This window comes from Lepisosteus oculatus, chromosome 6 (assembly GCF_040954835.1).
Source record: "Lepisosteus oculatus isolate fLepOcu1 chromosome 6, fLepOcu1.hap2, whole genome shotgun sequence".
Taxonomy (NCBI): Eukaryota; Metazoa; Chordata; class Actinopteri; order Semionotiformes; family Lepisosteidae; genus Lepisosteus; species Lepisosteus oculatus.
The window spans coordinates 37,105,420-37,177,508 of NC_090701.1; the positions used below are offsets into that span (position 1 = coordinate 37,105,420).

At 36.5% G+C, this 72,089-nt stretch overlaps 1 protein-coding gene across 2 annotated transcripts; it reads left to right on the forward strand.

Annotated features, from left to right (window-relative positions):
- Positions 1-7,097: 7,097 nt before the first annotated feature.
- vstm2a (V-set and transmembrane domain containing 2A) lies at positions 7,098-52,647 on the forward strand. 2 transcript variants are annotated; one of them, XM_006642869.3, is made up of 5 exons: positions 7,098-7,454; positions 8,735-8,898; positions 42,215-42,265; positions 43,139-43,478; positions 51,506-51,718. In XM_006642869.3, exons 1-5 carry the CDS (start codon positions 7,376-7,378, stop codon positions 51,580-51,582), a joined length of 711 nt encoding a protein of 236 aa, XP_006642932.2. In that variant the 5' UTR covers positions 7,098-7,375; the 3' UTR covers positions 51,583-51,718. The 2 variants fall into 2 exon arrangements, with proteins under 2 accessions (XP_006642932.2, XP_015194413.1); XM_015338927.2 differs by having other exon boundaries at positions 7,099-7,454; positions 51,627-52,647.
- Positions 52,648-72,089: the final 19,442 nt, after the last annotated feature.

A 72,089-nucleotide genomic window follows, 5' to 3' on the forward strand; every position in this document is an offset into this window, starting at 1 on the left:
GCTGGAGCTGAAAAATCCTGCAGGCAGCAAGGGCTGGCTTGATGCACTGGGCAATCCTAGAGCAGATGCTGGTGCACCAGGCAACTCTGGAGCTGAAAACTACTAACACAGAGCAAGGGCAGAAAAAACAAAAGGAGGCTTGAGTACGGAGAGCACCCAAATAGCAAATGTCCTGCCAGAAGAAAAAAAAATAAGGGAGGATTGGGTATGGAGAAACTCAATAGTAAGCATCCAGAAAAAATACAAGGAGGCCTGAGTACAGGTAAACCAAATAATGACTGAGCTGAAAAAAAGAGAAAAAGAAAAGGAAGGCTCAGGTATGTAGAAACCAAATTGCAGGTGCCCTGTGTAGGGGTTTTGTGAATTTACTGGAACACTTTATTAAATGTAACAGTAGATCACAAGGTGATTCTTTAATGGCTATTAGAGGATCAATTGTCAGAACAATCATAAACGCACACATCGATTCATATACATGGAATACATTTATTAATACATAAAACTGTGCCTATAAAAAAAACATCAGTCTGCCTGGATACAGATGGTGGATCTTAGTATGAAGGTTACCAATATATTGTAGAATATCACAAGAAATACAAAAAGAAAGAGATGCAAACAAGGAATGTGCTTCAGTATACCATTCGACTATACTATATTGTTGATCAGTCTCATTGATACAAATTCTACACGAGATACTCAAAAGTAAATACATTACTCATATGAATTAAATTGATATCAACTTGTGTTGAGATACAGTTTAATTCTCGAGGTAGCTATGTAGAATATAGGGCTACTTATCCAGATACGGATTTGTGTTTCCCAGGGCATGGACAGAAAGACCAGCTGTCAGGATCTGTCGCAGTGGTGTCCAATCAGCATCCTTGGGCCCGGTTCTGCCTCGGTGCCAAACCAATCTGTAACGGACACGGACTGGAATCCGTGTCAGATCTTGTAGAAGACCCGATGCGATGCGGTAAGAGCTGGAGAAAACAGGAGGCGTGGTAAAAAGGAACACACAGGGGTTTAATAGTGCACAAAAATTATAGTGACAGTCCGTGAGACAGTGTACGGGGAAGACAAAACGGCATCCAAATCCAAACGGGTCCAAGGGCAGGTCAAAGCACGGTCCGAAAGTCCATAAACTGGAAATCCATCCTGGAACGCGACAAAGTTAAAATCCCCGGGAGGGGGGAGCACACAGACAAACGAAACATGGAGGTCCAAGGGTGACGGGGCGAGATCCTCCAGACCCCGGGCTCAGGAAACGGGAGGTGTCGGGGATGAGGCCTATGCCCTCAGGAGACGGACGTAGGGTTTCCTGGTGCTAGGCGGGCCTCGTGACATCTTTCCCTAATGATGAGCCCCGAGGACTGGAGGAGCTGGCCTTTAAATAATAACGCTAAAAGTTTACACCTGGAGAGCTAAATCACACGAACAATAATGAGAGCAGTGGAGCGCCCTCTAGGGAGGGATGTCGGGCGTGACACAATCCTGGTTCAGCGCCGAGTGGTGGAAGAAGGAAGGAGAAATTTCCACTGCTGCAGTGTGCTAGACAGCATTCTCTCCAAGGACCTACTGATAGCGTGGCTGATTAGTAGTTCTCTGTGGACAGGGGGTGACTGCGGTCCAAGCAATCACTCTTTGGGGGGGAAGGAACTCGGTTCGCTTCCGGCATAGCTCTACTGCTGAATAGAATCTATTCAGATTGTTGCCAAAGAGTCCAACCGTACATCACTCAGGTGACCAGACGGGCATTCACGGTGGTGCCAGCAATTCACGAGAGCAGCTGCAGGCAAAGATTTGTCTTTACATAAGGGCTTCCTCCAGCCTAACACTTGGAACAAGTGCAAGTCCCAGCACTCAGACAACACTGGCAGTCACATGACTGTCCAAGCTGAGCACGAGAACACACAGAGGTGCAAGGTCTGAGGCCTGTGCATCGCCTTTTAATGGGGAACAATACAGCTGTTGATTGGTCGAGAGTTTGGGTGGCATTCGGGACCCACGTGCCCTTAAGGTTCCTGATTGGTTGGTCAGTTCTAGGGATGAGTAACAATGAACTCTGAACCTAGGACTGCAATCCAGATGTTCCTTAAAATCCCAGAGACAGATAGGTGCCAGGAGTGGCCCTTGATCATGATAGTTGGGCCACCTCCCCATTTTGGGATGGTTCCTTATCGGTAAGAAAACACTTTAAATCAGGAACCTAATGGAATGGCTTCTGTGTGTCCTGCACCACAGAGATGAGAGAGAAGAGGCATAGCAACACATAATTATTTTTTAATAATTATAATTAATAAACATTGCCACTACACCTGAACAAAAGGGAAAAAATGAAAGAGAGGCATGGGAACAGAGAAACCGAATAGTGAATTGTGAGAATGTGATGGTTTCCTAGGGCAATCGTAAGCCGAAGGACGCCGTCATGACAATTACATTGTGTTATTATATATTAGTTTGTCTTGTTTAAGCTTAAGACCTATTCATAATACAATTAGCTGCTGCATTATGGAGAATAATGAAATCACGTGTCATGACACACTCAGTATTCCCTGATTGTAAGACTTGAAAGGATCATTAATCTTTATAATTTGATTGCATTGCAAGCTGGTGTTAGGTCCTGCTTTTTTATATCTCCTTATTGTATAATTTTATCATCACACCCACATTTCTACATATACTGTATATGCATGTATAAAAACATATCTACCCATGCATCCATTTTCTAACCACTTAATCCAAGTCAGGGTCACGGGGGAGCTGGAGCTTATCCCAGCAAGCAACGGGTGCAAAGCAAGTATACTTTGGATTAGGTTCCAGTCCATTTCAGGATACACACCGACAGAGGTATGCACATACTCAAGAGTCTATTTTTCCAGAAGCAAATTAACCTTACAATTTGTTTTTTGACAGGGAAAGCAACCAGAGTACCTGTAGGAAACACACACAAACACAAGGAGAACATAGAAAGTCAACACAGATAGCACCCCAGGTTATGGTAACAGTTTTTGAACTGGCTGTACAGGTTTGTGTATAAATGTGTTTAATTAAAAAAAAAGTAATCCTTTCGTGGCTAACTTTAACTCTGGGATAATTAATCAGCCTACAACATTCCCCATTCTCACAATAAATGTAATAGGAGTATGGAACAAGCTGCTTAGTCATACTGTTAAAGCTAATACCCTAGTTTCTTTCAAGAAATCAGTGAATGAGATTCTTGGATTGGTTAGCTACTATTTACTAAATGAGCTACATGGGCCAAGCAATTTCTCTTTTGTAACCTTTCTTATGTTTTATTTTAGATATGTGTGGAAAATATGCAAATATTTAACATAAATGTTACACTTCTATTGTTTTACATATACAATAGCTTCTTACACATATTGCTTAGGAGCATTGGTGTGTGCCAGTTTAGGTGGCAGCTACTGAATTTTGTCCATGATTTTAATTAAGTAGCAGCAATGCTTATTAATAAGACAGAATTAAGTGTTGCTGTGCTTTTCTAAATGAGGCCCCCATCTCTCTTCCTCATTTCTGTGGTGCAGCCACAGAGAAGTTATTCATGTCAGCCAGAGGAAAGCCCGTAAGAAAGAATTATGATCCCGAGGTCTAGTCTGCAGCAAGCTTCGTTTAACGCTAGCAAAAGCTAATGTGGACGCTACGCTTGATCACCGAAGTATACTTTTGGACTCTTGTTGACAATTTGAATAAGTTTAATTCAGCAGTAGTGCAATGCCAGAAGCAAACCACATTTCTTCCACCCTAAAGAGTGACTTGCTCAGACCCATGGTCACCCTACAGTATGTGCATAGACTTTTACTAGTCAGCCAGACTACTAGTAGGTCCCTAGGAAAATAACGACTGTTCTGCGAGTCACAGACAGACTCTCTCTCCTTCCTTCTTTCTGCCATTCAGAACTGCACCTGGACTGGTTGGCCAGGATCCAGAGGAGGCCGATTGGATGTCGCTGCAACAGAGGCTGCCAGGTGGTCTTTTGTGTCAGTGCCCCAGGAAAAACAGATCCATATTTGGATAAGTAAACCCAATATTCTACATTGCCAATCGAGAATTCAATTGTATCTCAACAAGGGTTGAAATCAATTTAATTTGTATGAGTAATGCATTTACTTTGGAGTATCTAATGTAGAATTTGTATTCATGAGACTGATTCATGATTTGGTATAGCAAATGGTACTGTATACTGAATACATATTCTTTGTTTTGTATCTCTTTGTGCTTTCTATTTTTGTAATATAGAGTATTCTATATCTTAGTAACCCTCACAATAAGATCTGCCATCTGTATTCAGGCAGACTGTTATGTTTCAAATGCACAATTTATGTATTAATAAATGTATCTTGTATATTGAATCTGTGTGTGCGTCGCTGATTGTTTCTGATGATTGATTGTCTAATACCCATAAAAGAATGACCTTGTGGTTTACTACTACAATTAATAAATTGTCCCAGTATATTCACACAACTCCTACATATCTATCTCTATACATGCTTCAAAAGCAATTACATTCATAGATACTGTTTGAGAAGTTGTTTTATTTTGTTTTGAAATGAATTGCCTCTAAATTTAAAATTGTATTTCCAATATTTGGATGCTGGTAACATTTTGATTGTATAAAGCGAGAGGCAAAGAGTCTGAATACATAGAATGTTAATGGTTAAGAGTATACTGTAGGAAGAAACTGCATTTGGCACAAAAGCTTTTAAATGAAGGAAACATTAGCAACAGAAATAAATGTTTAAAAAATCAAGAATGCAGCTCTCCAAAGATAAAAAGTGGTAGTCCTTTTAAAAATAATTTTAAAATAATAAAAACAGAAGCTGATAGAGAAATGTATCTAAGCAGACGTGGCTGGGGGAATTACTGATAAAATTATTTAATTAATGCAAAAATACACTTTATTATAACTATCATTATCCAGGAACATTATGAGGTGTCACGATTGTAAGATTGTAATCCCTCCTCCTTAAGGGTGCCCTGGCTCGTTCACATTTTTAGTTGATTTTGTGCACCTGCTCCCTGTTCCAGTCTCCCTATTAAAGCCAGACGCTCACTCTCTTCCAGCTCTGGATTGGAACACGGACACCCGTAGGCCTGCCTACCACCCAGTCGCCGTATGTCCGCGGCTCGAGGGCATAGGCCTCCTATCGGCTTCCCGAACCAGCCGAGTCCGGGACTTGGAGTGCCTGGTCCCATTCCCCCTTTTTCTCCCCGAATCTTTGCCGGATCCCGCTCTGGTTTTTAACATTGTCTTGTCTGTCTTCGACCCCTCACCGGATCTCGCTTCTGCTTTTAACTTTGTCTTGTCTGTCTTGGATTGGATCACCCAGCTCTGAATATTTGCCTCTACTGGATTTCCCTTTGGACTCCCTTTGGACTATTTGCCTGGACCCCACCCCCTGAGCACCTTTGTCACGCCCCCCCGTTTGTCTACCAGCCCAGTTCCTTGTCTCCTCCCCATGTCTGTTCACTCCCTTCCAGATTGTGCTGTCTGCATAGGGTCCTGAAAAAATGCTTCGTAACAATGAGCCACCAATTTATAATAGCAAAAATGTGATTAACCTATCCCAAGGACCATTACATTAGATTATTTGAACCACTGTGTAAAACTCCAAGTAGTAAGTCTGTCAGGTTTCCATTGCAGCTGAGATTTTAGTTCAAATAGAACTTATTATGAGCTGGATGTCACCAGCTAAGAACATTTCAAAGTTCATTAGCTGTTGATGTTTAATAACATTGTAGTGTTCACAGTCTCCCCGTGTGTTGGACTGCACCACTGTGCCTTCATCCTTGACCCTGCATCTCTTTTGCTACATGTCCTGCTATGGTAAACTGTGGTCACCCTTCTCTCCATATCGCTTTCTCTCCCCTAAAGACTAGCACACCCACTGTACAGAAAAATAGGTTGGAGATGGGTCCAACCTCCTCTCTGCTGCCTCCAGGTGCCAAAATGGGCTGTAGGGTTGTCTGTTGCACAAAAACTTGGATTATTGTGTTCAAGTATCAGAGTTGGGTACCACCTCTCCACAATGCCCAGTATTAATATCATGTAATGTTCACAAACTGAACCCTAGATATACACTAAAATGACATAAGGTCTTAGTGCCCTCATAAAAAGCAGAGTGCCCTGGTCAGTCTTCCCAGGTGCTAAATCAGTCCACTCCAACTTTGTTACTCCAGTAGTCAATTTAGGATAGTGAGATTTATTAAATTATATTGGCTTCTACCCAAATATAATTAAACCGATGCTGCAGCTATAGTAGGTAACTATTTTAAAATAGTAATGTATTTGGATTTTTTAAATGTCTGCAGCTGTTGATTAGTGTGTGGTAAGGAACCACACAACCAGGTACTGTACCTCTGTCTACTACTCCATTATGGCTCACTAATGATTCCCTTCAATCTTTCTGTTTATGCAAATTTTCTCACATCTTCCCTGAACTAGTAGGCAGCCTTAAATTTAATTGAATACTAATGCTGCATCGCAGTTGTTTACAAGACCATAGAAATAACGAAATAACAATTTAATTTAAACTGCGTTTACTGAAATGAAATATGTTCTGCGAATCTTTTTAAAAAGATGCTCTGAATCATTCAGGCAAAACCTGAATGGCCGAGTGCCTTGTTGTTTCGGACGTTTCTGACACCGTTTCTTTTTCCAATAAGGGACTCTGCCTCGTATTAATATTATGCATAAAACGACACACTGAAATCATACCAAATGAAAAAGCTCATAAACAAAACTATTTGTTACAACTACAAAGATTGCAAAGACACAAATGTTCACTAAAGTCTAGTTAGAAATACGTTAACTTTACTTATTGCTTTGCAATAAGCTGTTGCTACAGTATATTGACGCACTGTACACACTAACAGCTAATTCTTAACATTTAGATTTACAAAAATCGTTGAAACATCTCTTTTTCTTTCATAATAATGGAGTGAAATCGGAAAACGTTTACTTTTATCAAAAGGAACACGCACTAACTACAGCTCACGGAATTTCTGCTGTGGACTCTTATCATGAATTTCCCTACTGTAGCCCTTACTGAGTGGAAGCGAGCATGCAATAGGGAGCTGCATACTGACGTTTCATCAGCAGTCACGTACTGAGAGAAAGGAACAGAGCCTATTATTGTATACTTCACAACACCTTGGGCAGGCACCGCAGTTACAAGTCCATCTTATTGAATCCTTTACAACATCTACTGTAGAACTTTCAAAGTCTAGTCCTGCTGCAGCATGTTTAATGTTTGGCATTTTGTCACAAGAAAGATCCGCACTGCACGTATGTAATTTGCAGAACTGCTTTCAAAGACCGATTTTAATACCCTGATGTGACATTTCCCCCTTTGGAATGATGTGGACCTTTCATGACTGTGTTGGATTTGTCTTATTTTCTAGTTTATGTATTCATCTTGGGTTCTCCCTGCAAGGTAGGCAGTTTTTTTTTCTTACAAAGTACTATGTGTACGTACTGTATGGTCTTTAATGTAAATCTAAGTATTGTGTACTGTAAGTACTTTAAGTATTGTGCAAGAATATATAAAGAGCTGCTTAGACATTTGTACCAAATTAATAATACATTTAAAAATAGTGTATAAAAACATGATTTTTTTTTAATTGTGACATTTCCTTACAAACCTATACATCCCTCATAGGTTATTATAATACGAAATCCATGCACTCGACAGATGAAGAGCAAAAAAAAAAACAGTTTAATTCTAGCGAACTGTAATTAAATATACAGTAATCGTTTCATGTTGGTGACGATAACTGACAGTAGTTGAGAAATGCTATACTTTTAAATGATTAAAAAAATCAACTGTTGAACTCAAAGGTGTAAGGCATTATTGACAAAAAGTGATTGAATTCCTAATTTCTCATTTCTAATCAAATGATACAAGCTTCCCTTTCCTTTGTTTATCGTTCCAAAAGAATAACTTTGAAGAAAACACCAGGCGCGACTAGCATTCAAAGTAGCAGATCCGCAGAAACTGGGCTGCTTTGTGCTTTAAAGGACTGCAGTTATTTTTCAGCACCCTGGACAAGCTCTCTCTAGTTGCTGTGCTCGGTTTATTTAAAAATGTAGTTCCCTTTTACTCATTGCAGTAAAACACTTTCGTGTATGTGGTTTCTACTAAAGGCAGCGAAAGTATAATGTGGTGAAAGCTGAATTAAAATACCTGCCACTCTACATAATTATTTTTAAAAGTAAAACAAAAACCTTAACAGGTGGCATAAAAAAACATCGACTCCTCCCCCCGAAAGTACTATGAACGCATAGTTCCTTATTAAGAATACGTTTGGCAACAGTCTCATTTTATTTCCAAATGCGTAGCCAAAGTAATGAAATATGCAGTCTCAAAATATTAGGACATAACGCGGTTTGGGGGGAGTAGACTGTATTACATAGGCATTGCCTTTTACTGTCGACTTGTGACTTGTGGCGCATATTCGCAACTTTCTCCACAAAACTATTGTTTAGCATTTTAATTTCACATTTCTAAGGTTTACACGAAGCAAATGGAAGGAGTCAGAACGTTTTTAATGAATGAAGTGGTCGGATGTCACCATGGTTTGCATACCCGCTCTTCCTCCAGGATTCTCAGTGCATTGCATAACTCCGTCCTTCCATATTTGTTTTTAATTAAACATTTAGTAATAGTTTATCTCAAGATTCTAAAGGAATAATCTTTCATTTCTTTATCTGCAGGAAAATTTACTGAACAGCCTTCAAATATTACAGCAAAGGAAGGTCAAAATGTAGAGATGGCATGTGCCTTTCAGAGTGGATTGTCCTCAGTCTACTTGGAGATTCAGTGGTGGTTTATAAAAACTCCTGAGGAACAAAACAGCGAAGAAGTAACTGGGACGCAGGTACTGTAGTATAGTTACCCCTTTGATTGTATGTCTGTATGTAATATATAAAGTTTACATTGCTGTAAACAAAATTTTAACAAGATGTTACTTCAAATGAAAACAATCTAAGAAATTAGTGCTTTAATACAGCAGTAACCAGCCAGTAGTATTGCTGAACATTGTTAGGAGAATGCATGCTCTAGTATTTAAGTTTTATTATTTATAATATAATAATATAATATATAATATAATAAAAGTTCAGAGACTAAAATATCTTCAATGTCCTATACAATATATGACAAAGAAAATATGTACAACCTTAAAATGACAGAACCCTATTTTCAACAGAAGTTTGCAAAATTCAAAATGGGTTCTCTTGATCTTCCTTTAGCTGAGATCAGCACATTAATTGCATATTTGCTTTTGATGACAGGGCATAATTTGACAGTATGAAGATGTATATACGTAGTTATATATGATTAAATTTTTAGAGAAGGGCGAAGGAGTGACTGGTAAGAACAAAGATCTACAGTACAACAACTGTTTCTGGGAGTTCAGTGTTTTTTTTTTTGCAGTTTACAAGATACAATCTCACAATTAGTTGCTTTATGAAATTTCTAATCAGTGATCCAGACACTTCAGCTAGAAGGGAAGGTAAATAAAAACCTCTTTCTGGAAATAGTTCAAAAAGCACAAAATATACAGAAATGAAAAAATACAATTAGGAGCAAAATAAGCAGGATTCACCATTATCTTATGAACATTGTCATCCTGCTGTTGAATCTTAAGAAGAACCAGAGTTTTTAGATATTCAATAAAATACTTAACATATAACATATGTTTGATGTTATATTATGTATGATAATATTTGATTTATCAGACTGATACAATAATGAAGTGACTTGGTCACCCCTACTTCTGACCTAATCTAATACATTTTACAGTAACTATTGTAACTCGTATAAAAACGAATCCAGATGATATTCATTAATGTGTAATTAATTTATTGATTAGTCTTTAGCATTGGATATTATTTTCTTGTAAAACTACTGCAGCTGTTCTTAGTGTCATAGATACATTTTATTTCAAAGCAATAATTTCTAATCCTTTGCGACATGTTATACATTCTAATTTCATTTTGAGGTAAACGTGACCTTAATAAATAAACACTGAAACCAAATGCCTTTTGCAGTATTGTCTTTCACCAACAGAGAGAGCCGCAGAGCTGCTTTGACTTATTTCTTTTGACATTTTTGTTCAGATATCAAAGTGTTATTGTCTAAAAATATGTCAAGATAAAGATTAATGTTTCAATAAAACATCTAAGGCATTCCCAATATACTGTGCATGTGCACTTCAGGAAATTGTCGTTTTCCAACAAATGCACAAGAAGTCAGATAAAGGTTGTATTTTGCTTAATGGTATTTTGTAGTGAAAATGGTTAATTACAGGGATAAGGGGGAAGTCAATATTAAAGGTAGGTGGGGAAATGTTTCCATTGTTTGACTTAGGTTAAGTGGCAAAACAATATATTAGGGGAACACAAATCCAGATGAGTCAGAATGTATCTTGGTTTATTTGTCCTTATTTGTCTAATTAAACTCATTCTTTATTTAATTGGAAAAGCTGAATGCTTTACTTGTTCTTAAGAAGCATGAGATTTAAAAAGTCCTCTTAAACCTGCTGGACAGTATTCCTTGAGGACCAGAGTTAGGCATGCATGTAAGATACTGATGGTGCACATTTTCAGAATTACATGCTTTATTGTGGCCACTCAGTGTATGCATAATGCCATGGCTTTGGTACTGTATATTCATGTTTTTATCAATGCAAGCATCTTTATAGATAGTTTTGCTTGTTATACAATACTGTATGTGGAGAAAATAAATCTCCTTTTACAGTATTAAAGTGACCTATTATAACCACCCACAATATTATTTTGAGGGATGATATATATATTTATATTTTTAATATGACAGTGTTTGTTGGCATAGTCTAAATATGTAATGTGTGATGCAATGAGTGACTGATGCAGACTTCTGTCTTTACTGGAAAGTGATCAAAAATCCATTATTTATTTATTATGGTGAAATTAAATAAAGTATTGGAACTCATAATTCAGTTTAAAACAGAATACAAGATAAATAATATCTAGAACAAATAGGATTGTGAGTGTGAAAAAATGCCAAGCTACAAAGACCCCTATCAATACTGGTTGAGATTTTAGGAAGAGGTACTCATTTATGAAAAACAGTTAGGGAAACCTAATTTGTAAGAAAGGATTTTTAACAATAAATGAAAGCATGATTTGACCCAATTGTTTCTTGTTCAGAGGCATACAGTAAGAGTCTGATACATCCAGTTTTATTAAATAAGAACTATTTGTAAATTGTAAATTGGCTATTTGTTTACATTCACAACCTTTTTGCAATCAATACAGACTCATATTAATAGTGAGAGGCACTAGTAATACAAAAATGCTATTTGTTCTAATACTGTACATATTTGTCATGTTTAATGTCTGTCATTAAAGTTTCTACAAAAGTAGAAATGAGGTCAAACTGATGGGTGCAAATCTTTAAAAGGGGACATAAAATATCTAATCTCATGTTTCATAAGAATGTATCTTTTGTTGATTTTTTTTGTCTTTCTGTTGTTTAACTAATTTCTTCAAATAATATCCTGTGTATATTAATACAATTTTGTAGTGTTTCTGAAATTTGAAACAGTAGTGTACTGTGCTCTCCAGTCATATTCATACCCCAAATTAAAAAGGAACAAAAAAAGCATAGAATGGCTGTTGAGTGAATAATGCTGTGCTAAAGACATTTCTAAAAATGTTATACTATTATTCTAAATGCATTGAATAGAGCCAAGTGTTATTTATCATAAATAAATAATTAGTTGAACACCAGAAACAATTAGGGTCAGTGTATTTAAACATCTAAATATAAAATTCCATCCATCAAAAAATTCCTATTTTCCTGGGATATAAAGTGTTAACACACAGAAGACATTCAGTAGTACTCCTGCATGTGTCATCATGATTAAGGACCAAAACCTCTCAAAAAAATGAAGATACAGTGATCACATGGCTGCTGATTTCCACAAGTTCAGGAAGGCTATAAAAGAATCCACATAAAGCTAAACATAAAGATGTATTCTTCAGACATTTAAGGCTAGTGGTATAGTGGCAGTACTGCCATGAAGAGAACACAAGTTCATCTTGCCTCTATGGTGTTAGAGATAAGTGATTTGACACGCAACCAAACCATAACATAAAAGAAACTGTAAATCCAAAGACGATTGCTGTGAGATCTCACAAACTTTAGAAAATAAAGTAAAAAACTACTATTTAACTTCATCTATATGAATTTGGCATTCATGGAAATGCTGCAGGGAAGACATTTCTTCTGAGGGTGTATCACAAAAACACCCAGTTGAATTTGGAACTTGAGCTTTATCTAAATGACAGTGGGAGTATTTTATCCTAACCCATATTTTATAATCAGATGAAATGCAAATTGATCTTTGGAAATGCCCATTAGCATTATGGTTGGTGAAAAACAAAGATTAAATTAATGATGATTTAACATGAGCTCATTGTGAAAGGTGCTGGGAGGTCTATTATGTTTGGGTTGTTTTTTTTGCATCTGTGGTGGTGGAGCTCTCTCCATCTAATGCACATACAAAACCATTTTGACTAAATACCTGGTTCCCTCTGCTAAATAGCTCAAATGTAGTCCTAAATGGGCAATCTAGCATGATAATGAGCCAGAGCACGCATGCAAATTAACAAAGATATAGTTAATTTATCAAAATTCTCAATCTTGAAATCTTAATCCAATTAAATATACAGTATGTGGTTCAAATTAACAGTTCACATATGGAAACTAAAGGGTATGATTGATCTGTTGCAATTATGCCTGGGAGAATAAAAATGTCTTCTAAAATGTGGCAGAATATCATAGCACACAGCAGTAGGTGTCTTGACAGTGTAATCCATGCCAGGGAAGGATAAAAAAAATACTATGTATACAGGTATGAATAGATGTGATCCTTGTGTTTTCTGGACTTATAGGATATTTATACAGTATGACATTAGGACTTTACTCTGTGCAATGCTATAAAGATTCTAATTTGACTTTTTTTGAAGGACACATTATCTTGTAAATCATTCTGTTTTATGATACTATGTATTCCTCTTATATTCGGAATATGAATACATTTTGAGGGCATTATATAGTATATTCAAATAACTAGACACTTCTGATTCCTATAACTATTTGCAAATTTGTGCTGAAAGTCTTGACAATTTGAAAAAATTCAAAACCTTAGAAAGTTTTTCTAGTCTGCTGATTTTTAATCACATTAATTAAAAAGGAATTTTGTGTTGTGATATGTAGCTGCTAATCACTCCTTCTCATATAAGGAAGGTATGTCTGCACTCCATACAATTTAATTTCCTCAATAACATTTCAACCAAATTGGCTTGGATTAAATAAAAACTTGACAATTGGAAATGACAGATTCCATACTTGATTGAACAGTTTTCTTTTCCTTGAAGGTTTGTCATTTCTAGATTATGGAAACTTAGCCTATAGAAAGTGTTATGTGATCCACACAAATATCCACATGAAACAATAAAGTTGGCTATTATGTAACATTGGAATAATATTCCAGAGGATCTGGTTTAAATTTAAGATTAAGATGTCCTTAACAAAACTTATTTTGCAGTTTTACTTTACGTCTTTTGAATAATTTAAACCTACATAAATTTCATGAAACTATTGACTGTGCTCTGATCGATGTTGGACCCCTTCACTATTAAATATAGAATGTAATTAAACTTTTAACTTAGTTGGACAGTAACAGTTGGTGGCATCTAAAATTCATTAGTTTATCTAGCTACACTTTTCAAAGAAAAGGGCTTTATATATTTTTAATCAATATTGTACTGATATGTGTGGTAAGATTTAATGCAGAAGTGTTTCATACAGTTATTGAAATACCTATAAAAAGTCCAGTTTTTACAAACAACGCTTGCTCATGGTGCATGGCTCAGCTGTTTCTTCTCGGTTTCTCTCATTTGTTTGATACCAGATCTAATAATGGTTGAACCATTTTTCTAGCTTGTCAGGGTTTGTACATTATAAACGGTTTGTCGCAGTATGATATGAGCTTTGTGAAAACAAAATATAGAAAACAAAAAAATGAACAAAACTGAAAAATATTGCAGATTTTCAGAAAACAAAACAATTCTATACAGCAACATGCTGTATATTTATGAAAAATCCATTTAATTTCAGACATGAAATTAAAAAGCAATATCATTTTTACTGAGACATATGGGAAATCCTTTCGGCTTTGGGTCTGTTGGTTGTTGTAATCCCTGTAATACCAAAGCAAGCTAATTGCTTATATATAATGTAATTGCACTTGTATTGTATTCAGTGGCATCATTAAATAACATAATCTGTTTAATGATCAGTTAATGATTATATATTGACCTTGGTTTTTTGATGCATTTGTGTTAATCTTGTGAAATGTCATTTTTTAATCAACTGTAATACTCAGTTTACTACATTACCTTTTTGTAATTTTTCATCAGTATGTGAAAAAAAAATGGATTGCAGCCTGTAACTGGTATTAAAAGTAAATCATGGTTGAGTTGTACAATTAATCATTCTTCATGTAATTAATAATGACAAATTATGGTAACATTTCCCCCTTTATTTCATTTGTTCAGGATGGCAGAATTCTGTATACTATATGACCTTAGGCTGTCATTTTTTGGGAAATGAAGTTTTATATGATTATTATTTGTATCTCTCCATTGGTTTCCACCACAGTTGAACAATCATTTAATGCACACTGGGAAATCTTCCCTTACAGACATTAAAAATCAACACAATTTTAAGAATTATGCCGTTGTGATGAACATGTACTGTACATCCACGAGCTCAAGTGTACACTCTAGGCTTTTATCGTTTTGCAAAAATAACATATTAAATTTAAACAGCTAACACAATACAAGTGAAAAATGTGAACAACAGGTGTATTTAATCTCACAGAAAACTTTGGCAAAGTACTGTTAATTCAGAATGTTCCGCTGTGTGTACAAATCAGCAGTTTTGTAGTGCAAGCAGATGAAATACATTTTCATGTAGTGTAGTGTAGTCATATAGTTAACCTACTACCTGAGTGATCTACTTGCTCTTATCCAAACTGTGGTAACTGCTACTATTTTTCATGCTTCTCAAATGATTATTGGATTCACGCAGGCTTAAGATAATCATACATAATCTGTTACGTACTGTACGCCACTCCAGTAGACAGGAAAGGCAGACCTTTGTTGGGAGAGGAACCCAAAAGAGAGGAACTGTGGGCGGGAGATGTAGAGTAAAGGAGTCAGCAGGAAGGACGCGACAATGCTGTGTGCCTTCTGGATTAGCGGAGCAGTGCTGTGCGCACTGGGGCTGGACTGAGTGCTACAGTATGCATGCTGATTGGAGAGACTGAGGCTGTGATGAGCAAGCAGACAGACTGGCTGCTGCTGAGGGGCCCTCATCTAGTCACGGTTATGCATGCATGGGTTGAAACTGGAGAAATCGTACTATACACTTTCTAAAGTATAAGCATGGCAACAGTCAAGATCCAAACCAAGGAACAGCAAGGAAGTCACAGACACCGGGGGAGAACTGGAAGCAGGTCCGAACAGGGCAGGTTAGGAATCCACACATGGTAAGAATCGTGGAACACGGGAACAGGAGCACAGGAATAGGTGAACTGAGGTAGCAACATGGAACCAGGAACTGGGGAATACAAGAACTCATGGAATCATGGGAACTGGAGAACAAGGCTCAGGAACGGGTTTTCAAACGGGTCTTATGCTAAACTGCTGAGTGCAATCTGACCTGGCCTTAAGTAGCCTGTATCATCTGAGGCTGGGGTACTGATAATGGTGCACAATTTATTTGGCTCTCTGATTATGCGTCCATGGAAAGTTGAGGTGTAGTCAGTTAACATGGTTACATCATCCCGCCTAGCGGCGCTGGAGCCAGGGAGGATATGGCATAATCGTATTGTCTTAGCAATAAAAAATGGTTATTTTAACTGTGTTGTGAAACCAGCACCACTTTCTGCAAGAGACTGTATGTTTGTAATGACAATATAGTGTCGATAATATTTATCGGCAGTAATAATATCAGTTGGTGTTTGAAATAATTTGTTGTTATTAATATCTGTTTATCTGTACCATTTGTCGGGACAGACAACTTACTGCACTATAGCTTTGGTAAGGAGATGGACTATGGCCGAAATCAAGAAGACTCTCTCACACTGATTCGGGCACAGAAGGATTAAAAAGAAAATAGGTGATTTACAATAAATAGATTTACACCTGTGGAAAGCGTTCCAATTTTAATGTGATACAGAAGATAATATTCATAATAAATAATCTTGTACGGTATGTAAACTGAAAATTTATAGAGGAGACACATTGAAGATATATTAATAACCTTTAAAATCTGAAGCTGTTAACTCTACTTCAGACCTGCACACTTCCACACCTGCATGTCAAGATCATGGTTCATCATGTGTGAATGAGCCAAATCAATAATAAAACTTGTTTACAAAGAAAGTGGAATACAGTAATCAGCTTGGGACTCGAACCCAGGCTTCTGACGTCACTGCCAGCTGTCAGCCAGCTGACCAAAGGGAAATCTCTCCTCATCCCTGCGGCTGAGGTCCCTGCTAGCTATTCAGAGGGAAAGGCGGTGACGACTTTAGATACTTGATTCCATATTATATTCCCAATTAATCAAATTCTTAAAGTATGCTTTTGTTAACTCCAATAATGAGCATATTCGCAAAAAGGTTAAAACATCACTTTTCACAAAATATATAAACTTAATATGGTCAGAAGAAGCACGTACTTTAAAAAAGTTTCCAAAATAACCACATGTAAGACTTTGATGCTTAAAATGTTTAAGAAGGAAGTGGAATACTGGTGTGTATTTTTTCTTTAAAATACCAATGCCAGCCATATACAGTTTACATAATATGTTTATATTCCTAAATTAATACTGTTTATGATCATCAGACGCAATATGCTCCTCTTCTTTTTTTGCTCAACTACTTAAATTTCCCTTTCGTTGTAAAATTCCAGATAAATATTCAATACTAAGAAGATTAAAACATCCACAGTAAAGAGATTAAATAATTAAATCTTTGCACAAACAACCAATGCACCACGAATGCCCCTGTTAGTCATTTTGGCCAGCCAATCACATACCACGGTATAACGCAGTGACTTGTGGGCAGTTGCGAGCGGTACGGGTTTGCACCGCACATTTTGAATGGTTGCATCTGTACATGATAAACACAGAACAGGATTCTCTATGCAGTGATTTTACAGTTACTCCCAAAAACTTCAGACATAGAAATGAATCCAAGTTCAGTGTGGAAGAGGAATTCAGTTGTGCTTGCTTCACTCCTCAGAAGAATGAGACTGTCAACTGTGATACACTGCATTGCAGTGATACATGAGAATGTGAATCACGTTTCACAGACATCAGGTTTTTGGATGAAGTGCTTAGCTACTATATGTAACTGAGGATGATTGTAATAAAGCACCCTAATTCAACATTACTCTAAAAAAAAAGTCAGCATTGACCCATCCAAGTACAACTCATCCATGTGATATGCTAGATCTCACATGAAATGTCATAGCTTTGCTTATAGTAACTAAATACAATCAGTATACTTCTCATTCAATTCAGATGTGATTATTAATGCAATTTCTATTCTTATTTGCAATGTGAATCTATCCACAGGAATTTTACGATGGTCATATATAGAAATGTTTCGGATAACAGGTTGTTCTTGACAAAAATAAATAGAGGTTTGAAACGGATTTAATTATTAACCTAAATAGTTTTCAGTTCTGACACCAGTTTGAGTAAAAACTATTTGCTGTATAATAATTTCACATTTCCACTGGTCAAGAAATACTGTGCAGGTTTACATATATTCTGAGGCAACAAAGGAACAACTAAAGGTAATTTAACAGTGGAAAAGCTAGTTTATTCTCCTTTCTTCTACATTTCAGCATGTACTTAATCTTTACGTGTCCTTAACAACAAATGCATGATGAAGCAGCACCCCACCCAGACGTATTAAAAGACTAAATACTGTACATTACAGATGATTATAGACGTGAAACACAAAACACAAAAAAACAATATTTGCAAACCCTTTTTACAATTGTAGTGAGATTTTACAACTGCTCATCAAGCCTTCCATATTGTATCCCTAACACTGATCACCCTACTAGAACACTTGAAACTAAATCTTTATAAGAAAAAATGCATTTTTTAGCAAACAATTCCTTACAGGTAAGACAGCCCATTAAACAGATGCTAAAAAGGAGAAAAAATTTTGTTGCAAACAAAAACAAATTCAAAATAAAAAAGAGTGATGAATATGAAACATACAGTTCCTTTTGCTACTGTAAATGTAGTCCCTCTGATGTTCCTTCAGTGCCCAGTACCTGGTTTTCGTTTGTCAAAGAGGAGTTGTGAAGTTGTAAAGTTGTCCATTCTGTTGTCACTTGTCACTTCTTCTCTTTTGATATATTCTATCCCGTTTTACCTCTTTACAAGTACTGTATAACACATGACCTGCAGCTCATCTTCTGGAAACTTTAGTCTTAAATGTTCAAAATGTTGTGGAGCCATCTGGTCTCCACTCACATGGAGTCAGATTAAGGGATTAGATATTCCTGAGTTTGTGGACTGTTTATTTTATTAAATGTCTTAGTTATCTAAACAAACTTTAACAGGCATACAGTACCTCAGCTGCCAGAGTTACTCTCCAAAATAAGGGAAAATAAAAAAAGAACTAACCTGCACATTTACTGTATACTAGACCCATCACACAACTGTATACATTATATAGAATATATAGTATTTCAGATGGTAATCTCTAAATTTTAGACTTTTCTTTAATACAATTCAGCTCTGTCAGTCTGTGACATTCCACCTAAATCTAATAGATAACACTGCCAATGAGAAAAGAGAGAAGGGATTTAAAAATTGCTTTGGGGGGTTTTAGTTACAAGCTGTCATTTTCCTATATCCATTAATGTCATTCATTTTAGTTTCTTCCTCTTTTGGGTTAAGGTACAGTGACTACAGATGCAAATACTGTATATGTAAACTGATCAGGAAATTACTATCAATCAACTTTCGCCTTTGAGATGCATCTATGCATTTAATTTAAGTTGAAAAAATAGAGCACAATGTGAAATTTATTAAACACTTCACTAAATTCAACCTAAACTTTACTGAATTGCACATTTTTATTATTGAAGCATATGGAGAAGGGTAAATTCCAACACATTTTAAAACAATGTCTCTAAGATTTGAAGTTTGACAGATTTCTGTGCACCATGTGAAACAGCTAATTAAGAATAAAACATCTATGAAGAAAAGATTTTAAGTCTACATCTATGCTCCAGCCTGGATGTAGGGAGAATGAGAGCTCCAGAGGGTACAGTAGGTCTCATTAGCACCAGACTGGACTATCTTTAGGCCTGTGGGACTCAGCAAGCTACAGTATGTATACTTAAGAAAGAATAGCTTTGCCATACTGAGGGGTGTCACAGGTGTTGGACAATCTGTTATGATGTATCAGTTATGTATAATTTGATGATATGATGTATCAGGGCTGTATGGTAATTTTATTTGCTAAACTCAATAGGAATGAAGCACACTTTAGGGTTGCCCATCTGAACCAGAGCTGACTAGAGCCATTAGTTCCTGTAGGAGTAGAGCATTTCTTGGTAAAGTAGCAATATACCTTCTCCCTACTGCTGTGAGAGATGGGAGTCTACAGTAGATTAAATAGGTTCATAAATTGAGTCCTGGGTACCTCTTTATGCTTTAATGTCAGCAGACAAATGGGCTGTCTCAGGGTGCGAGATAAGTTAAGGAGAAAAAACAACAAACTGGCTGCTGCTGGTTCAGTGATGCAATTGTTGACTATAGAGAGTTGACCCTGACCAAACAGGATTAGCCAGGAAAGTTTGTGATTGGAAAAAGCTACTGGTTGTGAAGATTAAGTATTGAGTAATACAATTAATACTGTTGAATAGTCCAACAATATTTGTGATTCATAAAGATGGGGAATGAATAGTTAATGATAAATCTAGTGTCTTTTGTGAGAAGAGCCAAATAAAGAACAGCATGGAAAGAAGTCAATATAAGAACAGTTTGAGTAAAAAATATTGTCCTTTTTTTGCATTCTTAGAGATTTATAAGGGTATAATAATTCACAACAACACATGCTACATCTTTTTGGAGAAAATTGGATCCATGCTATGTGGCATATTTTCTTCACATTAGACACATGATGCTTGACTAGTGTGCATCTCAGATTAGTCAAAATATATATTTTTAATTTACTGTTGACATTAATATAAAACATACTGTAAATTTGTAACTATAAAATTTTGAACTGTAAGTATAAAGTATTGTCATGTTATAAAATAAATTAGAATAATGCATACTCCTTTAAGAAATCTATTCTTGAAACTAAAATGGGATGTAGATGTACAACATACAAATTAATTCTTATGTATAATCCTTAAGAAACAGAAACACTCCTGGAAATTATATTTAGATTACAGTCCCTTTTCATTATGGAGTTTAAAGGATGGAAGGACTATTGGTAAAATCACTATCTCTATAATACCAAATTTGTTGTCAGTTTTATATAAATATAATTCTGTTATTTTCAGATTTGCTTGCTTAGAAAATAGGATTATTTTTAAAGGATTATCAGGAATTCTTACATCAGTTTACACATACTCCTACAAATACAATACAGAATTAATTCATGCATCTACATATCCTATACTACTAAATCTCCATTTCAACTTGGTAACTTCCCAAGGAATTCTTATGCTTGTTTAGGCTAAACTGTCAAAGGTAATAATATTAAGAGTCAATAGGAATGCACAGGCCTAATTACATTTATTGTTCATTATCTCACTAAAGAAGATGTGATCATTTGTGATCAGTGTGATGTTTCAGAGACCAGATTATCTAAGTATACAGTATTTGCCCATTTTTATAAATTATTTTTTAAGAGAGTGTATGTATTTTTATGTATTTTTTTCTCTCAAAAATGAAAAAAATTGAGTTATGAAGTAACCATGTGTTTTGTAAAGGACTCAATGTCAATTATTTAAGAAATACAAAGACTAACATTTATAATTAAAAGGGCCATGTCAGACATTGGAGACCAAGGAGACACAAACTCTGTGATTAAATGTACTAAATCCAGTCTGTGCGTATCATATTGCATGCCTTCCATTGGATAATTGTAAGTTCTAGCAAAGTTAGTTTTCCATCCCATGTTTCTGAAAATCCAAAGTAGATAAAAATATCTACTTCAAATAAGCAAATAAAAAATCTTATTTTGGCTTATTTCAGTAGCTAAATTTAGTTGCATTAAAAAATGTTTTAGCAGTCTGAATACATTAACTGTAATAATTAGTTCCTTGGATTAATGGTGGTTCTGCATCACAGAAAGTAAACTGCATACTGCATTCTTACTGAAGGTGCTTTCAATTTAAAATATGTCCAGATTCCAGATTTAATAGTATGTAATGTTTTTTTTTCTTGCATTGCTGTTGGTCCAAAACTTTCAATGCTCCAGAACTACAACTCTTATTATAATAAGGAATTTCTGAAATAGCATTATACAGTAAGAGGCAATAGATTATAGTGTTATTAAATACATATAGTATATTGGGACTATTTGTTTTTTATAGATGGGTGAAAATGTAGATGCCACCCAGACATCAGAAATGTGTCAAAAACATTTTGAAATGATGCAGGTCATAAAAAACCCTTAGATAAAGCTGTGATCTTGAATTCTAAATGGAATGTATTTAGCAAGTACTATCTAGAAGTCCTAGAGAGAAGTTTAACAGGAAGTTAGAATTTAGTGGAATTTTTTATATCTGAAATTAAAGCTCAACTAAAAATATGTTTACAAGTCAAATATAATCTGTACTCAAAAAGCCCAAGTTACTCAATACAAAGCAAACTGTCATCTTCATATCAGTAAAATGAATAAAACAGTGCATGTTAATTTTGAGATATGCTATGTGAATGTAAATGGGTATACAGTGGGTATTATTTAATTCTTAGTCAACCCTGTTTCTGGACAGGTACAGTTTAAGGTTTAACAAACACATTTTAAAGCAACATATTAAAGAAAATAATGAAATAATTGTCTAAGTAGGTCATTTGGAGATCAAGTATAACAAATACTAGAAAACGCTTTGGCTGTCTAGATTTAGTAAGACTGTAATTTGTACGTTATCATGATTTTCTATACGTTATCGTGATTTCTTTTAACACTGTTATTGGTATTTTAAATACTGTATTTTCATTCCAAAGCTTATTGTATTTCGGGAATTTCGCATTCAAGGCCTTGAATTATATACTGTATGTTACACAATATGATAATGTACTGTATATCTGCGGGAAAATAATTACGACAATAAGCTGTTCAGCTTCTTCAGCTATTATTTACAGCTTCATTGAATAATTATGATATTATGTAGAGAACATTTGAAGTTAAGTTAAAATGTCATTAAATGTCAAAAAGAGGAAGATAAATTGTAGTGTAGTAATTCATTCAATTACGTTATCTTGCTTTCAGTTTATATAGTATTTCTGTTTAGAATATTTTTATACAGCACTAGTATGGTTTGACCATCAATGACCTCCATTGAGGGTGGAATATATGTTGATAATCCAGTTATTTGTTTAGATCTGGGCTGTGTCATGTGCTGGCTGTGACTGTAATGCCTAAAGAGCAAGTTTACAGCTAGCAGGGACTCTTGCTAGGTGCGTGTGAGCATGTAGTTTTATTACTGTACTTAGACTTGAATCAATGCCTTAGGGCTACTGTTTGCCCAGTTTCTAATGGAATGTTTCTGATTAAAATTCAGACTTCTGCATTTTATTTTTCCTAAATTAAATTCATTTTATTTAGTTTATTCAAGAAACAATAAATTAAAATGATTTAATCTATTCAATTTGCTTTAAGCAGAGAGCAGGAAATACAAGACATTTATGTTCTCCAAATTAATCATGTTCATTTAAGATACAAATGAAATGTGAAAGACTCAAACTTTATAACCTCCTAAGAAACAGAGCCTAGTTAAAGAAACATCATGTCAATGCTAGAATACATTTCAAACTATAACTGCCAACACAATATTTCGTAACACACAAAACCCAATGTTATAAGCATTTTTATGCTGAAGTACTAAAGCAAGCTCATAGTGTCAGAAACCTGCTTTATGCATAATTGGTATTCTGAACATCTGGGCTTCTATTAATAAGGGTTTTCAAGTCTTTCCTTCATTGCAAGTCTTTTTGGCACTCAATAATGTTGGTACTGTATCTCATAATTCACAAGGAGGAATAACAAGCATATGCATAACCAACAACGAGACTGAATAAGTACAATTTTACATACTGTATATGGAATTGCTACAGATGCTCTGTGTATAAATCACATTATTCTCTTTGCTAGACTAGGTTGTCAACTATAATTTTAATGGAGAGGAGAATTCAGATTGTCACTTAATAATAATAACACTAATACAAGCAGGAGACAATAAACTATATAATATTTCATAACATTCTATCAATCAATTATATAATATAATGTTTATAAAATATCAATCTAACATATTCCCATATGTTTTAAGTTGGCCATTTACCTAGGTGTACAAAACAATAATTTCAAATTTTCATATAATTAATTGCTGTGTACATTTCTTATGGACTTACAAATGAATGTATGCATAATTTAATTTTATTCTACATCTTTACCATTCCCAAGAACAATAATATTAATTTTATTTGATTAGATATTTTTTTCATTATTACTTTCTCTTTGCAATTTACCCAGCAATGCTTCAGTCACTAAATATGAAAGTCTACTAAAATTGTCAACAATTACAATTACAGAGATGGGCAAAATAATTATAGTCAGTTGTCATGTTGGACAGATGGGTGCTTCACACAGTATATTCAAAATTTCAAAACATAATTCAAAACAGTATTTGTTTGGAAATACAAAGATTAACCAGGAAAGTTTGAGGAAAAAAAAAGCTTCAAGAGCATATAAGATCAAGATCAACTAAAGTTGAACTATATAGAGAGAAAGGAAATTTGGATACTTCAGAGAGCACATCAGTGAAGCATGTACTGAGCATACATGCTGTAACAGCTTTTGTATCTGATTCACTTGTTTTCATTGATGATGTTACTAATGATGGAACAGGACACTGAAGTTTATGGACATTTTTTGTCTTTTTATGTAGAACGAAAAGGCCTCCAAAAGTATTTGATCTTACTTCACCACACTGGATACCAAATGCACATAGAGCTCATCAGGAGACGAAAAGTGAGAAGACTAGACTGACCAAGTCAATCTCCAGATTTAAATTCAATTGAGCATTAATGACCACAATGTATGACCACAACGTAGTTTCCATAAATGCTTAGCAAAGATTTTGAAATGATTACAGAAAAGTTTAGGAAGTTCAGTGGATCTCAGACTTCCACTCTCAGGCAGTTACTGACTCAAAGGAATATGCAACTAAATACTGACTTTTATACTCAAAGATTTTTACTTAAAGTTAATGTGTCCCAATATCTTTATTAACATGAAGGCAGTGGGTTGAACACAAAGCATTTTTTGTCCTAATAGGTTTAGATGTATGCATGTGTTACAAGCCAGACATTGAGGGGACTGTAATAACAGCCTACAGGTGGGCGTTGCACGTTGTTGGTGGTGGAGGGGTTACCCCATTACCTGTAAAGCGCTTTAAATGGAGTGTTCAGAAATGTGCTATATAAGTGTAAGCAATTATTATGATTATTATTATTATTATTATTATTATTATTATTATTATTATTATTAGTAGTAGTAGTAGTAGTAGTAGTAGTAGTAGTAGTAGTAGTAGTAGTAGAAGTAGTAGTAGTGATAGTACCTGCCACTAGAGAGGTTTAAAAGGGCTTTATAAGTCATAAAGAGACACACAAGGTTATAATTAGTTAATTAATTAGTTTGTTGATGGAGATTAATTTCACACTCTCAGGTAGAGTTATGTATGGAATGTTTAGATAAAAGACGTACACTGTGTTTGTGGTGGTTGGGTTTCTGGTACCAGACAGGGGAAGCATTTTAAGAGACCATTTATTATAAAACCGACAAAATCTCTGAAAAGAAGTTCATGCCCCATTTAGTGTACAAACAAGGGTTTGTATGTGTTCAGATCACTGGAGCTGCAAAATAGCTTCTGTAAGCATGGACATGTGACTTTTTGGACATGTTAGTTTTTGAAGTTGTCTCTGAAACACACTTTGTTTTATTTTGGAGCCGGTAAGTACCTTATACTGGCTAATGGTGGACCATTAATTTGGTTTCAGTTTTGAAGTTGTGAACTTCAAATTCCCACTTTCTCAGGTGGCCAAAGTCTACTCTGCTAGATTTATAGTTTTCCTTAATTCAAAACCAGCTTTCTATGAAAAAATACTCCTAAGGTAGGGTACCTGCTTGGCATTCTTCAGGCTCTCCGTATTAACATGAATCATAGGTGCTGAGGCCTGTGCAATTTAAGTTTGCTAATGAACGAAGTTTGATCTTTTGAATGTTAAGTTACGCATTTTTACATGCCTCAGTAATTATGAAGGTAATTGGAGATCCATCTGTGTTGAGACAGCAATATTTTGCAGCAGTATTCTTTCAAGAATTAGGCTATGACTGATGTCAAGGTAGATTTAGTATTACACCAGAGTTGCTGGAGAACCAATTTTCTTTTGAGTAAGTTGGCTGTACTCGGGGAGTTTGACAATTATCAAAAGGAACTCACACTCAAGACATATTGAAAATAGAGTTGGATATTGGACACACCTTTGTTAAACAGATGCCCAGACCTCAAAGGAGAAACCCAAGTACCTAATATTGTTACAACATATAGGGGTTATGAAAATAATGAATATCAGTAATAGGGTGAGCAGGTTTATTGATACGTAAATTAAATAATTATAACCCCAAAATAAAGATTGTGCCAAGAATATATCCATATTTTTGGTATAGTTTGAGGCACCTGCGTTCTGTGTTCTCTGGCACAGCTTTTGTGAGAAGAGTAATAATTTGAAGACACTGGGTTAAACAAGTTTTTATTAGTAACGACAATGACACACTAAACAACTCACAAGATACACATTCAACACACTTTATGCTATGTACAAACTTATAAACCTACATCTAGACCACCTGCATATGATGCCTACAAAGACCAAAATACGATAAAGCTGCCTTCTAAACTAAACAGAATATGACTTAGAGTTAAATCTCTCTCTGTAAACCCAGATTAAAATGAATGGTACTTACAGTATCTCCCTATTATTAAACTGCAACCACTGACCAAAAGAGGCAATTTTTAACCAAGGGATTCTTATCACAAGAAATCAGTATCCTAAAAGAAACAGAATAACAATCTCTCTTAACGAAGTTCAAATACTAATCTCGAATCAGGTCTTTCTGGATGGTTACCTTCTGTCTTCCATTCCTGTCTCCTATTATATCTTTGTGCTCCTGTCTGCTCTTCTAAAGATTAAGATTAAGATCAGTTTATTGGCCATATACAATTTCTTGTGTTAGGTGTTAGGAACTTGTCTTTTTCACATACCCCAATTTGCTCTCCATGAGACACACAGACAGGGAGAGAAGCTTGGGGTCAGAGCGCAGGGTCATCACCCATGGAGCAGTTGGGGTTAAGGGCCTTGCTCAGGGGCCCAACAGAGCAGGATTCCTCTGCCAGCCGCAGGATATGAATCAGCAACCTTCCAGCCACAGGGGCAGGTCCTTAGCCACAGAGCCACCGCACCACCCAAAGCTACCTGTTTTATGCTTTGTTCCTGTACTGTTGTTTTACACTTAATCATTTACCCAGAACTTAATTAACCAAGGTAAAACAGAGATTACTTTGATGAGTTGTCTAACACCCAGCTCAACTAGGTGAACAACACAATTCTTTTCTGGCTTTGAAGTCCTGAGAACCTCAAATATTTACCCTAGCCAAGTGTTGCATCTAGATTTTTTACTTCAGTTGGCACAATAGTAGTCAGAATATCTTCTTATAAATTCTGCCTTCATGTCAGATCATAACTAAGCATTACATCACCAGACCAGACAACACTGCCCACCTCCTATTATGGGGTCAACACATATTTTGACAGAATGTGACATCGATCCAATGATAAGGAAAATAAGACAGTTGTACAGTAGATTTCATTCTGTTGTAACCTTTATCCACCAAGTGAATGTACATGATCTACTGCAGAGGTGTTAAGAGATGACTTTGCAAATTATGAATATAAGTTTTAGAATAACTACATCTAAGAGAGAGGTAAGAGATGACTTTATTAGCCATTTACAATTTCTTGCAAAATGATTAATGAAAGTTTTCACATGTTGATTACTTTACATTTCAAATTTGATTACTCTATTTTATGCTAAATACTGGATTTCACAATCGTTTACAGGTTTCTGCACCACAATTGTCAGCATTAAAATATGTCTGTTGAAAACCTATATATTGGCTGGGAGAAAATAAAAAGTCCAGAAATTGCAAAATAGAAACCACCACTTTGTTATCTGATTTGTTATCTGAATAAACAAAAACTTTGCCCTTGTGGACTGTGTGCTTTGAAGTCAAATATTGTATTATACAGTTTTTTGACTGCACCATTTTTTAAAATAGGTTTCTGCATTATAAATTACTGTTTGATCTCTGTGTTATATAGTTGTCATATTGAGCTGAAATTTGTATAAGAACTGCAGATTTTGCAAACTTGGGATTTTCTGTCAAGCTGTGAGGCGATATCTAGTTTAAACATGCATTATTATCACTGAAGTGGGAAACTGTTTTGCAGTTTTTGAATGAAAATAAGACTTCCTAACAGTGTTACAATGCAAGTTAACTTTAAGTTAATGTTTAAGCAGACTATTCAATTGCAATGGCTGCTTTCCCTCTGTCCGAATACCCAGACTCTCACATGCTGTACATCTGAGAAGTTTAAAAATAACCACTATTTGTAAAGTTTCGCTTCTGAGGTGGGACTCATAGTGTGATCCAAGAATGCTAAAAGCACTTGCAGGTGTGTTGGGGAACTTACAAGCATCAAAGTAGGAATAGCTGGGAGCTCTACGTTACTGAAACTAGAAGGAATGGGGACCACGCTCTAGATATGATGTGCGGGCTAACTTGGAGCTTGCTTTGTTGTTTGAGACAGGGGAGAAGAAAGGATGGCATCGGTTGCCTGTTAACAAATAAAACCAAGGTACTCATTCTTGTTGTTCTCTCTTATTTTCATCTAGCTAAGTATTTTTTATTTATTCAAGACATTAATTCCATGGGGACATTGGATTTAGTTTTTGATACACAGGACTAATGGGTCCATTTTGCATTGGAACGTATGCAGGCTAAAAAAAAATATCTGTTTAGATCCTATGCAAAGACGAGATAAAAGATATTGCTACAGTATTTTACAGGAATTTTATTTGAAACAACACGTCTGAACAATGCACCAGTGAACAATGCTCTCCTGAAAAATGCTATGTAAATAAAAATAATTTTCTGAAAGGTTGCATGTAAACATGGGGATTTGCATTCCTGAACCACTCACAACCACTCACAACCAGAGGCTCTACACATGATGTATACATAGTGATTTATAACTAAATATTAATGTTTATCAGTTTAACAGTTTATCAGTTTAACAAAATATGAAAGGGAGACTGTTCTTAGTTGTGGATAGTGAACAGTTTGGAAATAAACATGAAAAATGTCCCCACAGGTGCATTTGAACAGTGCAGCTATTTTCAGTCTTTTTCTTTCAGGGAGCTTGTTTAAAAGCCATTTAGTTTAAAGTCTCTTGCAGTTAAAGGTTTCAATTCATTCATATTATTTCAAATGAGTTGGCATGTTTAGTTGGCATTCTAATTTTTTTCTGTTTCCACTACATTGGAAATTAAAGCTCTAAGAAAATAATTAAATTCATGCCTTAAATATCATAGTGTGGCAGCAAAGCATAATGGTAAGAAGACACTGTTGTTGGTTGGTGATCTATTGTCCGCATAATGCTACTAAAACCAAGATGGGCTCTTTTCGATGAGCTACTGTTATTTTGATATGAACTTGATATTTATTTTCCTTTAGTCATCTAAATATATATGTATACGGTAGATTGGGGAATATTTCTGAACATATCTGCAGATATTGCTGCTGTTAGGTTAAAATGGAGAGAATTATACAGGGAATTATTGGCTCATCGCATGCAGATTAACTCCACAGTTTGCATGTTTTACTCTAAATTATGTACTGTAGTTCAGACATCTAATGCTATCAGGGGAAGTGTACTCAGACTCTTCCTGTGGTGTTCCTTTCTGTGAAATTACAAAATGGTGTATTCACATTTTTTTTAAAACTTAATATTATATTCAAAACCAGAATGCTCAAACTAAATAGCTCTAAGGATGAAAAATGTTATAGTAAAAGTCAACATAAACTACAAGGAAAGAAACTAAAGTATGTTTCTTGCATACATATTCAGACCTGTGAGCTTCTTCTTTGCTGAAAGCAAAATTAGCAGCAACGGGTAAACCAATACTTTTTGCCCATTTATCTTGGCAGATTTTCACAAGCTCCTGTGGAGATACGTTGTCATTCATCAGTTAACAATTACTTCATATAAAAACAAGATTTCTTTTGTTGCAGAAAGAATATATTGAGGAGAATGCTCTTTATTACCTCTCTTGGATTGGCATCTTTGAACAAAGCTAAAGTCCTGACTTGGACTGCAGCAGTCACTAAGTTTGTAAAGTCAGATTGAAAGTTAAGCTGAAGAAAAAAGGAAGGAAAAAGGAATGAGTCAACGAGCTAACCAATTAAATGAGTTGGGTACTACCTTTTAAAGTAGGAAATCAGTGATCGGTTAGGATGCCATCAGGTAAAATCTTGAGATCCACCTTTCTGGTCCCTTCTTGGTTGATCATCCTTTGGGTAATGGACAGTGACTTCTTACTCGTTGTCTTGGGTACCAGACTGAGAAGAACCAAGCTGTACCTTAAATCATTAGGAATGAACACAGTTTTACAATGTCCATGGTACAGACCTGCTTATCAGGAGTGCCGCTTTAAGCTGCATTTCTATGGTTTTTTACAACGGCCCAGCTGCATGGTCAACGTAACAGAAAGATTATTTAGAAATATGTTCATATATGGCATATGTTTAAATATGAACATATGCCATATGTTCTGGCTTTTATGGGCTTGGGATCAAATATCATTAATATGGTTAAAATTCTAAAAGTAAACCTTTCAGCAAATGTATTACCAGGCAACAAATATTCTTTCCATTTGGTTATTTCTAGGGGCAGTCATCAGGGATGCCCACTTTAATTTTTGTTGTTTACATTTTCTTTGAAACCTCTTGCACAGGATACTTGACAGTGTAATACCTATATAATTCCCACAGGTATTGTCTTAATATCAGTCAGCACTCTAAGTCCCTACATGCAGATGAACAGTATATTGTTATATGTACTGTAGAAAATAACCCTTGATTCTTTCCTTATCTGCTATTTGTTTCTTGTTCTATATGAGAGTATAAAATCAATAGTTCCATTATTGTGCAGTGAAGAAAGCCAGCCAATATCTGACTGTGCCACTTGTCAATATCTATCTGGAAACATGTCTAATATAAATCTCTGTGTTTATATCTTTTGGTACAAGATGGTCAAAAAACTGTGTTTGCTCTTGAAACACTAATTCTCTCATGCATTTCCAATCCCATATCTACTTTTGTTTTAACTGTTTTATTCCAAGCATGAATAGTACTGACATTATGTACAAACTTTCAGATAGATAAGATTGCAAAATTCTAGTAAAATTGCTTGCCTTGGATTTCTTTATATTGTTACTGTCTCAAGTGACAAGATAAGGGTCAGTTCAGCAAATGTTCCAAAGAATTCCCACTATCCTACCTTAAATAGTGGGTACTATGAGTAGTGCATTTTAATTAATATCCCCAATATGTAACAGTAATTTCTTATTCTGACTTAAAAACTACAATTCAGCTCCTATAGCAAAAATGTATTATCTGTTTAACAACAGGTAAAACAAAGGGATTGGCCTTTTCTTTTTGATTAGTGAAAATATCAAATACACCTTTAGCAATGGTTATTATCTGGAATAGGAGGTTAACTGTCTCAGATGAGGCCATTTACTGGGACAATAATGGGTATTGTATGGGTATAAATTCTTCTTCAAAACACTGAAGCCATCTTTTTAACAATTAATTTCCATATTAACTCTATGTGACTGCACCTACAATATATAATCCCCTCAGTGCATGACTACTATCATTACATATTACAATATTTACAATAAAGTACAGAATTACAAACACAGTAGTAACTAAAGTACATATTTTGCCTATATACTGTACAGTATACAGTACATTATGTTAACAGGTCACTAGAAAATGGGCTAGTCTTGTCAGCACCATTTTATTTGTATATACAGTATTTTATTACTGTATATGTGAGTTATTACTGTAACTGGTTTACATAATTTGCATTTAATAATAATATATTTATATTTATTTTTGTTTTGAATAGTGCTTATATAGTGAATATGCTTGTAGACTTGGACAATGTCAAGTTAGTATTTTTTGCTTTTAAAAGAAATATAGAAAAGTACATTTCTTTTTAAAATAGAACCTTAGTTTTGTCAAATGGAGAGTTGGTCTGTACTATGACATTAGAGTTTAGAAATTGATCATACAGTATGTTCTCTTTGTCAATATATTCATGGCAGTGCTAAATATATTTGTTAAATTTATCAGATTGTCCTGGGTGTTTTGTGTCATACTGAACATTAAACAATTTGATTCACTCCAGCTCTTTACTTGAAATAATCACCTCAGGCGGTGATTCATTGACACCAAAGAAGACATATTACTTCTGATTTGTCATTGTGATTGCCACTGTCACTGTATATTTTATAGATATACAGGCACATTCGAATTTAGAGGAATTTGTTGTGCAAATTTACTGAAAGAACCAATACTATACTATTTACATCTGCAGTCAGCAAAAGAGTTTTCTGGGCATCAGTCCACTTGGCACACTTTTTAAAATAAATACATTATACTTAAGATGGATGTTATGTGTTGGCAACAGATTTTGGGTTAAACTTTTGTGCTGTGTCCCTAATGTGAAAACTTATATAAACCAATATAATTTGCAGCAATTTTAGTAAAGCCTTTTAATTGACCTTTTTAAGTTTTATTATGCAGTGCATTCATTGAATATTTAGTTGTCAAGGCAGTGTGCACAGATCTGATTTTTAAATGTAACGACATCTTTTAGAAACAGATTTAGCCTTCAGCTTTTTATTTGCCAGTTTTACAGTGCAAACACTGTAACGTAACATCATGTTTTTTATACCATTTATTGGTATTACTATTATTGTGTGATTAATTGTGGAGTTTTTTCTCAACATAATGTTTACAATAAAGGCTATTTAAAGGCTTGTGATTACAGAAAGTCTTTTTAAAAGAGAAAAAATATGCATGTACTGTAAAGATACAGAAATATGAACGAACTGAAGAGGTGAAACAGGCATTTTTCAAACTTTGCTTTGCTAAATATTTGAATATCATGATCAAGCATTTAACTTACTATTATTCATTTTTAATGTATAAAGGTAGGTCTTGTATTTTAAATAGTTTCATTGGTGTTATCTCACTGAATGTATCTCATATGAATTGTAGATTCAATACTGTATTTAAACTTCCTAATATGATAAAAAGACAAGCAAGGTTCTGGTAAAAAGATACATATCCAGCTATTCAAAATGCTCTACTGGTTAACATCCAAAAGATACAGTTATTAATATTTGACTAGCAGTATTCATAAGTAGTATTCAATAAGTATAAATTCAGAGATAGGGCCTACAAATGTTGATTCTAAACCCTTTTGCTGACACATTAACTGGCACCCAGACAGCTAGTCTGGCCTATATAACATGAATGTATTAATTGCTTTATTTGGCATTATTTTATGCAATTTAGGTACTGCATCATTTGCTAGGCTCAGCATTACTGATGTTTGTCTGCTGTCTATCTGACATCTACGATGTCAAGTTTTGAATTAAGGCAATTTTACACAGGTACAAGTGATGTTGGACAAACAGATGCCTTACAGACACCCCTGCACAAATACAGAAAAAAATGACATATACAAGAATATTTTGGACTTCTAAGCGAAAAGTTAAAAAATTAATTTCAGGGTATAGGCTGACATGCATTCATCCAATGCTTTACTCCATCTTCTTACTTTTTACTTTTTTTCTGAGATATTATATTTGTACACCTAAGTAATTCCACAAAATGTAAGAACATTTGAAAATAAGTAACATTTTCCTTTTAATGGAAATGATAGAAAAATGCACCATATGTAAAATCTCTAAATTCTTTGGGACTCATCTTACATCTTTTTGTTTTACCATTCCCTAGTCCTGGTCTACTGTACCAGCTGTCAGCCTTCTATTAATTACTAATGTATTTCTTTCAATATTACCTTTTGTAATAAGTAACACAATGGAATTGTATAAGACTATGCTCCAGACTTGATTTTATTTCAGTCTCATCTGAAACATTGCACTGTGGATCAGATGGTTTAGGAGGATTGCCTCCAGTCAATCATATGTGTGGTCATTAAAAATCCCAGGGCGTTTCTCGAAAAGAGTAGGGGTGTAACCACGGCGTCCTGGCCAAATTTCCCATTGGCCCTTACCAATCATGGCCTCCTAATAATCCCCCTCTATGAATTGGCTACATTACTCTGCTCTCCTCCCCACTGATAGCTGATGTGTGGTGAGTGTTCTGGCGCACTATGGCTGCCGTCGCATCATCCAGGTGGATGCTGCACATTGGTGGTGGTGGAAGGGAGTCCCCATTACCTGTAAAGCGCTTTGAGTGGAGTGTCCAGAAAAGCGCTATATAAGTGTAAACAATTATTATTATTATTATTATTATTATTATTATTATTATTATTATTATTATTATTATTATATGCTTATTCTAGGAGAACAGCACATGTGACTAATCCTTAGACCCTGTTGTAAGCAGCTTTAAACACGAAACCCATACCACATGTTCTAGAGGTTACTGAAACACCAAAGAAAAGTATAAAACGGGTGTTGTGATCTAGTGGTAGTCACCACACCAACCCTTAAATGATTGTGTTCTCTGAAAATCGATAATTAACACAATGTTTAACAACCCGAATTCAAGATATTGGAGAGGTTTATCTGCGTGAATAAAAATCAGGACTGTTTCATTTTATTACAATAAATGATTTATTAGGAAAAATAATCCAAAAAAGGCTTATGGAAAGACATGAGGAAATGGTTGTTAAGTGGAGAATTAGAAAAGTGAAAGCTGCTAAGATACTGTATAGTACAACTATACAATACCTATACAGTGCCTATACTATCCCTGTCTGCAATTTCCCTCATGGGATCAATAAAGTATGTATCTAAGTGCTAATAAACTCAAATTCTAAATTGAGGCAAAAGACATGAAGCTACAGTGTACAGTAAATTCTTATCAAGATAAACAGTTTATACATCACTGGATGTGATAGACTGTATGAACTGCAAAAGACTCACTTTTAAAAACCAGGATCAAGTGCAAATTACTGCATGAAATTACTGCAAAAAGAGCTTAAACTAAAACACAGGAATGCAAGGAATCAACACAAGGAGACAATGGAGAGTGACTTTGAAACAATGAACTCCAGGGGGTTGTGGCAAACAATGAAAACGGTCACAAACATTAATTCTTCAAAGAAGAGCTTCCATACAATGGATGATTTGGCTAAAGCAAACGAGCTGAATTACTTCTATCTGAGGTTTGAGACACAGGACTTCTCTGGTGCATGTGACAATATACAGTCTTAGATACTATTACAGCTGACAGTAGTGCTGGTAGGCTTGTAATAAGTCCACAGATGACCACACAATCTTTCAGGCCCATATTTGCAAAAAATATCTCTGCACAGAGGAATTAACACCAGCATGGTGTCCTATCTTTCAGAAGTCAGTTGACTCTCACTCTGTTCCAGCGCTGTGGAAAAAAGCAATAATCGTGCCAATACCCAAAAAACCCTGTCCCTCAGATAACAATGACTACAGGCCGGTAGCACTGACGTCTGTTGTGATGAAATGCTTTGAGAGGATTATGGTATCCATGCTGTGCTCAGAATTGAACGCTGTACTGGATCCATATCAGTTTGCATATAAACACTGGCAGGGCACAAATGATGTAATCAACAGCATAATGCATCTTGTTCTAAATCATCTAGAGGACCACAATGCCTATGCTCGGATACTGTTTGTGGACTTCACTTCTGCATTTTGTGATTTTGTTACCTTAATTTTGTGACTTTTGTGATTCTTGTAATTTTTGTGAGCTCACAGAAAAGACATTTCATTGCCAGCGACTACTGCTGTATGCTCTATTGTTGTGCATTTGATAAATAAACTTTCATTTGATTTGATTTAATATGCTGCAGCCCCATCTATTGATAAGTAAGTTGAAGCAAATGTCCTTTAACCATAACATTATAAGATGGTACCATTCATTTTTAACAAATCGCACACAGTATGTCAGGGCCAACAAAACGCCATGGCTGTTGACAAAAAAGGACTCCTTATGACTGACATTATTCACTGTGTCCTCCAGGAGTGAGAATATCTGTGTTTGTTGAATCTAAATCATATAGGCTTGGAATCAGGGTCTATTAATATGAATAATGTCTTAATTACCAACCCTGAAGCAATGCTGCTAGCAAGCAGAACCTGTTACTCTCAAGTTAGTTTTTCAAGGGACACTTGCCAAAAATGCCCTAGTGTTGTTTTGTCTCTTGATCCACTAGCTCAATGTGTCTGTTATTCTTATATTTCTATCCATCATTGGTCTGTGCTGATGTTATAGTGTTTCCCAATCCCTGTCTCATCTCATTTTTTGATGACTTCACTGCCCATCAGGGTATAGCATTAACTTGTCCACATTTGTACTATTAAAGTTTAGAATTTTAACATTATAAGATGGTACCATTCATTTTTAACAGATCGCACACAGTATGTCAGGGTCAATGAAACTCTTTACGAGTCACGATCCATTAGCACAGGTGCTCCTCAGGGCTGTGTGAGCTCTCCAGTTCTGTTCACAGTTTATACAAATGATTGTACAAGCAGTAGTCAAAGCAACTTCATTTTCAAATTCTCAGATGATACATCTGTTCTTGGATTAATGCATAGAGGTAGCAGCACATCTGTATAGATGTCAGAAATCCAAAGGTTTGTGTAATGGTGTGACAACAATAGCCTAATTTTGAATGTTTTTTGAAAGTTTTCGATCCCAGAGCAGTTGGTGATCACTCACAGGTAGTAATCCACAACGAACTTATCACTCAGGTTGATTCATGTAAGTACTTAGGTGTACACATAGGCCATAACCTGTATTGATCTACTCATGTTGAGAGTGTTTGCTCCAAAGTTCAGCAGTGCTTATATTTCCTGCTAAGACTAAGAGTGTTTGGGGTTACAACAGAAAGTAATACAGTGCTGTAATTGAGAGCATTATCAGATATGGTATTTCAGTGTGGTTTGGTAATCTATCAGTTCATTTTGAATCGCAAATTACCCGCCTCATCCAGACAGCTTTGAAGGTCATGGGAGTGAAACAGCACCACTCCCTGCAGACAATCTTTTAAAAATCCATAATCAAACAGGCAGGAAAAATATCAGATCCTTCCCACATCCTCAACTCTGAATATCAACTTCTTCCTTCTAGCAAATGTTTATGGGTTCCCAAATGTAAGTCAAACAGATACAAACATTCCTTTGTTCCACTATCCAATCCAATGCAAATGTCAAGGATAAAAACAATTTTGACTCTTACAACCCACTCGAGTGCAATATGTTTTGTGAAGTGTTATAAATGTTACATGTTGTCATGTGTTATACTGTACATGTGCAATAGAATGATGTACAATGTTTTTCTTATTTTATATAATAGTATAATGTGCAATGTTTTTCTTCCCTCTTTTTTTGCATTCTATTTAAATGTACAGGAGTGCTAGGTGTCCATAAAAAAATTCCCTCAGGAGACAATAAAATCTGACCTTTTCTTATCTTATCTTATTTTATATCTTATACTATGCCTATCAAGCACTGAACTGAGCACAAGGTAAATGTGAACTATTCCTTTTGGAAATTCTTCTTCTTCTTCTTCTTTTTCACAGCCTTAGTCCCAGACTGTCCTGGGGTCAGCTGCTTTGGTTGCTCTTCTCCATTTGTCTCTGTCAAGCACATCTTCCTCACTCACTTCACATACCTCCATATCTTTTCTCACACAATCTATCCATCTCTTTCTAGGCCTGCCTCTTCCTCTGTTACCTTCCACCTCAAATTCCATTACCCTCTTTGTTACTTCCTCAACGTCCCTCCTCATGATATGTCCATACCACCGTAACCTCGCCTCTCGCATCTTCTCAACCACATCCACCACCCTACATCGTCTACGGATTTCTTCATTTCTGATCTTATCCTTCATTGAAATCTGCAGAATCCATCTCAACATCCTCATTTCAGTTCTTCTCATCAAGTTCTCTTCCCTCTTTCCAACTGCCAAGCATTCAGCTCCACATAGTAGTACAGGTCTAATCACAGTCTTGTACATTTTGCACTTTAACTTTCTGGGAATTTTCCTGTCACAGATTATTCCAGTTATTTCTCTCCACTTGTTCCATCCAGCTTTCACTCTTTGTTTTACTGCCTCCAGTGTTTCTCCTCCCTTTACCAGTTTTGATCCAAGGTATTTAAAGTCATCAACTTGTTTCAGTTTTCCTCCATTTGTCTCCTCAACATTTTGGAAATTCATAAACTAAAAAAGATTGGTGTGTTCCTATTGCTTATGTCCTGCATAGTAGGCATCCCCTGATCCATGATGATTTGTCATTGCAAGGAGCATTGTGACCCGTCTTGGGTGCTTATCCGGTGTTGCTGTAGAGTGCAAGTAGATGAATTGCTGGCTGAATAGGATTGTCATTGAATATTGTATTTTGCTTCCCTGGTCCAGTTGAGCTCTTTGCTACTTTCTCTCCTAGGCGATCTGGTTTTCCTGGGTTTTGTCGTCCTGTCGAAATATTCCCTACCCATCCTCCAGAACAGTGGTTCTCAAACTTTTTGGACCAAGTACCACCCCTAATCCAACCAAGTACCACCTACAAGTCATCATCTCATAGGAACCCCAGAAATTCTCAATGACCAACATGAGCACGCGTGCACACACACTCACACATACATATAATAAATATTATAATAATAAACTGTTTGATATAGCGCCTCTAAAGGTGGCTTCTTAAAGTGTTTTACAGAAAAAAAAACAGTAACAACAACAAATAAAAATAATAAAAAAGCACCATTTCAGTGAGAGGGGTGAGCCTGTTTAGTCGAGCAAAGCAGATGTGAATTAATTTTTTGAGCTTTGATACAATTCACAACAGAGTCTAACAGATTTTAAATTTTCAGGCATTTTCTTGACGGCAAAGGTCTCGCGGTGGATGTTGTAATGCATCCATTCATTTCTGGAGCAATCTCTCTAATTTGTGCAACTACACCGTTATGTCAGCTTGTCATTGCTCTAGCGCCGTCTGTACCAACTCCGACACATTTTATCTAGTCGATGCCATTCTCTTCGATAAATTCATTCAGAAGCTGAAATATGTGCTCTCCTGTAGTTCCTGTTGGTAGCGGTTTACAAAACAGAAAGTCCTCACGGGACGTACCCTCAAACTCATATCTAACGTAAATGAGCAAATTGGCCAAATCGACTACAGACTCATCTAATTGCAGTGAAAAACATCTGCTCATCTTAATGCGCTCTATCAGCGTACTTTTGATATAATCATTCACTTCAATAATTCTATGAATGACTGTGTCTTTCAGGGGGGGCAGCAGGTCGAGCTGTTCAGCAGCTTTTTCTCCACACATAATAACGTGGGACTTACTTGCTTTAGCAATCCGCAAGCTTGCGTTTTTCTACATTTCCGTTTTTATTTCCGTATTTATTTTAAGTTTTATTTCATGCGCATGGGAGCGAAACACAGAGACGCTCGGTGTATTTTTCTCAAATTAACTTAGAACAGTTCTTAAATATTTTCTGTTATCTATCATGCTTTCCTGTGCTCACAAGATTACCAACATTCATAGCTTGTATTTCTATGCATTCCTGTGTTTACAATGTTGGCATTGTTCCAAAATCACGCACATTCTCCTACCTCTCTATTTGCTGGAGATACAGTAGCTTTTTTAAAATACAATTGGTCACTTGCGTCCGTAGCACCCATTCCTGGTGGTTTAGAATTACAGAGTATCTCTTGTGTCTACTGAAGTATTAGCGCGCACTGTATCATAGTACGTAGGCTGCGTATTCGACATGTATTAAAATACAAAATATGAAAACCCATCCCGATTTTTCAGCGCACACAACACAGTTCCAGGGTCATTTGGCGTACCACCTGGCGGCACTCCACTGCAGGTACGCGTACCACCATTTAAGAACCACTGCTCCAGAACATACTGTAACTTTCAGTCTTCCCAGACCTACAAGTAACTTTCTTGCAGTGTTCATTTGGTCACCAGTTTTTGATTTAGTCATAGTCTTAGTCAAGTTGACTCAAGTGTCTATTAGTCATAGTGACTTTCTAGTCACCCACTTTAAATTTAGTGTAGTCGACTATAGTTACTTTAAGATGACTAAAACAGAATTAGTTTTAGTCACATTTTAGTCAAGCAGTTTTAATTTTATTAGGAAATAAAATGTATAAAACATAATTTTAAAGAAAAAATTAAACACATCTGTTAAGAGTCTGTTAAAAGGCACAAGTCTTTGTTGCACAATCTAAAGTGTATTGATCTCCAGAAAGGCCAGATATCAAATACTGTACATGTAATATTTGTGCAATGAAGGGTTATCAATACATCATATGACTCTTTGCTAGTAAGAGGATGTATTTTGGCACTGTAAATAAAAAATCAAAAATTTTGTGTAATGTTTTTTGTAAAGTTAATTTTCAGAGCAACTTTTTTCAAAGTTTCAAAGAAATACTTTGTTTCATGGTTTATGACAATACTGAATTTGCAATAATTATAGGGGAATTACTGCATGAGTTACTTAAAAATATTAAAATCGGATAGGACAAGTAATATTATATATACATTCTTTAACTCACTGGAATAATATTCATAACTAGCCCTGCTGAAAACATAATATTCCAGTTAAAAAACTACCATAGCTTAAGAGTAGTCTAAGTGCTTATGACATTTTGCTAGTATCATGCAAACAAAGTGACAGGCCTGTGCTTCAGGTGTGTTACTGTGCTTTCACTCCACATTATTCAGAAGAAATAAGTAAGTAATACATGCCTGCATGTGCTGTAAGATGTTGGTGTTACAATATTATGTTCTCGATTTGCTCAACACCCAGACACACTAAATTTAATTAAACAAACTACATTTAATTAAAGAACATTCTTATAGCAATGACATGCTGTGAAATGCACATTATACTTTTGAATAATTTTGAAAGTCATATACAATATGAACAAAAATCACATTTCTGAAAGACCACAAATCCTCCATTATTCAGAAATGTTCTATGTGGGGAATGGATACAAACTTACTTGTTACCAGGAAACAAGCATATATACCCTATCAGATAATATGACTTACAACACATTTCCCTATACTGTATGTGCCTACTCCGTAAGATAATCAATAATTTTGAGATTAATTTTGGGAAGGAAACAGAACCTCCACAACTGATAGGGCAATGGTTGTGGTTATGCTGTTTTTATAGACATGTGTAGTTAGTTGTCCTTACAGTAGTAAATTATGATGTTTTGTGTGAAATATTAAAGAGATTATGCACTGTGGCATAAATGCATCTCAGTATCCCCATTTCCCAAGACACCTTCATACTGTCTGAGTGCCAGAACTTTTAATGCAGCATGTGCAGTCAAATCCTGGATACACTTCACCATCTTTCAGGCATCTGTGATCACTAAACCTGGATAACCCAGACAGGCTGCAGGAAAACTAACTATGGCTTATTAAAACAGTTGATTAACTTTTGTCTATCTTCTGGATAAAACATGAAACCATTACCTTCAGAGTGTTTATTGAAAACATCTCGGTATACTATATTGCAATACATTCATCCCTCAATTTACAAACACCTACAGTAATTTAGGAATAAAACAACACTACAACAAAGTTGAATTGAAGACATCATGCAATTAGTTTGACCTCCTACTACAGTCACCCACAACACAGCTCCTGTGTTTTTAGGAGTGTCTGCGTTTTAGAATTTTTTCACACTACTTTATTTTGTTGACTACTGTAGTAGACTAAAATGTATAATTATCATGGACAAACAAATGTTCTTACTATGATGATTCATTGCTCTGTTAGGGTAAAGCAAAGTAATATTAGGTAATTTTTGGAGTGTGAGAAATAGAAGGTCTTACAGTACATGTAAAGTAATTTGATTATTATTTATACATTTTCACCTCATAAACAGTTTACATATGAATTATATTCAGAAGTTGAGGGGTGGGTGAATTGTTTTCATTTATTTCCAATAATGCTGACCTTACTAATCAAAGTGCTGGGTTCCTACTTACAGTATATTATTTCACTAAAGCAAATTTGGTGCTATCACAAAAGATGTGTAGACACTGGTAGAAATACTTTATCCTAAAAAGTATTCTATTCTATATTCCATGAATGTCTTCAGCTATTAAGATTTAAGACTACTTCATGTTCTTTGAGTACAAGTGCTGATTTGTGGTAGTTTTTGAACAGAGGGAATGGGGAGTATTTTGTTTTCTGATTGAATGCTAAGAAAAATCCTTCCCCACTTGGCTTTGCTGAACAGGCTACCATGTGATAGTTACTATAGTGTCAAGTGATTTGTTTGGCAAGCATTTTATACTGAAACTACCTTCAAGCAAACATTCTACTTTGACACATTTGAATGTTTCTTCTCCTTCACATTTTAATTTATTTTCAATCTTTAATTTATCTTAAGGTGAAATTAAATCCAGGAAGTGATCCAGATGACGAGGGGACTAAAATAAGTGTAAGCACTGAAATATAAATAATTGTGTTTTTTAACTATTATAGAACAGACTCTAAAATATCTGTGTAAATGATAATTACTTGTTTTATTTCTAGCTCTCTGTTTTGCCTTGTGTCATACAGCACCAAATAAAATTTATAATACTTTGAAAAGAAAAACATTTGAATAAATGATGACTAGAATATTGGGGCGGAGCTGTGGCTCTGTGGCTAAGGATCTGCGCCTGTGACTGGAAGGTTGCTGGTTCAAATCCCACAGCTGGCAGAGGAATCCTACTCCGTTGGGCCCCTGAGCAAGGCCCTTAACCCTAACTGCTCCAGGGGCGCCGTACAATGGCAGACCCTGCACTCTGACCCCAAGCTTCTCTCCCTGTCTGTGTCTCCATGGAGAAAAGCTGGGGTATGCAAAAAGACAAATTCCTAATGCAAGAAATTGTATAGGGCTAATAAAGAAACATTATTATTATTATTAAAATATAAACGATACATGGAATCATGGAGTACATTAGTATTTAATCTGTTATGCTATTCCATTGCAGCTGAACCTAATAGAACAGAATGGTATTCTCAGAATTTCAATGTAGTTTTCATGATATCATTAGTCATAAGCTAAAGTTGTTTGTTTTATTAATTTGTGTTTACATTTGTGTGCATGTGTAGAAGTCAATAAATGATAAACTTGAAATCTCATAATTTTGAATATTATTGTATATATGCATGTTATACAATAGTGTTATAAAAATTATTTTTTCAGACATTTCTCTAACTTTTAGAAATGCAGTGTAATCATCTTTCTTTTTGTAGCTCTATTTCTTACACCGTTAATACAGTAATGCTGTTTGTTGAGAAAATGTTTCTTTTTGTATTTGTGCAGACAGTAAGGGTTCAAGGAAATGACATTTCCCACAAGCTACAGATTTCCAAAGTAGGAAAACAAGATGAAGGTTTGTATGAATGCAGAGTAACTGATGCCAACTATGAGGCACTCCGGGAATACAAGGCTCAAGCGTATCTTCAAGTGAACAGCACAAATCGCCTACGAAACCAGCCAGTCAAGAAGACGGAACCTTTGCCTCTGACAGATAAAAAGCCAAGAAAAATGAATATGTCAGCTGCAGCTGATAATGGAGTGAGTTCTGAGAACCAACAACTTCACTCTACCTCTAGCTCTCAAACGACGGCATCCAAAATACTAAAACACAGTCCTGGTTCAGGTATGAATTTTCAATCAGAAGTAACTTTCTAGCTGTATGTACAAACCATATTAATAACATCTCCGTACCCAAATAAAATTATCAAATTCCTGAAAAAGTGCAAGTCCGTTGCTGCACATACTGTAGTTTACAACAATGATTCTTTTGCTTTCCCAGTTTGAAATGTGTTATACAGTATATCCAACAATGAAGCCTCAAGCATCATTCAATTTCTGGTCAACATATGCGGCATAAACAGTTTATACTGGACTTAGAAAATACAGGTGCTGAAAACTATCCATTCCAATTGCAGAATAGCTGGTTGGTATTTTTAGTAATACATATTTTTATGTGGAAACTGCAACAATAATTTCAGTAAATACAATAACATCTCAATTCAATAACTAATATTACTAAGCTTTTAATAGGTAACATTTCATACCAGTTCTTTTCAGGAAGGTGTGAAAGCCATCTTCCTATAGAACCAACATCATTGTATGCAACATACTGTAGAAGCAATATATAAAAATAAAGCCCTTTGTCTATCTTATCAAAGACAAAATGTCTTATATCAAACAAAAACAAAAACAATTACTGTAGGTTATGACATATGACAGCTTTTTTGTTCAGAGATTTAGCTATATTTATCTAATGCATGTTATGTTAATATTGAACAAAATTATATTTATTCACTAGAGTATACTTTATTATACAGCAAAAAGCAGTAAACTTTCGAATTTAACATAGACTATACACTGAAATACTGTGTTTTCTATTAATTCCCTAATAAACAGTTACAGGGTTCACAGAGTTGAAGCTTTGATTTTGGCTTGTTTCAAAGCTTACGTGGTCAGAGGTCAGTAAAAAAAGTGCTTTAAATAAACATTAATTTCCTTGAATAAACGATTTTGCATTATTTTCACAACTGAATAAAGTAAACTCTTATACTTTACTTAATACTTAATACTTTATCGCTGAATGTTGTGGACTCCCATAATTCAACTACTTGAAAATCTTCCAAATTGTTCTGTATGTAGGAGATTACCTTCAGTATGACAGTTGGAGTCATGTTCACTATGTCCATCCATTGCCCACTACAGTCTCCAGTTGTTTCCATGTTATCCCTTTATCCATTTTATTTTAAAGTATATTCTATAGATAGTTGGGTGTTGTCCTGTGCCATATTGTTCTGAGTCTCCTTCATTTCCTTCTTGCATTTTCTGGTAGTCTACAATTGCTGGCAGTACTCAACAAACGGTCTAATCCATTTATAATAATTCTCCAGATATTCATGTCTTCTCTTTTAGATTTATAATAATAATAATAATAATAATTGCTTACACTTATATAGTGCTTTTCTGGATACTCCACTCAAAGCACTTTACAGGTAGTGGGGACTCCCCTCCACCACAACCAATGTGCAGCATCCACCTGGATGATGCGACGGCAGCCATAGTGCACCAGAACACTCACCACACATCAGCTATTAGTGGGGAGGAGAACAGAGTAAACCAATTCATAGGTGAGGATTATTAGGAGACCATGATTGTTAAGGGACTATGGGGCCCCTACTTTTTTCGAGAAACGGCCTGGGATTTTTAAGGACCACAGAGAATCAGGACCTCGGTTCTACGTCTCATCCGAAAGATAGCGCCTTTTTACACTATTGTGTCCCTGTCACTATACTGGGGCATTAGGACCCAAATAAACCACAGGCTGCCCCCATAGACCACCCCTGCTGGCCCCACTAACCTTTCAGCAGCAACCTTAGTTTTTCCCAGGAGGTCTCCCATCATGGAGAGCAAGCTGGGGTATGCGAAAAGACAAATTCCTAATGCAAGAAATTGTATAGGGTTAATAAAGTTATGTTATTAAAGTGATGTTATCCAGGTACTGACCAGGCTCACACCTGCTTAACTTCAGTGGGTTGCCAGTTGTGAGTTGCAGGGTGATATGGCTGCTGGCAAGTTAAGTGTGAAAGTGCACTTCAGTGATTATTCTGCCTTCTTCATTAATTTTTCAATCCTTATAAGTAATTCCTGGTATTCTTCTAAGTCATTTATGGCAAATGCATCTGGTTTCTGAATATCTTTCTTAGGTGTTTATGTGTAGCTATGGCAATGATGATACCATTATGCATGCTCAATTTTGGTTCATGTTTTTAATTAAGCTTTCTAAAAGAACTGTTTGTTGACTTTCCAATTTTTATTCTTACTTCACTGGAAGTGGAATCATCTTGGCTTGTTTATCTGCCAAGATATGTGAAGATTTCCCCCTTCTCTAGCGTTTTAAATTTCTGCCTCTACTTATCCATCTGCCAGACTCTTACATTTGTTTACATTCAGTAAAATACATATTACTAATACATATTAGTAAAATAAGGTTGGAAAGTTTGGATTATTCTATTTCAGACTATATTTACCATTTTCACACTGCTTTAAAGTGTTTTACCCTCAAATTGTCTTGCTTTTCCTGAGTTTCCAGGAGTTTAACTCAGTAATGTCTGCCTCAGAACATTGTAGATTTTTTATGTTGTTTCTCCCTCCCTCAGTTAATTTTGGAACGAAGACGTGGATTTCTGAATTTCTGCTTCAACAATATGACTGGGTAGCTTATTTCATGTCCTAACACCCTTTATATAAAGAAGTACACCCTGTTCTCAGATTGCAGTGTATTTCTGCATAGTCTACATAGTTTCCATGTGACCTTCAGTCCTTATTTTACTGTTAACTCTGAAAAAGGTTACTAGTTTAACTTTGTCAATGCTTTTGAATTATCTGAATACATGGATCAGAGACCCTCTTCCCAGTCTCATTCTGTATTCGACTATATGAAGAACATTCTTCTGAATGTTTTTATGTTGCAAGAAAGAATTATGAATGCTGATTGTTGTGATGTTGCCAGCACTTAATTCAAGAAGTCTTTCCTGTTTTACATCAGCCATTATCCATTTTTCCATTGCCTTCTGTCTTTTCTAATCAAAGTCCCCTTTAACCAAGGCATGATCTTAATTTGGTATTTATTTGATGAATTAGAATTTATTTGATTTCTTTATAGAATCTTTCTTTGTTATTTTACTTGGCATTGTTAGTGTATACTCTTGGTCTATGGTGTACTTGATATGTTGAGATTGGATTCCTGCTGTAAGTATAATGTCTGAAACTGTTGCCAATTCATTAGTGATTTCTTGACAGTTTTATTCATAATTCTCCCTACACCTTTATTGTGTGTTTGTCTAATTGAATATATAATTGTTTGTTTGTTGTGATGTTATCACTTCATCTTTTCGTCTAACTTACCTAACATGTTGATTTTTAATTTCTGCCCATTTCACTGTGTTGTATTGGAATGGCATATTCTAAATATGCCATTTGACTTCTGTGAGTGATTTCTGTAGCCAAGGGATTTTTCAAGGTGATGGGAAGCTGCCCTTTCAGTCAACTCTCCTCTTTTTAGTTTTTCTGGGCTCATGACTGGCAAAGCAAAGTAAGATTACATGACAACTGCACTTTAAAACATAGATTCCTTTGCCCTTTTCAGAAGTAATTGTCAATAAGAAAACATATGAAATCATATGAAGTGATTGTTTGCCTAATTTACCCACATAAGAGAGGACTTACCCGATATAATCGGTACTGAGTGTGAGACATGGTGTTTCTAATTTTGACAGAGGGGTTTTGCATAATAATTATTTAGCTGATTTGTTTGATCTTTATAAAGCATGAAGTGTTGAGTTCACTTGTAATTATCACAAGCTGTGTTCTCATCCTTCTCCTCCTCCTCTTCCTATTACTTCTGTTATCTAAGAACGGAAAAAAAATATAAAAATCAGTAAGATTTCAATTACTATATTTCTGCTGAAAGCTTTTAATTTATAAATCAGATTTTTTGAGTGTGTGTTTCATGCATATCAATTAACACAGAATTATTGTGAAAAAATAGATTTTTTAATCTTTAACATGCTCACTAAGTACCGTAAGGAGTTTTTTTAAATCTATTTCAGTATGATGTGTGTTTAACAAGTATATGCTTTATAATACAAATACATCAACTGTATTTTAGTTAAAAATGTAATGACTTTGCATCAAAAGTGTATTAAACATGTAATTACAAGAAAATTCTAATAGGACAAATTTGATTACACCACAACCTTACTTGGATAAGAATAAGTAGTATCTCTTAGTTTCATGCTGTGAACCTTAGTAACATTACACCTACTCTTAAAACCTTTATAAAAATGTGCTTCTTTACTGCTACATTTGTATGAGTGTAGCATAAGGTTTATCATGAATTTATTCATATAAGTAATAACATTAACTTTTATGAAAAATGAAAAATGGTATGGTATGTTTCTCTGTTTAAATTAAGCCACTCACCCTGTTGAACAGTACAGAATGTAATTATTATGAATATATAACCATTACCTCATAATTAATAAATTAATCATTAGATCACTATATTAATTAATTAAATAGTATCAAAATAATATATTAATATTTATCATTGATAATTGAATGATTATGAATGGAATAATTAGACAAATAATAATCACTCTTTAATTTAACAATTACATATACAGTACATCTCATTGAAATTATTTTTCTGCTGCTCTTGCCTGAAAAACAGTGCATTCATCAGTCAGGTTTTACGCGAGACGGAAAGTATTTGCTTTGATTTAAATTTATGCTGGGATTTGGTATGAATGACAAGTGACTTTGAACTATGCAGATAAGAAGAAAACAGTGCTGAACTCTTACAGTAGCTATCTTAAATTCAGGAACATGCAAAAAAATAATAATAATGTTTATAGAATAGAAAGTATTACATCATCTAATTCTGCCTTTGAAAGATTATTGTGCCTTAAAGAATTATTGGTAGAAACCAATAGGGTTATACTGTAAGTGTGACCCAATAACTTTTTTAACGTTGATAACAAATAATAAGCTTTTCAGAAAATTCTTAAAAGAGAAAAGGAAAAAAAAAACATAACTGGCTATACCTTAAACCTACAATTTAATTCAATTATAAAATATGTAATCTTTTCATAATGCACCCAGACAAAATAAAATGAACAGAACCTAGAAACAGCTGAGTCCTTTATCATTTTTGCTGTACCCTTTATTTGATTGCAGCTACATCAAGTTTCGTCCAGGGTTTTTATTCCATCTTTTGTAATCTCAATAAAACGTAAACTGATGATTCACATAAACATGTAGCTACGTGTGGCAATGTGGCAAATTAGTGAGATTGTTTTTGCTATGGTAATTAAGTATCAGTACCATATCACAGGCACCCATAACTGGACAAACATACTATAACTTCGTGTTTAGGATAGAGCCACCAAAGAAAATAATAAGAGCCACCAAATTCCCTAATATTTTCATAATAATTTGAGATATGGATAAAAATGAGAACAAGATCCACAACCACAATAAAATGCATACCATACCATAACCACACATAATGAAGTAAACGGTAAAACACACCTTACAATAAAATTATGTTACTTACTGTATAAACCTGGTGAAGATGGTGGTATAGTGATTTGTAAAGTGTCCTTATAGTACTGGGGCCCTGGATTCAGGTCCTTGGATGCTGTGTTTACAGGGATCAGTATTTACATGAGTTTCCTCTGGACTCTTTTTTTTTCTTACAGACCAAAGATGTACTGGTAGGTTTATTTGGCTTCTGAAGAAACTGGCCCTGGTGTGAGTGTGTGCATATTTATGTCTGTGAGCCCTGCAATAGATTGACATCCTGTCCAGAGTGTATAATGTCTTGCACTCATTGCTTGCCAGGATAGGCTCTGGCTTACCTGAGACCTTGTATTGGATAAATAGGAAAACGGATGGATAAATATTAAATTTGTCATTTATTTTTAGGTTACAGTTGAAGAGAAAAATGGTCACTTTAAATGAAAAAATAGAGTAAAACATTTGTAACAGGTTAATCTTCACTGTTTTCTTTCAACATTATATCCCATTAAAAATTATATCCAAGCATTTTATCAAAAGTGGAAATAACCAAGGACATGTTTTTCAGGGCTGGAAAATGTTTTTTGTCAATGTGAGAACGTGTGAGCTGGACGGAATTTCATCTGGGTGAAAAAAGAATATATAAATAGTATCTGCCCCAACAGTTATTAAAATAGCGTCAATGTTAAGTGTGAATACAACAAAATAAAGTGTACACTATGCACTTTGTTATAAACACCATAAACACAGTCATGGCATTCTCCCTCATTTATTATTGTATGCCTATCGTTAGAGTCAGGAAATCAACAAAACGCCACTGTGATAATTAAAAGGCTATTTCTTGTCAAGTTAATTTTAATATAGTGTTATAACATACAAAATGCACATTAAATCATGTCACAATACTATATACAGTACTGTATAATACTTTTTTTAGATTTTTTAGTTTTTACAGTACCATTATATTGCTTTTAGCATGCTTTAAATAATAATTTAATAATAATATGGTGTATTTGACCAAATCTTCACAGGAGTAAAGTCTCCAAGACAATTCTACAATGAAAAGTTTTGCTTAATCTGATACAAAACATGGTCAAGGTAGTTTTTTTTAAACACCTTACACTATCCTACTCTAAAGATGCACTTGCTTTCATTTGCTATTTTTAAAGATACAATAAGTACCTCAGACAGAGTGTTACAACATAAACGTGCACTATTGTGTAGTTATGGCTTGGTGCAGCTAACTCACAGCTGTTGTGTCCTGGGTTTGATTCTGGCTTGAGAAGACATCTACCATGCATGTACCATGAGGTGGTGTTCTGTCCAGTGTATCATCCAATTTAGCATATTATGCTTCCAGGATAGGCTAAGGGTTACTGAAACATTTACCAGGAATATGCATATTTCCATTAATAGTTGGATATTGTAAAGCTCTTGTGTTTGACTAAATAAAAAAAAACAGTTAAAAATAAAGAAGATCACAGTATATAGCAAAATAATCTCACATCTGGTTTTGATTTTCTTCTTTTTCATGGTCATTCATTCTAAATGCAATGCAATATTTATTACAAATATAACAATACCATGTTGATCAACTCAATTAATCTCTGATTTTCCATAAATTGCACTAGAATCTGAAAGGTATACGTCCAATTTGTTTCTCTGTTTTCTCAGTAATCATTGCATTCTTTGGTACTGAAATTCATAAGCATATTCATTTTTTCAGACTTGTCCTTTTTACTACAAGTTCAAGTTCTTCAAATCTTAAAGAGTCCCAAAGATACAGAGAGAAGTAAAAATGCAAAGGCCTACAACATGCTTAAGGCACTTCTACATGATTAAATAAGTGTGAAATTCCATGGTCTTTTTTTTCCAAACGCTTAAGTGCTTAGGCTAGTTTACATACAGCAAGGAATGCCACTTGTGTTTACTGTTCTTTTCCAATCTTATCCTTGTTAGTATAATAATTATTTCATTTTGGTATGAGTATATACAGTATTAACATTTGCCTTTTTGAAATAGTATAGAGCAGTCGCTTAAGCACATACTGTATTTAAATGTCACATTTAAAATTATGTTTTTCAAGATAATAATATACAGTATATGAGTGCATACAACTTTGGCTGTCTCTAAAAAGGGAAGTATATTATGCAGAATATTAAAAAATATGTTACAGTATATAATACAGAAAATATTTTGTGTACAGGTTTATACTATTGTATATACAGTATGCAATGCATAAGTATAATTATACAGTATATCAGCTATCATGTTGATACTTTTTTCTGCTTATACAACAATTGTGTAGTGTATAGAATTTAAATGATAAATTAAATGCGAGACTGAGAGGAAGCTTACCCTACTGCAAATGACTTGCATCTGAACTATCAATGATTTTACAATGGACTGAGAAAGGTTGTATGTGTTATTTATAGTGCATGCTAAGATAGCCAAGAGCACCATAGCCAAGGTGCTAACGTATTTTCAACATATTAGTAAATGTGTAAACAGTGGCCTGATAAGAAGCATTGCAAATCTGCAAGATGAGCGAATATCTTATAACTTCTTTCGCAGGTACGAGGATAGCTACAAGCTACGGACTTGCTGTCCTGCTTCTTGTTTGTGGCTTTGTGAAGGGTGCTTTACTATAGTTTTAAGTGCTGACTTTTTCCAATATCACTTTCTCTTCTTAAAGCAAAGAGAAAATTGCCTGCTATTTCCACGGAGCGGACAACACAGTTGACCCTAACTTCCAACCACCTCTCTGCACCCAATGCATTCTAATTATCCACACAAGAAGCACTTTTATCAAGGCAAGAAAGGAAGAGAAACTCTTGTACTGAGCATCCATTTACAGTAAAGCTCTTATGAAACAACTGGAACTACAATTGTCTACTTAAAATATTCATGACTTCTCACAAAGACAATTTTTGCATCTTTTTTTGCAGTATATTTACCTTCATTGTGACACCGTGTGGAGATTTTGGGGTAAAAAAGTCTGTATTTGTGTATTATATATTTAAATGTGTTTGATTTGGTTATGCATTTACCTCTCATGATCCTTTTAACTTTGTATTGCTTTCATGAAATGTACCCATTACAGAATTATCAAATGCAAAGATGTCTTTCTTTTTCTCTCAGTAAAATGAAAAAAAAAGAATATGTAGAGTGATTTGAAATCAATTTTTTTGCTGATTACTTTATGCTTTAATGTGAAATCTTTTATACAGTGTAATCTGCAGTTAAAATACAGTATCTGTTTTCTTGCAGAAAAAAATGTATAAATGGCTGTCATCACACGATCTTTGTTTGGGTCATTACTTGACAAAATAAATTTAAACCCTTTTGTTCTGAATTTATTACTGCAACTTATTTCCAATGTTTTAAAAAAAAATGTCATAGCGAATTTAAGTTCTGGATTGTTTGTCAGATGTACTCAAGTAACTTTGATTATTGAAGACATTGTTTTTTCCTATGCTGCAACTATCTTCATCCAATATTTTGATTAATGAAGAATAAATCTTCAGAGTCAATAAACTACTCAAAACAAGATAAAACAAGATTGTAAAATGGAAGAAAGTTATGCTTCCAGTCATAGTAAAAAATGATACCTGGTAATATTGTTATAATTATTTGTGAGGAGTGCTTGTTGCTTCATTCAAAAAACAAATTAAGAACATCTGTCAATTTTATATTGATTAAACACACAGAGAATAGTCTGTCTTTGACTTTTTCCATTCCATTTTCCATATATAATGTTCCTTGCCAAGACACAAAAAATGTTTATTGTCCTGTTCTTCTGGAGAAAAAATAATTCTGGAACTATTTTGTTTCCTCTTAAACAATAGGACAAATGACACATTAACATTTGCCTTGTGCCAGGTTCTGGATTTCAAAACTTACATGTGGTTTACTTGTGTTGGTAGAATTTAACCAACATGCCTTTGCACTGTGACCATTTGTTTGCATTTGAAATAGTGTTATTTCCTTTCAAGTGTCTTATTTATCTCTTTAATGGGTAACAGGTTGGAGTTCTTTGGACAACCTAGTTTAAAATGTTACTTGTGATGATTGTTTGAGAAATGATACACATAAATGCAAAGATTTGTAAATCTTACAAAAAAAAGAGTTTAGAAAACAGTTAAAAATTAACCAATTGGATCAATAAAGGTTTCAAAACCCAAACAGATAGATGTACTGAGTTATATTATATATTATTGCAATTGCAGTGAACTAGTCTTTTTTGTTAAAGTAATTGATTTGCAATTGATATACTGTATTGAGTATATTGTTATGTTTTACAATCTATGTTATAAAATGATTGTATTCAACACGTAGTGCATAAGTTGATTAACTGGTACACAAGCACTTTATTCCCATATATATATAACTCAAACTGTTTGGAATATTGTTAGTCCTTAATGATGCATTTCAATTTTAATTTAAACAGTGCATCTTAATATTCAGCCAATCCACAGTTCATACCAAATCCTTTTGCAAAGACAGTAAATCCACTGTGGGCGGAATCGTGTTGCAGCAATCAACAATGAAATGGCATGCTTAAACCTCTGATCTGCATATGGGGATATGGAATAAGATATAAAAGACCAAGCAAGCAGAAAGCAAATGAGAGTAGATTTGGCAAGTGTTGTTAACAGCATTATGTCAGGAAATTACAACAAAAAAAGTATTCCAAATTGGTAACCCAGGTAGCAGCAAAATTAAAAATGTATTCCAGCTAATTCATAAGTACCCCGACACATTTTCTGAATATCTCTTCCAACAGGGTTCCATTTTTTATTAATCAACAACAAAAGGAATGATAATTACATGAATGTACAGATCCAGCCATTCAAAATGCATGGTACAAACCAGCGGTACGGGAAACTGCCCACAAGCCACCGCAGGGCACCGCGGTAAGTGATTGGCTGGCCAAAATGACCGACAGGGGCACTCGTGGTGCATTGGTCGGTAGTGAAAAGATTTAATCATTTAATGTCTTTACTGTGCACATTTTAATCCACTTAGTATTGAATATTTATATGAAATTTTACCACTAAAGGGAAATTTTAGTAGCTGAGCATAAAAAGAAGAGGAGCATAACGCATCTGAAGGTCATAAACGATATTAATTTAGGACCACAAACATTACTGTATGTAAACTGTACTGTATATGGCTGGTCTTGGTAGTTTAAAGAAAAAATATACACCAGTCTTCCATTTCTCCCTAAACATTTTAAGCATGGAAGTTTTATGAAACGGTACCCAGATATGCGATTGCTGTATAGAACGAATTTTAATTAAAAAAAATTATTTAACTCGAAAATTAAGCTGTTTACATCTTCCGCCTGAGAACATACTCAGCCTTTGCTACCCAACGCACAAACACAGCCACTAACTAGCAAAGAGAGGACATAGAGAGCCAATATGATAAAGAAATAAATGATTATTTTGTTTATTTCTTTTGCACATTTATTTGAACATTTCCATCGACTGCACAAGCACTTGGAAACTGTCCAATCCCTAGTTCATTAGTGTAGGCATTTTCTTTTACGCTGCAGGCATTCTCTCGGTCTGGAGCCAGTCTTTGTCTTCTAGGATATAATGCCAGCAATTTATTTTTATGTCCACTATAACAGACAATCTCCTTTGCTTTTAACCGAGCGTTTAATAAATTCCTAAAATGAAAATGATTTACTTTATTTCCCTCACAGGATCAATAAAAGTATCATCTATCTAAACTATGGGACAGAATTCTGGGGACTCCCTATACCAGAGATTACGGTAGGGCTTCAGAATGGTGATTGGCTGACACCATTGACACCCCTCTGGGGAAAAAAGACGTGTTGATCTGCTATACATACTGTATCAGGAAGAGGATTTCTTTCTATTTGAAACGTGTACTTTAAAAGTTTAATTAAGAAGTAAAAACCTTAGAGCGTACACAGATTTCTAAACTGATCAGGAGGAAGAAAAATCACCCGTGTTTTGTGCATAAAAAGTGGTTATTAACTATCGAAACCTGTTTTATTTATTTTATTTTTATTTAGATTAAGAGTTCCTGTCACCCCCATTTCCATTTAAATCACAAACCCTTGTTTAATTAAATGTCTTTTAAGGTAAATCGTTATCTTTGTCTTCTGCATAATAATGTTCACCATTCTGTCCAGCAAATTAATAATAAACTTTATTTTATATAGCATTTTAAACGAATAAGTAATTAGATTGCTCATAAACCTAATCACTTATTCTACATAAACACAGCGTAATTGCTCTCTTAAAATGCTTTTTCTTTTTATTTAGGCTCAGATTTCAACTATAGATCGTCCACTAATTACTAGCCGTAAATATGGATGTTTTGCTCCCTCTTACCACAAAAATATTAAAAATAATGTATTGTAGCTGGGATTAACTTTTTTTTTGAACATGTTAAAGATGGCGACAACTCATATATAACTGTACTCATATATAACGTATAACTGTACGTACTGTCTTCATTTTTCGGTGCCGTCGTCTGCGCTTTAAAGGTACCCCTATCGCGGAAGAATTTGACCTCGGAATGTTCACCCAGCGTAATTATTGTTTCATTGCACTTTGACGGATTGTCTTTAAATACAATTTTCAGAATATCCCCACCTCCAAACAAGAACAAAATTGCAACGATTTTACTAACTGGCAGTTTCAGTAACCTAAAGTATATATCTAAAGTAATAATTCAACAATATATGTACATGTTTTAAGATATGTTTATGTTGTGAATGTCTGTAGATTGTATCTTATTTTTAGTTTTTGTTTTGTTTCAAATGGCCTTGCAGATCAGATACCGTATCAAGGAACAAAACAATTATCGCGCCCGGCTCCTCAATGGAATCGCTTTAACATGCTAATGCGTTGGTGTAACACTCTGTGTCTACAGTACATTGTGAACAAACCGGTTTCACAGGTATTTTCAACCCCCAACCAATGTTGTTTCATCGGTTGTCATCCTGTAAAGCGCTTTGAGGAGCCACCTTTAAAGGCGCTATATAAAATAAAGTTTATTATTATTATTAATATTGATCATATTTTTCCTCCCAGAACTTGTAAATTGTTGTTGTTATTGTTGTTGTTATCCTGTAAAGTGCTTTGAGAAGCATAGAAGAAATAAAGCGCAGTTTTTAACTCCACAGGTTTGAGTCTCTGTGTTCGTCCTCAACGAACCCAAATTCATTACATTGGTGTTAGAAGCGGGAGGATGGACAGTGAACGGACGATGATGTCGGACTCAGAGAAGCACCGGTTCCCCCAGCAGCCGAGTGACACCCTAAAGCACCTTTTGGGGGCGAGCAGCAGCCGCCAGGGGCCGGGATGACCCCTCAGTACTGCCAGTGGCCAGAGCCCTTATCAGGGCTACCCCACAGTGACCTACTCAGCGGAAGGGGGGCCCTTTCCCGGGTCGCCTCAGGCCATGTTACAGGAAAGAGACGCCAGACCAGTGGCGTCCAGCCCGCAACCCCTGCTCCAGCCTGCGCCAGTGAGATCGAGCCGTTATAATGGGGAGATCCCATGGCACATGTTTGAGGCCCAGTTCCAGATGGCAGCCTGGACAAACAGCTGGTCTCAGGTGGAGATGCTGGGCCACCTCACCGCCGTCTTGGAGGGGAAGCCCTGCCAGGTTTTGCTGGATGTACCCGGGGACCAGCGGTACAACTACACGGTGTTGGCGTCGGCCTTCCGGAGGTGTTTTGGCAGGAGAGGGGAGGCGCCAGGACCTCCCGGGAGAGCCACTGGGTCCAGTCGCCGCAGACGTGGCCTACTTAGCCCGCCAGGGTTACCCTACTCTCCCGGAGGAGGCCCACCAGGAGATAGCACTCCAGGCGTTCCTCTGGGCCCTGGTGATGCTGGCTGCACTGATCCTCTTGGAGCAGCCCCTGGCTCTGGCTGAGCAGGCTGATGCCGTATTCGAGGAGAGGAGAGGGGAGAGGGGGCACATCGCCCAGGAGCCACATCACCCGCCACCCCTGGCGCAGCACCCTGTCCCTCATGCCCAGGTCAAGGCAACCACCCACTTGCTACAACCAGTCTAACCCCAGGATACAGTCCTCGCGGACTGGGGCAAGATAGAAGGGGTGTTTCACCCTCGCAGCCCCAAAGTGCACGGTGAGTGCCCTGGGGGTCCGGCTGCCTCGGTGCCTGGCAGGACACCAGGCTGAAGCAGGGTGATGGTCGAACTGGTGTCGATGAGGGCCTGGCAAGGTCTGCCCTCGATGAGACAGGGAAGAAATAAGCCCCGGCTGTGGCCAACCCTTCCCACAGCAGGCAGGGTGAAACACTCTTTCTGGCTTTCCGGAGCGGGGGTAGCGTCACTCAAGGGCGGCCTTCCCCCCTTTAGGCCGCCCCGCTCCCTTTTCCCAACGGCCTCTGGAGTCCCCGGGGATCCAGCACCTGGCACTCCTGGGTGATGTGCCCCCTTTCCCCACAGCGGTGGCAGATGTCGTCACTCCCCCAACATCGCCTTGCTGGCCGTCTCCTCCTCCCCATCTGATTCCCCGTGCACCCCTTCGTTGGTGCCCACCGGTCTCCTTGAATACAGCATCAGCCTGCTCAGCGAGAGCCAGGGCCTGCTCCAAGAGGACCGGCGTGGCCAGCATCACGTGGCACTGCACCTCAGTCGGCACCCGGGCCCAGAGAAACACCTGGAGCGCTATCTCCCGGTGGGCATCCGCCACGTCTGTGGTGACTGGACCCAGTGGCTCTCCTGCTAGGCAGCAGCGTTGGGCCAACCTTGCCCACAGGAGGCACCTCCACTCTCTTGCCAAAAAGCCTCCGGAGGGCCTACGCCGACGCCAACGCCAACGCCGCGTAGTTGTACCGCCGGTCCCCGGGTACATCCAGCAACACCTGGCAGGCCTTCCCCTCCAGGATGCCGGCGAGGTGGCCCACCATTTCCACCTGAGAACAGCTGTTTGCCCAGGGTGCCATCTGGAACTGAGCCTCAAACATCTCCCCATTATAACGGCTCAGTCTCACCAGCGCAGGCTGGAGCAGGGGTGGTGAGCTGGACCCCGCTGGTCTGGGGTCTCCTTCCTGCCACATGGCCTAAGGCGACCCGGGAAAGGGCCCCCCTTCCGCTGAGTAGGTCACTGTGGGGTAGCCCTGATAGGGCTGTGGCCACTGGCGGTGCTGAGGGGTCGTCCCAGCCCCTGGTGGCTGCTGCTCGCCCCCAAAAGGCGCTTTAGGGGGTCACTCGGCTGCTGGGGAAACCGGCGCTTCTCTGAGTCCAACATCATCGGCCGTTAACTGTCTATCCTCTGCTTCTAACACCAATGTAATGAATTTGGGTTCGTTGAGGACGAACACAGAGACTCAAACCTGTGGAGTTAAAAACTGCGCTTTATTTCTTCTATGTCACCACCCGCCAGCAGCACTCCCGCGCCCAGACAAGAGAGAAACACAAGCCCGCCAAGAGCGCGGGCCCGAGAGAGAGAGACAGAGAGAGAGAGAGAGAGACCAAGGGGTGCGGAACCAAGGAACTATTTACATGGAAAACGGGTGATCTCCCCAGACTGTACACCCTTTTCACTGTTACCTGGATACCTCTGGGGGATATCCTCTATATCCTCTTGGGGTGAATATCCTCTTGGGGGATATTCTAACAACAAGTGAAATTAAGATGATCTGTCAAAATGCAATGAAATACAGATGCAGCCATTCAAAGTGCGCGGTACAGACACGTACAGGAGGTACAGATGCAGCCATTCAAAATGGGTGAGGTATTTCGCGGCATACCGCGACACGCCCACCGGGGTATCACGCAGTTCACGTGTGTCACGTGACTAACTATCCGGCGTCGCCTTGTAAAACCGCCAGGGGGAGCTTAACCTCTCATGTACAGCATTTGAGCCTTTAATTTTGAACTGTGTATTACAGCATGTTAATCATCAGTCATTAAAATGTTGGTATATTTTATGAAAGCAAGATTGCTCAGTTGGACAAAAGTACACAACCTACCTTTATCAGAAATATTTATGCATCAAAGCCTTTACTGAAGATATTACTAATAGTATTAATAATGGATGACTTTGGATAAGCTGTATACTCAAAGTATAATTTCTTTAGCACATTTGTACAAGCACTTGGAATCTGTCCAAGCCATACTTTGTCAGGCATTTTGTTTTACTTCAACGGGCATAAAACTTCCTTGCTTTTAACAGGGCGTTTCATAATTTCTAACTACGAAAATGATTTAAAATGCGACACCTATCATTCAACTAGAGCTTAAAATATCACAAGGATCCTCAAGAGCACAGCAAAGAGTGTATTAAAAGACACTTGTATTTATCAACGCTTTCTTTTCCATATACCAGATTTTATGGAACCACATCAGAGGGGTGTTCCAGGAATCGGCACTTTAAAGAAAAAAATACACACCAGTATTCCATTTCTCCCTAAACATTATAAGCTTCGAAGTCTTTAACTAACGTGATACCGGAGTCAACAAGCATACTTTTAGAATTTGATTAAAAGGGAATATAATATGGAATCGCGTATCTAAAGAATTTAATAACGGTATGATTATATCCGTGTACTGCGGCAGGGCTGTGTAGGGCTGTTTCGCCTGCCTGTTCATGCAAGCTGTCTTGTAGCCTACTGGTCTAGGTGCGTGACTACCAACTGGTAAGTTGTGTGTTTGAATCCAGCTGGTGTTGGACTTTTCATTTTTATTTATTTATTTTTTAATCGCGTAACATAAACATATTACCGTATGCAAACTGTACTGTATACAGTATGTATATGTATATTTAATGTCTTAACTGTGCCCTTTTAAGTATTGAATATTCATATCTAATTTTACCACTGAAGGGAAATCTTAGTAGCTGAGCATAAAAAAATAGGAGCATACTGTAACGTGTGTATAGGCCATAAACGATATTAATTTTGGAACATAAACATACAGTATATGGCTGGTCTCAGTACTTTAAAGAAAAAAATACACACCAGTATTCCATTTCTCCCTAAACATTGTAAGCTTCGAAGTCTTTAACTAACGTGATACCGGAGTCAACAAGCATACTTTTAGAATTTGATTAAAAGGGAATATAATATGGAATCGCGTATCTCAAGAAATTAATAACGATACAATTATATTCATGTTGCAAAAGAACTGCAACGGACATAAAAACTCCCTTGCTTTTAACAGAGCATTCCATAATTTCTAACTACGAAAATGCCAGGTGAAAGGATTTGTAAACATATTTTGTTAAAGCAAGTCAGTTTTTTCCGCAACACATAAAATACATTTTTCCAAGAAAGTTTAGCCTTTGTCACTAATGAAACCACTAAATAAAGACATAAATATAGAAATCTTAAGATTTGTTTTATTTAATGTTGGTAGCAGGATGAACTGTCAGAGTGTATATTTTGTCGCAGAGCTGCTGCAAGATGTTAACAGTGAAAAAGGTATTTAGAAATGAGTTATTTCAAGATGAAAAAGAAAACATACACGAAACATGGTTTCATTATGACCAGAATCGGTCTTGAGATATTTTAAACTTGATTTACAGTATTTGAGAGGTATGTCTTAACACCGATACTACAGTGCTTAAGTACTGCTCACGTATATGTTTCTAGGTTTATATTATGCATTTCCTACGGTCAAATTACTTTTGAGCAACTAATAAGAAGCGCGAAACGGTATGCCCAGGGCGTTTTAGTTTAGTTTTTTGCTGGGACTCTGCTTTAACAATGTCGCCGTGGATTGATTAGAGACTTCTGCTCAGAATGAAACGCTAAAATGTTTGTGTATATTCTAATGGTAGTGGGGGCAGGGTGTGTGGGAACAGGTTTGGTTGAAATTGCATTGGAGATCTATGTTCTTCACACCTGAAACATTTTCTCTGAAAGCATTTTCTTCGCAGTTTAACCGATCTTGTTACAGCATGTTACAGTTTACTATTATTAACCATATTAATTTTAAGTGCTTAATGTAAAATCTTGTAAAAATATATTTTCATTGTTCAATTATACATTAAGTCTGACTATCATATAATAAGTTAAATACAAAACTAAAGAAAAACAATGTTAACTGTTTATGAATAATAAAATGTATTAACTAAGGAGTAGGATGGCACAGTTGTTAGTATGTTTTTTGTTTTGTTTCTTTTTCATAAATACAACAGTAGTACCTGATGTCTCAGTGGCTTTCAAAATTAAATTATGCATGCAAACCGGTGAACTAGAAAGATAACTAAGAAATCCATCCATTATATTCCATAATATCCATGAAATATATGGCGCTGAAATATGTGTGACGCAGTGGTGGCCTGACACGGTGAGGTGCCCTGGCAGCTGTATGATGCAGTGGTGGCCTGGCACGGTGAGGTGCGCTTGCAGCTATGTGACGCAGTGGTGGCCTGGCACGGTGAGGTGCGCTGGCAGCTGTGTGATGCAGTGGTGGTCGGGTATGTAGAGGTGCACTGGCAGCTGTGTGTTGTGATGCAGTGGTGGCCTGGCACGGTGAGGTGCGCGGGCAGGTGGGTGATGCAGTGGTACCCATCTGTCATGCTAATAAAGCAGCTTGAATTGAATTGGGGGGGGGGGGGTATATTTGCTTTGTGTATAAAGTACATTGTGAATGTTTTCACAGCCTTCACTTTGTCATTTTTATGCCATTTTTTGACCACCCACGAATATTCCTATGTCCGTATCTTCGCAAGGGAATCAGTGTGAATTTTAATACTAATTAAATGACCGTGGGCACTTTCCACCCCCTCTACATTCTCAGAGTAGAACAGACTAACCTTCTAATGAAAGACGGTCCACCCCCCACGCACAGGAAAAGTGCCCACAGGCACTTAAACTTAATATGGTCAGTAAACAGTAACATGGTCAGAAGGAGCACGTACAAACGTTTCCGAAATAACCACATGTAAGACTCTGATGCTTAAAATGTTTAGTTTGTGGAATACTGGTGTGTATTTTTTCTTTAAACTACCAATACCAGCCATATACAGTCTGTAACGTAGGGATTTCTATATGTCTTTATTTAGTGGTTACATTAGTGACAAAGGCTAAACTTTTAGCTTCAGTAACGTGTACATATCTCCCCTTTTTATAAAACAACATGGTTGAAAACTGTTCCAGAGCCACTGTTGTTTCATCAGTGAAAAGTACATCATGAAATGCCTCTCCCTGTTCAATCCACTGGAAAAAAGGAAAGGAGCATAAAGCTTCTGATGGTCATAAACGATATTCATTTAGGAGCAGCATCAGAGGTATGTTTTTAACTGCACTGCATTGGAGAGAATACCATAGTGTGTTTTTTTTTTACTCCCTGGCGGAAACTGGCTTCCAGAAGAATCAGTATGGCTCAGAGATTAAATAAAACTTCACTCGCACCAAACAAATGTATATTTCTAAATATCACAACATGATCGAATTTAAGTCATTTTAATAACAATGAATAGTCACCTATACGTTACAATATAAACATTTATATTGATTTAAATCGCGTTTAAATCACCTTTATTTAAAACCCATAAATAAAGCTGATACTGTTTAGACTTTTAATTATTTAAAACTGTATTAAAGCAGCACGATACACAATGCAACGTAAATCGCTATCTTTGTCTTCTGTGTAATAATGTTCACCTCTCTGTCCAGCAAATTTACAATAGTAATAATAATGAACTTTATTGTATATGGCGCCTTTAAAGGTGGCTCCTCAAAGCGCTTTACAGGTTAAAAACAATACTGTTAGGCTGGGAAAACGATTTTTTTTTTAAGAAATACAAAATGAGATATAATGATATGTTCTGGCTTAGACATTAACGAAGAGCATAACGCGTGTACTGTATACACTGCAAGTACAACCCCCCTCTCTGCAGGAGTGCTGGCTGTGACGAATTGAACCGGTTTCACGAGTATTTTCAAAGTAGGAGGCGAGATTTCCAGCGAAAGACACCTCCCCCCCCTCAAAAACCCAGTAAGTACAGTACTTACTAGTTAAAGGCTAGGCTCCCGACTACGGCGAAAGGAACCCTTCTTTCATTAGAAGACAATGAACATATTTTAGCCCTGAATGAATTAATAGCAAACATGGTTTACATAAAAGACATTTTTCCAAGAAAGTTTAGCCTTTGTCACTAATGAAACCACTAAATAAAGACATAAATATAAAAATCTTAAGATTTTTAAAATACATGACTTTGCTAAAATTTATTTGAAAATAAAAACAATTACAACCGCAAGGGGAGAGAGAGAACAGGGAGGGGTGTTGGTTTTGCATAAGGGGCGGGGCTATGGAAATTAGGTCTGTTTGGGAATGTGTAGTTACATGTTCTGGCTGTTTGTGAATAATCGTTGTTGAGTTTGGAGTGTTGAGGTATTGATTTTGTGTAATGCTTTATGTTGAAAATTGAGGTGGATTTTGTTTATGATAAACAGGATAAACTGGGATGGGAGGAAGGTTTGGTTTTGCATAAGGGGCGGGATTATGAAAATTGGAGGACTTTGCGAGAGTAAAATGGTTTGATATATTTGATTTTGTATTGTGGTTGTTATCTATGTTTTTGGTTGGTATTATGTTTATATGGTTGTTTTTGTTGGTTGGTTGTTATTATGGTTATTAATAATACGATCTATAGTTGAAATCTGAGCCTAAATAAAAAGAAAAAGCAAGTGATTAGGTTTATGAGCAATCTTATTACTTATTCGTTTAAAACACTATATAAAATAAAGTTTATTATTAATTTGCTGGACAGAGCGGTGAACATTATTATGCATAAGACAAAGATAACGATCCTGATCAGTTTAGAAATCTGTGTACACTGTAAGGTTTTTACTTCTTAAACTTTTAAAATACACGTTTTGAATAGAAAGAAATCCTCTTCCTGGTACAGTATGTATAGCAAACCAGCACGTCTTTTTTCTCCAATCAGAGGGGTGCCCTACCATAATCTCTGGTATGGGGAGACCCCAGAATTCTGTCCCATAGTTTAGACAGATGGTAGATACTTTTATTGATCCCGTGAGGGAAATAAAGTAAATCATTTTCATTTTAGGAAATTATTAAACGCTCGGTTAAAAGCAAAGGAGATTGTCTGTTATAGTGGACATAAAAACAAGAGTTCGCTGGCATTATATCCTGGAAGACACATAGACCGGCGCCAGACCGGTAAAATGCCTGATGAACTAGGGATTGGACAGTTTCCAAGTGCTTGCACAATTGATGGAAATGTTCAAATAAATGTGCAAAAGAAATAAACAAAATAATCATTTATTTCTTTATCATATTGGGTAGCTAATGTCCTCTCTTTGCTAGTTAGTGGCTGTGTTTCTGCGTTGGATAGCAACGGGTGACTGTTCTCAGGCGGAAGATGTAAACAGCTTAATGTTCGTGTTAAATAATTTTTTTAAATTCAATTAAACGGGCACAGTTAAGACATTAAATATACATATACATACTGTATACAGTACAGTTTGCATATGGTAATATGTTTATGTTACGCGATTAAAAAATGAATAAATAAATAAAAATGAAAAGTACAGCACCGGCTGGATTCAAACACACAACCTGTCAGTTGGTAGTCACGAACCTAGACCAGTAGGCTACAAGACAGCTCGCATGAACAGGCAGGCGAAACAGCCCTACACAGCCCTGCCGCAGTACACGGATATAATCATACCGTTATTAAATTCTTGAGATACGCGATTCCATATTATATTCCCTTTTAATCAAATTCTAAAAGTATGCTTGTTGACTCCGGTATCACGTTAAAGACTTCGAAGCTTACAATGTTTAGGGAGAAATGGAATACTGTTGTGTATTTTTTTCTTTAAAGACCAGCTATATACTGTATGTTTATGTTCCAAAATTAATATTGTTTATGGCCTTCACACGCGTTACAGTATGCTCCTATTCTTTTTATGCTCAGCTACTAAGATTTCCTTCAGTGGTAAAATTCAATATCTACAATGGGCACAGTAAAGACGTTTACAGTAAGTTTACAGTAAGCTGGTGCTGGACTTTTCTTTTAAAAAACATTTCTTCGAAAAAATAGAATAGCGATTATATGGACAATCAATTGACTTTTATATTTCAAAATATCACAACATGATCGATTCTAAGTCATTTTTGATAACAATGAATAGTTACCTTCTTCCCTTCTGACAACGGTCCCTGCTTCTGCTTCCTGCTTCTATTGTGTGTGTGTGTGTAATAGAGTAATTTTTTATAGAGAAATGGAGGCTGGACAGTATGCGTTACAATATAAACATTTATATTGAATTAAATCATATTTTGATTTAAATCGCAAAGGCGTGTTTAATTATATGTGTTTTTTAATCATAATCAGGCTAATGCAACATAAATTGATACAGTATCTTTGTCTTCTAAGTATCTTAATAAACTTTCAGCATAGCTTTCTACCCGTTTAGATTTATATTTCTTGGGATTTGGGGATCAAACGTGGAAGGATTAGATTGTAATCGCTTTTATTTTTCAAATACGTTTTAGAAAAGTGTAATCTATACCTGCCCAGACTGTACGCCTTCCTATACCCCGCCTTTCACTCCTGTCCTGCTCTTCCCCGCGCACCCCAGCCGGGCGCTCTTCGGCCTCTGCCTGGGACGAATGTTTATTTTGATATTTACACCCGGTGTGGCACCGAGGGAGCGTCTGCATTTATAACTTAGTTTTTAAAATTAGTCAAGCAATATGAAGCATCTCCTTTTACTTTTAAGTCCCTTAAATACATTGAGCACAGCTTTCTCACCAATTAAGATTGCTTTTTGATACCATCCTTACACAAAGCAGAAACTTTCCGATGACATACAGTACAAGTGGAAAGATTACAGATTTTAATCGTCTTTAATTTTGTTACGTTATACGTTTTAGGAACGTTTCATCTAAACAAACACCACAAAACTATTCTCGATTGTATTTCTGAATGTTATGTTACATCTACAGTAGTTCACTGCTTATAATACATCGAATTAAGAAAGTTAGGTGTAGCACTTTAGATCTTTTTTTCTGAACCAGGGAAAATCTGATCATGTTTCTCTATAACATTAATAAAAAACTTTATTTTACATATCACCTTTAAAAGTGGCATCTCAAAGCAATACAGTAGATGGAAAAACAGTTAAAAGGGACCAAAGTAAATACCAGACAAACGCAAACACGTTTTTAATAAAATGCTTTTATTCATTCAGCAGAGAGTGAGAGGGACATCCAGCAGAGAGAGACACACACACCGGTGTCCATTGAAAAAATTGTTTTTTTTTTCAATTCCTCTTGTCTAACAGGAATGTTTTGTTTGTGGACAGACTGTTAGAATAGAGGAAAAGAGCGCCTCCTTCTACGAAGCATTTCGTTGATCCAATCACAAATTATTTTCCAGTCGCATGAGGTAAGGGTTGAGAATCTCTGATTCACCATGCTACTAATGATTTCCCGGAGATTGCAAGGCAAGGCACTTTTGCCTCTGGACCCATCGAAATTTACAGATGTGGTCCACCCCCAGTAAATTTCAAAAGTCACAAGATTTCGAAAAACGAGGGCGGCGTAGCGGTCGGCTCTTGCTTTCCCGTCTATGCCGATGCACTGCAAGTACAACCCCCCCTCCATCTCCTGAGTGATGGGTAACAGTTGGATATCTGGGAGAATTATTCATCCCACTGGCGTCTGTGAATTCCGCTCTGTAAACGGTGCTTCCTGGGGGGAGATAGACGGCGGGGACAGCATCAACAAATTCCTGCGTGGTGGTGAGCAGAGAGGCCGGGATGGAGTGTCCTGAGGCGGTTTGTGCTCTGCGGGGGGCAGAGCTTTCGCCAGGCATTGCAACCTGCGCGGCGGGGAGAGGCACTTTTCGGGAGACAGCTGCTCAACTGTTTGACTGCTGAACATACTGTCTCCTTCCTCTGCATTTTCAGGAGTGTCTCTAGCCTCCCAATTCTCCCCAGTAATGCATCATACTGCTCCCGCTGCTGCCGAAAAGTCTCCACACAGGTGCTGCTTCTACAGGTTGGCACCCTGGCCAGTGGCCGAGAGCAGAGACCCACGGCCTGTGGCAAAATAACATAATTCATGTAAGAAATAAAGTCACACAGTAGTATTCATCAGTCGCGGAACAGACTGTCTTACCGCTTTCTTTTTTACTGTCCTGGTGGTAGATTTCGAAGATCGTTTCACCCATGCGGTGTTTTCTTGAAGAACAGGCTACGAAGAAATAATTATAATTGAATTTAAAATTCAAAACGGCAATAATACCTTGTAATATGCGCTGTAATCGCATATTTCATATGAAGTCTGCTTACCCTTCGCTCTTTGGAAGCTGGGGCGGCAGAAGCACCCCGTCTCTTCCTGTAAAAGGTCTTGGCTCCATACTGTACTGTGGTCGCTGTAGTGCAGGTTTGCAGTTTTTCTTGTGATGGGAGCTCACCCAATCCCTTGGTGTATTTATGCTATATTCACATGTACGGCCAGAATGTTCATTGTCTTCCAATGAAAGGTGGGTGCCTTTTGTCGAAGTCGGGAGACATTGGAGGCTTGCCACACCCGGACTGTTAAACCAACGCATTAGCACGTCAAAGCCCATTGAGGACCCGGGAGCAATAGTTATTTTGTCCCTTGATTTACTGATCTGCATTAATTATGGAATTCGAGTTCCTGCTTTTTGCAGACGACCTGGTCCCGCTGTTAACAACACATTAACACCTAACAACGGGAGCAGGGGCGAATTAGGCCAGTACCCACTATTGTTAAACATACAGAAAAGAATATTAAAGTATTGAAGTATTGGCTTTAGTATTAGCCATACAGAACATTAAAGTGCCCCTTTTCCATTCAGCGGCTGCCTGAGCCGCTATGTCCTATCTTCTGACAGTCGCCGTTGTGAATGTCTGTAGAGCGTATCTTATTTTTAGTACTATATTTTTGTATTATATTCCCTATTAATCAAACTCTAAGAGTATGTATCAGCTTGTCCCCTTCTCCCGCCCCTCTCTGTGTACAGTAGAGCCTCCTGTCCAGCCAGCACATGTCCACAGACATTCACAACAGCGACATATCATAAAACGTTTGCACATATAGTTAAATTATTAGTTGTTTTTCAGGAAGTTAAAAAAAACACTTGAATTACTTATCCAGTCTCTCAAAATTAAGTTATTTTTCAAGTAATGCAACAAACGTCGGGCAATGTGTTTTGTTTTAATCCAACATTGACAGCCACATCTTAAATCTTGTCAGTCAGGTCTTTTTTCTCTATTTGAATTGTGGCTTACACATCGCACAACTTTAAAAGCTAGAAAGACAGGTTTCGATTCACATTAGCTGGCGAGCCTTGTTAACAAAAAAACAGACAAAACACAGGGAGGGGGAGGTCAAGCGAGAGAGAGAGTTTTTTACCCTCTGTCTAAAAACCCAAATAACCCGGGGCAGAGACTCTGGGGGGATCATTGCGTTGTACGGAGCAGAGCTCAGTCAATTCTTCTGGAATGTGTTTTTCTTTCTTCTTTTTTTCAGCAAGGAATAAACCTGATTCATATGGATGCCCGGTTCCGCCGGGGATTCAAAACATTTTTTATTTTTTTTTAATCGGGTATCAAAGGGAATATCAGTATAACCCTGTTCATGCACAAACAGTGGCATGTTACATTGATTTGGGTGTCTCCTCTTGCCAGAAAGCTCTAAACTGCATTTTGAGCGCAGTTTTGGACTTTTTTAAAATTGCATTTTGAGCGCGGACAGCACACACAAGGGTTAATTGCACAATGAACCGCTCAAAGAAATTTAAAATAGTTTTCTTTAGGTGTGAGGGTAGGAGTGGACTGCAGCAGGCATAATCAGCAAACCAGGAAAACAAAGAACAGGACAGGTGAGACGTGTATCCAGAAAGCGAGTGATCAGAAAAAGGAAATGGTGTTACGCCCAGGTTTTCAACCCAATTGTTTTCACTTGCTAATTCATCAGACACATTTCCTGGCGTATTGTGTTTTAAATAAAATAGGAGTGTCTTTCCCTGGTATTAGCTCATCGGTATGGTGTAAGTTTTATCTGTACCATACCATACAGTATATAGGTACAGAATTCAAGCTGCACCACTGTATTGCTTTGGTAAGGAGACGGACAATGGCCAAAATCACGAAGACTCTCTCACACTAAATAATGAAGATGAAAAGAAACGGGAAGTCAACACGGGACATTATACAGCAGTTGGCTTCGATGGACATCTTCGTTTCTGAAAGCACAGTGAGACGGCATTATAAAGGGGAGAGGAGGCAAAGAGAATCTAAACCGAGGACGATTCAAAGGTAAATAAATTTCTAAAAATACCTTTCTTGCATGTAAATACAACTACGCACATTATTTTTAAAACTAACTGTTGATCTCTTTTTTTTCAAGTCCTATTGTGCAAGCTATTGACAAACTGACTGATGAAAATGATGAGCTACCGGCGACGCAAGTCCAAAGACGGCTATGGGCTGACCTCGGTGTGACCGTTAGCCCGACATCGATAAGAAGAGTACGCAGGAGGCTTGGATGGAGATACAGAAAAACCAACACATGTCCCATGATAAGGCTAAAAAAGAAAGAGGAAAGACTCAAGCAAGCGCTCCAATGGATTGAACAGGGGGAGGCATTTCAGGATGTACTTTTCACCGATGAAACAACAGTGGCTCTGGAACAGTTTTCAACAATGACATTTTGCAAAAAGGGGAGATATGTGGACAAGCCAAACCCCAAACATCCACTGAAGGTTCACGTCTGGGGGGGTATATCTAGAAGAGGCCCGGGACCACTTCTTATTTTCGAAGGAATTATGGACGTAATTATGGATGTAAATTCTTCGAGGAAGTCGTGGTCACACAGCATGCTGCCCCATATATCAGGGAGCAGTTTGGATCGAGGCACCGTCTCTTTCAAGACAACGATCCGAAACACACAGCAGCAAGGGTGAGGCTTATAGCAGAAGGAGTGAACTGGGTGAAAACTCCAGCCGAATCCCCAGATCTAAATCCAATAGAGATGGTTTGGCATTCGTTGAAAGACTACGTTCGGAAAACTGCTAAGCCCGTCACAAAGCAGGAACTGATTGATGCGATCTATAGATTCTGGGAGGAAGAACTGACCGAATAAAATTGTAACAATTTTATTAACAGGCTGTTTCGTGTTCTTCCTAGGACTGTTGAACGGGGCGGGGGACATTCGGGAATGTAAGTCTGAGAAAGACAGTCTCACGTTTGTGGACAGTCTGTCCACAAACAAAACATGTAAAAAAAGTGTAAGAAAAACAATTACTCTTTGTCAATGAAAACCGGTGTGCGTGTCTCTCTCTGCTGGATGTCCCTCTCACTCTCTGCTGAATGAATAAAAGCAATTTATTAAATATGCATTTGTGTTTGTCTGGTATTTACTTTGGTCCCTTTTAACTGTTTTTCCATCTACTGTATTGCTTTGAGATGCCACTTTTAAAGGTGATATGTAAAATAAAGTTTTTTATTATTGTTATAGAGAAACATGATCAGATTTTCCCTGGTTCAGAAAAAAAGATCTAAAGTGCTACACCTAACTTTCTTAATTCAATGTATTTAAAGCAGTGAACTACTGTAGGTGTAACATAACATTCAGAAATACAATCGAGAATAGTTTTGTGGTGTTTGTTTAGATGAAATGTCCCTAAAACGTATAACAACAAAATTAAAGACGATGGTATCAAAAAGTAATCTTAAGTGGTGAGAAAGCTGTGCTCAATGTATTTAAGGGCCTTAAAAGTAAAAGGAGATGCTTCATATTGCTTGACTAATTTTAAAAACTAAGTTGTAAATACAGACGCTCCCTCAGTGCCGCACCGGGTGTAAATATCAAAATATACATTCGTCCCGGGCAGAGGCCGAAGAGCGCCCGGCTGGGGTGCGCAGGGAAGAGCAGGACAGGAGTGAAAGGCGGGGTTTAGGAAGGCGTACAGTCTGGGCAGGTATAGATTACACTTTTCTAAAACGTATTTGAAAAATAAAAACGATTACAATCTAATCCTACCACGTTTGATCCCAAAATCCCAAGAAAAATAAATCTAAACGGGTAGATAGCTATGCTGAAAGTTTATTAAGATACTTAGAAGACAAAGATACTGTATCAATTTATGTTGCATTAGCCTGATTATGATTAAAAAACACATATAATTAAACACGCGTTTGCGATTTAAATCAAAACACGATTTAAATCAATATAAATGTTTATATTGTAACGCATACTGTCCAGCCTCCATTTCTCTATAAAAATGTACTCTATTACACACACACACACGATAGAAGCAGGAAGCAGAAGCAGGGACCGTTGTCAGAAGGGAAGAAGGTAACTATTCATTGTTATCAAAAATGACTTAGAATCGATCATGTTGTGATATTTTGAAATATAAAAGTCAATTGATTGTCCATAATATCGCTATTCTATTTTTTCGAAGAAATGTCCAGCACCAGCTGGATTTGAACACACAACCCGTGAGTTGGCACGTAGACCAGTGGGCTACAAGGGAAGTCGCATGAAGAAAGAGGCGAAACAGCCCTACATAGCCCTGTCGCAGTACACGAATATAATCATATCATTATTAAATTCTTTAGATACGCGATTCCATATTATATTAGCAGAAAAGCTTAAAACTACCACTTTTTCACACGCTATTTCACATGTTAGTTAAATACTTCGATGGTTAAAATGTTTAGGGAGAAATGGAATACCGGTGTGTATTTTTCCTTTAAAGTACCGATTCCTGGAATCTGACTGGCTGACACCCTTCTGAAGTGGTTCCATAAGATCTCGTATACGGAAAAGAAAGCGTTGATAAAAAAAAGCCTGGATTCTCATGTATCTCATACAAGTTTCTTTTAATACAGTCTTTGCTGTGCTCTTGAGGATCCTTGTGATATTTTGAGCTCTAGTTGAATGATAAGTGTCGCATTTTAAATCATTTTCATAGTTAGAAATTATGAAACACCCTGTTAAAAGTTTTTTATGTCCGTTGAAGTAAAACAAAATGCCTGACAAAGTAGGGCTTGGACAGATTCCAAGTGCTTGTACAGTGTAGTGTATGAAAACCGCGCAGCATCAGGCAAATGCACATTAATATGTTGGGCTTTTGGGTTCAGGTGGATTTGCACCCTACAGTTCAACCTGCGGTACC

Bases quoted from the DNA above. Each gene is read 5' to 3' on its own strand.
- vstm2a (XM_015338927.2), top strand. From the start codon at position 7,376: ATGATGTGGACCTTTCATGACTGTGTTGGATTTGTCTTATTTTCTAGT. The intron at 7,455-8,734 runs GTAGGCAGTTTT...CTTTATCTGCAG, and splicing joins TCTTGGGTTCTCCCTGCAAG to GAAAATTTACTGAACAGCCT. The intron at 42,266-43,138 runs GTAAGCACTGAA...GTATTTGTGCAG, and splicing joins ACGAGGGGACTAAAATAAGT to ACAGTAAGGGTTCAAGGAAA.